The sequence below is a fragment of the Ranitomeya imitator genome, chromosome 4 (genome assembly GCF_032444005.1).
Source record: "Ranitomeya imitator isolate aRanImi1 chromosome 4, aRanImi1.pri, whole genome shotgun sequence".
Taxonomy (NCBI): domain Eukaryota; kingdom Metazoa; phylum Chordata; class Amphibia; order Anura; family Dendrobatidae; genus Ranitomeya; species Ranitomeya imitator.
In genome coordinates, this window is record NC_091285.1 from 689,141,226 (window position 1) to 689,207,227 (window position 66,002).

Consider the following 66,002-nt stretch of genomic DNA (forward strand, 5'->3'; position numbering starts at 1 on the left):
TATTGGGACCTGTTCTCTTCAACATATTCATTAATGATCTGGTAGAAGGTTTACACAGTAAAATATCGATATTTGCAGATGATACAAAACTATGTAAAGCAGTTAATACAAGAGAAGATAGTATTCTGCTACAGATGGATCTGGATAAGTTGGAAACTTGGGCTGAAAGGTGGCAGATGAGGTTTAACAATGATAAATGTAAGGTTATACACATGGGAAGAAGGAATCAATATCACCATTACACACTGAATGGGAAACCACTGGGTAAATCTGACAGGGAGAAGGACTTGGGGATCCTAGTTAATGATAAACTTACCTGGAGCAGCCAGTGCCAGGCAGCAGCTGTCAAGGCAAACAGGATCATGGGGTGCATTAAAAGAGGTCTGGATACACATGATGAGAGCATTATACTGCCTCTGTACAAATCCCTAGTTAGACCGCACATGGAGTACTGTGTCCAGTTTTGGGCACCGGTGCTCAGGAAGGATATAATGGAACTAGAGAGAGTACAAAGAAGGGCAACAAAATTAATAAAGGGGATGGGAGAACTACAATACCCAGATAGATTAGCGAAATTAGGATTATTTAGTCTAGAAAAAAGACGACTGAGGGGCGATCTAATAACCATGTATAAGTATATAAGGGGACAATACAAATATCTCGCTGAGGATCTGTTTATACCAAGGAAGGTGACGGGCACAAGGGGGCATTCTTTGCGTCTGGAGGAGAGAAGGTTTTTCCACCAACATAGAAGAGGATTCTTTACTGTTAGGGCAGTGAGAATCTGGAATTGCTTGCCTGAGGAGGTGGTGATGGCGAACTCAGTCGAGGGGTTCAAGAGAGGCCTGGATGTCTTCCTGGAGCAGAACAATATTGTATCATACAATTAGGTTCTGTAGAAGGACGTAGATCTGGGGATTTATTATGATGGAATATAGGCTGAACTGGATGGACAAATGTCTTTTTTTGGCCTTTATTCTGTCACGCGTCCCTCACGTATGGACTGTCCTATGCTCAGCCTCATGAGAACGTTGCCATGTGTGGGAAACTGCATGCAGATATTACTCGAGTCGTACCTGAATTCTTCTAGTACATCCGTATCCACAAGACAAAGAGTCAGAGAGTAGATTACTTGGCAGTTTATTTTGCCTTGAAGCAAATCACGGTCCACTAGGTAAAAAGACAATTCCTTTGCCAGGTCAAAAAGTATGTCTTCCCACGATGTTCCAATAACAGAAAAAACACAGACAGGAAGAGGCACTGGAACTAACCGGAAAGGCAAAGTCTCCACCCAGGTAATTAACATATACACATATACATGCTGAACACCAAGATGACCACTGGGTGGCAACAAATCATAGCAAATAAGAATACAATACAAACCGAATGCATTTACAGAACAACTAGGAAAAACCAGACAAAATAATAATGTAAATACATTCGAATCTGCCACTGCGTGGCAGCACACTCCTCGCCTAAAATCCAAGGGATTTTACTCCTTTATTAACTGCATTGGAAAATGCCCAAAGTCCATGGAATAGCTGCAAAGGAAAAGCATGAATAGATGCACTTTTAATAGACACAATATGCAAAAAGAACAGTTGTAGTCTTTGTTCATAAAAAGGGCAAAAAGGCAAAACAGGAACAAGTTGTAATGAAGGTGTGAGGCTGCCTCCTGGCGAAAGCCTCATGGAAAAAGAACAACAAACTGTAATCCAAAGTGTAACTGTAATCCACAGGGTTGCAAATCCAAGAATTCACAGCGACACAGGATAACTCCCGCCGTGAACTGATGAAGTTAACAAAGAACTATTCCTCAGTAGGCAAAAGCAAAATCACTTGGTGGATGGGCCTCAAAAATGATTTTGGTTCACCATCTTTAATGAGTATAACCTTTACTTTTCTAACACTGCCGTCATCACTGGGAATGAGCTTATCAATCCGTCCCATAGGCCAGTAAGGACGAGTAAGGTCCTGGTCTTTTACTAAGACAATGTCCCCTTCCTGCAAATTTGGACTTTTATTTTGCCACTTTCTTCGTTCCTGTAGCAGAACAAGATACTCCCTTTTCCATCTGTTCCAGAAATAGTTAGCTAAATGTTGCACACGCTTCCATTGGCTCTTATATATATTGTCAGATGGGCCAACAGGAGGGCTGGGTATGCCTCCTAACTTTTGTGTTAACAGGATGGCTGGGGTTAATATAGTTGGAGATTCTGGGTCTGTAGAAAGTGGTACAAGAGGTCTGGAATTAATGATGGCAGCTACTTCTGTTAAGAGGGTGGTCAGCACCTCGTGAGTCAGCCTCACAGCATTTGAATCCATAAGCATAGAGTCCAAGATCCTGCGGGTTATGCCAATCATCCTTTCCCAAGACCCACCCATATGTGAGGAATGAGGAGGGTTGAAGACCCAGCTGCAGTTGTTTTCCGTCAACCAGTTTCGCACTAATGCAGGATCTAATTGTAACTCCCTGCATGCCCCAACAAAGTTTGTACCACGGTCAGACCTCAATTGTTTCACTGGTCCTCTTATTGCTAGAAACCGTCTTAACGCATTAATGAAGCTGGAAGCGTCCATTGATTCAATTACCTCTATATGTACAGCACGCACACTCATGCAGATAAACATCACTGCCCATCGCTTGCTGTTTGCTAGGCCTCCTCTAGTTTTACGCGCTGTGACTGACCATGGCCCGAAAACATCCAGACCTACGTAGGTAAATGGCGGCTCTGTACTGCACCTTTCTGCTGGCAGGTCTGCCATTTGTTGTTGCTCCAACTTCCCTCTCGTCTTAAGACACTGAACACACTTGCGAAGTAGGGAAGAAATGAGTCTCTTAGCTCCCACTATCCAGTAACCCGCGGATCTTATTGCTCCTTCAGTGAAATGTCTGCCTTGATGCATAATCATTTTATGGTGGTGCCGGATTAACAGGGTAGTAACATGGTGATTTTTAGGAATAATGAGAGGGTTTCTCTCCGACTCTGTAAGGGTGGACTTGTTCAAGCGCCCGCCGACTCTTAACGTACCCAGACTGTCAATAACAGGGTTTAGCTTGGCAATAGGGCTGGTCTGGGGCACACTCTGACCTTTTAGCAAACATTCCAGTTCTACTTTAAAAGCGTCCCCTTGCACGATGCGTATAACTATTTGTTCACTTCTGGCAATGTCCTGCGCATCTAGTGACTCCTGACACACATGCCACCCCTGACAGACAGTATCAGCATTTTTCTCACAAAAACATTTTGCAATATGGACTAACCTTGCAATAGCTCGTACAAGCCTCGTCCAGCTCGAGAAATATTCAAAGTGCTGGCGGTCCTGTCCCGCTCTGGTTTTATAAGTCTTGACTTCCTGATGGATCTCAGGATCGCTGTTGGGATTCTGGAGACTGAAGAAGTTGTCCTGAGTTGACTCCTCCTCCTTGTCCAGCAAGAATGATGGGCCTGTCAACCAGGCAGATTTCACTAGGGCACTGGCAGATATTGCCCTGGTAGCGAGATCAGCAGGATTTAATTCAGACGAAACATAGTTCCACTGTTCAGGCTTAGAAGATTTCCTGATTCTTGTCACACGGTTATGTACATACACATAGAAACGCTTGGTTTGATTGTGAATGTAACCAAGGACGACCTTGCTGTCTGTATAAAACTTAACATTGTTCACATTGACATCTAGCTCCTGCTGCACAAAGTCTGCCATCTCCACGGCCAGCACTGCCCCACAAAGTTCAAGTCTAGGAATTGTATGATCAGGTTTGGGGACTAGCTTAGCCTTGCCGAACAGGAACCCAACATGGTTTCTGTCTGAAGAATCTGTGATCCTTAGATAAGCAACAGCTGCTATGGCCTCAGTGGATGCGTCAGAAAACACATGTATCTCAGATCTTTTACTTGAGGCAAGAGGTATTGGTACATAGCGTCTTAACACATTAACCCCTTCTAAGGCTTGAAGGGATTGCTTCCAGGTTTCCCATTTTTTAAGCTTATTGTCAGGCAGCGGTTCATCCCAATCTTTCACAGTCTCTGAAAGCTGCCTTAATAGGAATTTACCCCGAATGGTGATGGGGGCAACAAATCCCATAGGATCATAGAGACTATTGACTACTGAAAGGACACCTCTTTTTGTAAACGACTTGTTGGCACAGCTGACCTGAAACCCAAAGGAGTCGGTTGACAAGTCCCATTTCAGGCCTAGGCTCATCTGCACAGGTGGCAAGTCTGACCCTAGGTTTAAGTCTTTAAAACCTGGAGCATGGTCATTAGGTTGAAAAGCCTTCATGACCTCTGCGCTATTGGAGGCAATTTTGTGCAGTCTTAAACAAGCTTTGGACAGCATACTCTGGGTTCTTTTTAACAGATCAATGGCTTCCCCTTCAGTGGGCAGGGACTTCAGTGCATCATCAACATAAAAGTCTCTCTCCACAAAGCGCTGAGCATCTGCCCCGTATTCTGCCCCTCCTTCAGATGCAGTCCTGCGCAACCCATAGGTAGCTACGGCAGGTGAAGGGCTGTTACCAAACACATGTACTCTCATACGGTACTCGATTACCTCCTTACTGGTGTCATTGTCACGATGCCACAGAAACCTGAGGAAGTTTCTATGGTCCTCTTGCACAATAAAACAATGAAACATTTGTTCAATATCAGCAGTGATGGCTACACGCTCTTTTCTGAACCTCAATAGCACCCCCACTAGGTTATTGGTGAGGTTGGGACCTGTAAGGAGCACGTCATTAAGGGATGTACCGAGGTGCTTTGCGCTGGAGTCAAACACTACTCTTATTTGGTTTGGCTTACGTGGGTGGTATACCCCAAAGAAAGGCAAGTACCAGCACTCCTCGTAGGCTTGTAGTGGAGGGGCTGATTCGGCATGGTTGTTGCCGAATATCCTACCCATAAAGGTGACAAAGTGTTCCTTCATCTGAGGTTTGTTGCTTAAAGTGCGCTGTAAGGAGTTGAGCCTAGATAAGGCTTGTTCCCGGTTGCTTGGGAGTTTGGCCCTGGTGAGTTTAAAGGGTAAGGGTGCGACCCAATGACTGGTCTTGTCCTTGACAAACCCACTGTCCATAATATTGACAAACTCCTCGTCTTCTACTGATGGGGCTATCTTGTTGTCATCGTGAGTTGTGCGGAAGACCTGTCCCCCCAAACTGTCATCATAAGGGGTGGGAATGACATCGGGTATCCGCACTATGTCAGAAAGCCCCTCTTTCACTTGGTAATGACAGGGACAGGGTCTGAAGCAGGTAGGACGGCCATTACTCAGAACATAAGTCTTAAAGGAACTCACACAGTCCGCGTGATGCATCCTATCCAGGCACACGTCTCCTACGATTACCCAGCCTAATTCAAGTCTTTGCGCATATGGGGCATTATCGGGACCATTGCACTGCTGGCGCACCTTGTGCATCCTAAGGACGTCTCTCCCAAGAAGGATTAGTATTTCTGCATTCATGTCCATGGGAGGAATCTCACTGGCCAGGTGCCTTAAGTGGGGATGATGACAAGCGGCCTCAGGCGTGGGTATTTCGTCTCTTTCATCTGGCATATCATTGCACTCAATCAATGCGGGTAAGGGAAAGCTCTTTGTGCCCTTAATTGGAGAGATCATGTACCCGCTGGCCCTTCTGCCCGTGGTGTCTACCAGCCCGGAACAGGTCCTGAGAGAGTAGGGAGTGGCCGGTGTCTTTATACCAAAGATGTCAAAGAACTTGGGTTTTGCTAGAGACCTGTTGCTCTGCTCATCTAACATAACGTACATGCGGACAGCTCCCTCTGGCATCCCCTCTGGGTAAACACTGGCTAAGCATATTTTGGCACAGCATTTGGGACCGGATCCCTCCCCACAGACTTCAGTGCAAGAAGATGAGACTGTTGCTTTAGCAGCTACTGGCCCCTCACCCTCCCCGCCTTGGACTGGTACAGGACTGGGGGCAGGGGTATGCTGGGCAATTCCAGGAGCTAGGGCAAGGTGCATGGCTGTTACATGTCTATTGCTACTGCACTCAGCACATTTGACTTCTCCCGTACAGTCTTTGGCAATATGGTTGGTAGATGCACAGCACCTGTAACATATTCTATGTTTCTTTAACAACTCTCTGCGCTCCCTTAGAGCCATTGCCTTAAACCCCCTACAGTGATGAAGAGAGTGAGACTTGCCATGCAGTGGGCACTCTCTATTGGGATCCTTTTCCCTCGGGGCAGGGAGAACTGATGTAGCAGGAGGGGGCGTAGCAGAAGGGATGTCAGTTTTCTTGACAGATACAGTCCTTCTAATTTCTCTGTGTTTTGGTGTGGTGTTGTCATACCTCTTAGCGGCAGATGGTGGCATTGACACGTCAGGATCGGTGTAGACGAAACTGGGGTCATTTCTCACCCGCGCTTGGTTCTGGACAAACCTACAAAGGTAAGAGAAGGGGGGAAAGGACACACCATAATCTTCCTTGTACTTGGAGCCTTGTATTGTCCATCTCTCCTGTATGCCATGTGGTAGTTTCGCTACTATGGGGTTCACACCAAGAGCACTGTCGAGATATCTCAGTCCAGTTAGGCGTGGGTCCGCCTTAGCAAACTCGAGTTCTGTCAGTAAATCGCTGAGATCCTGAAGCTTGCGAGTTTCCCTCATCTGGATCCTAGGAAAGTTTTTAAGTCTGTCGAGCAAGGCACGCTCAATGACCTCCGAGCTGCCATACGACTCCTCGAGCCTTTTCCAGGCGGCAGCGAGACCCGGAGCTGGGTTTTCCATGTGCACTGACCTTAGCGGTTTGATGCGATTGGTAGACTCTGGACCGAGCCAGCTGATAAGTAGATCAAGTTCTTCCTTAGCGTTGAGGCTTAGATCTGCGATTGCAGCCTTGAAGGTTGATTTCCAGGCCCTGAAGTTCTCTGGACAGTCATCAAACTTGGAGAGGCTAACTTTGATCAGTTCCCTGCGTATCATGTACCTGGCAAAGTCAGACAGATCTGACCTCTCGTTCCTTGTTGCCGCTGAAACTTGTAGTCCCTCTCGGACGGGTAAGTCGTTTGGCGTGTAAGGCTGAGCTGTACCAGGGTGGAACGACGTAGCATAAGGGTTGAGCTGCGGTTTAACCTCTGTGGTAACTGGTGGCTGTAGCTTGAACTGTGGCGGTGCGCTGGTGTTTACCTTGTGGTCTGCTGCAGGTGAGATCTGCTGATGTGTAGGCACATTTAAGGATTGGATTTGAGGTGGAGCCAGTGTCTGTGGTACTGTGACATCTGGTTTAGGCGGTTGCATGAGATCGCTGTTAGGAGGCATGAAGGCTGATTGGTTCAGCACGTACTCAGCAGTGCGATCAGTCGGGCTAACCTCCTCTGTGGGGAGAAAACAGTCTGTATTAGTGCACTGGCCCAACGCTTGTTCCAGGACCTTCACTTTAGCGAAGGCAGCGGCCCTCTCCTTTTCTGTATGGAGGATTTTCAATAGGGCATCTGCTTTTGCCTGTTTGGCTTGGGCCTCTGCTTGTGCTTGTTTGGCTTCAGCTTCTGCTTCGGCTTCTTTCTTTGAGAAGGCACTCCTCACCTCTAAGTCTGCAGCGGCTATTTGCGCTTGGATGAGTTGGTCACTTAAGACTGACCTCCTGGAACTAGTAGTTCTGCATGACCGTAATGATCTGGCTGACCTGGTGGTATGCCTGGATGCAGCAGATCGGTGTGATCTGGTCTCCTGTAAATGGACGATGCGGAGGTCTGCTTTAACCTTGGTGTTTTCAACTGACCCCTGCCTCTGCTGGCTCAGTTCTTCTATTTGGGCAAGGGTTAGTGAGGCATCTGGAACATTACTACTTTTCAGAAAGGTGATATACTTGGTAAGAAGCCTCTCATAGGATTCCTGCTTGGCAGATAAACGGTTAATGAACGCTGTTAATTCTGCTGTATCATCACCGTGAGGGAAAGCTGAGATGCATTGGGAGACTCTTTCCCATAGTTCACATAAGTTGCTTTCATATTCACCTTTTGTGTATATGTAACTTTCCACTGCCTTTGTGGATGGGTGGAGTGCCCTTTTTGGTTTTGTGGCTGCATCTGCACTCTCTGTGACTTCTGTGCACACAGGAATGTCCATCACTGTCACTGCATCAGCAGGCGAGCTTATATCAGACATTTTACTTCACTTTGCAATAAAGATGTCCTGTCACTTTAAATCTTTTTTGAGGCAGAAAGCAGGCTTTAGATGATGCAAGAAAGGAATACAGTCTATGATTAATCAAGATCTCTTTGAGCGCGTGGCGGATGGCGCGGACTGTAAATGGCAGCAAGCTGGGATTTCAACACGTGCTCTCACAAATGGAGGATGATGAGTCACAGTCACTCATAGATAAGCAGATTGTATGACATATCGGATAGGATTATCACTTAATAGAGGGCAGATGGGTTCGGATTGTATCTTGAACAGTTGTGAGCACCATGCGGCTGCTAGGTGAGGCACACACACAGGCAGGTGTCACATTACACATTACAGTCTCTGATTTGCGCTGGGCTGCTGAGGCTTCAGGCAGCTTATGGGACACACACTATGCAGTGCTGAGAAATCTTCACACAAAGCTTTCTTCCTGAATATACTGTATTGTCTTTTTACTATTCTGTCACGCGTCCCTCACGTATGGACTGTCCTATGCTCAGCCTCATGAGAACGTTGCCATGTGTGGGAAACTGCATGCAGATATTACTCGAGTCGTACCTGAATTCTTCTAGTACATCCGTATCCACAAGACAAAGAGTCAGAGAGTAGATTACTTGGCAGTTTATTTTGCCTTGAAGCAAATCACGGTCCACTAGGTAAAAAGACAATTCCTTTGCCAGGTCAGAAAGTATGTCTTCCCACGATGTTCCAATAACAGAAAAAACACAGACAGGAAGAGGCACTGGAACTAACCGGAAAGGCAAAGTCTCCACCCAGGTAATTAACATATACACATATACATGCTGAACACCAAGATGACCACTGGGTGGCAACAAATCATAACAAATAAGAATACAATACAAACCGAATGCATTTACAGAACAACTAGGAAAAACCAGACAAAATAATAATGTAAATACATTCGAATCTGCCACTGCGTGGCAGCACAGCCTTACTAACTATGTTACTATGTTTCTATGTTACTTTGTGATTTCGTACCTTCCGGGCTCTAAAAATGTGAAGGCGGATGCTCTGTCTAGGAGTTTTGTGCCCGACTCTCCGGGTTTATCTGAGCCGGCGGGTATCCTCAAGGAAGGAGTAAATGTGTCTGCCATCTCCCCTGATTTGCGGCGGGTGCTGCAAAAATTTCAGGCTAATAAACCTGATCGTTGTCCAGCGGAGAAACTGTTTGTCCCGGATAGGTGGACAAATAAAGTGATCTCTGAGGTTCATTGTTCGGTGTTGGCTGGTCATCCTGGAATCTTTGGTACCAGAGAGTTGGTGGCTAGATCCTTTTGGTGGCCGTCTCTGTCGCGGGATGTGCGTTCTTTTGTGCAGTCCTGTGGGATTTGTGCTCGGGCTAAGCCCTACTGTTCTCGTGCCAGTGGGTTGCTTTTGCCCTTGCCGGTCCCGAAGAGACCTTGGACACATATCTCTATGGATTTTATTTCAGATCTTCCCGTCTCTCAAAAGATGTCAGTCATTTGGGTGGTCTGTGATCGCTTTTCTAAGATGGTCCATCTGGTACCCTTGTCCAAGTTGCCTTCCTCCTCTGATTTGGTGCCATTGTTCTTCCAGCATGTGGTTCGTTTGCATGGCATTCCAGAGAATATCGTTTCTGACAGAGGTTCCCAGTTTGTTTCGAGGTTTTGGCGAGCCTTTTGTGGTAGGATGGGCATTGACTTGTCTTTTTCCTCGGCTTTTCATCCTCAGACTAATGGCCAGACCGAACGAACCAATCAGACCTTGGAAACCTATCTGAGATGCTTTGTTTCTGCCGATCAGGATGACTGGGTGTCCTTTTTGCCTTTGGCTGAGTTCGCCCTTAATAATCGGGCCAGCTCGGCTACCTTGGTTTCGCCATTTTTCTGCAATTCTGGGTTCCATCCTCGTTTCTCTTCAGGACAGGTTGAGTCTTCGGACTGTCCTGGTGTGGATACTGTGGTGGACAGGTTGCAGCAGATTTGGACTCATGTAGTGGACAATTTGACCTTGTCCCAGGAGAAGGCTCAACGTTTCGCTAATCGCAGACGCCGTGTGGGTCCCCGACTTCGTGTTGGGGATCTGGTTTGGTTATCTTCTCGTCATATTCCTATGAAGGTTTCCTCTCCGAAGTTTAAACCTCGTTTCATTGGTCCTTATAGGATTTCTGAGGTTATTAATCCTGTGTCTTTTCGTCTGACCCTCCCAGATTCTTTTTTCATACATAACGTCTTCCATAGGTCATTGTTGCGGAGATACGTGGCACCTATGGTTCCATCTGTTGACCCTCCTGCCCCGGTTTTGGTGGAGGGGGAATTGGAGTATATTGTGGAGAAGATTTTGGATTCTCGTGTTTCAAGACGGAAACTCCAGTATCTGGTTAAATGGAAGGGTTATGCTCAGGAGGATAATTCCTGGGTTTTTGCCTCTGATGTCCATGCTCCCAATCTTGTTCGTGCCTTTCATGTGGCTCATCCTGGTCGGCCTGGGGGCTCTGGTGAGGGTTCGGTGACCCCTCCTCAAGGGGGGGGTACTGTTGTGAATTCTGTGGCAGAGCTCCCTCCTGTGGTCACAAGTGGTACTTCGGCTGATTCTCTCTGGGAGCTTCCGTTTGTGGAGGAAACTGGTACTGCTGCTTCTGAGTTTCCTCCCTCAGGTGATCTGGTGAGGTCGTTAGGTGCTTCTCTACTTAACCCCACCTAATGCTTTGATTCATGCTTCCTGTCAATGTTCCAGTGTTGGACTTGTGTTTCTCTGGATCATTCCTGTGGCCTGCTGCTCTGCATAGCTAAGTGCTTCTTTGCTATTTGTTGCTATTTTTTCTGTCCAGCATGTCTATTTGTTTTGCTGGAAGCTCTGGGACGCAAAGGGTGTACCTCCGTGCCGTTAGTTCGGTACAGAGGGTCTTTTTGCCCCTTTGTGTGGTTTTCTTTAGGGTTTTGTGTAGACCGCAAAGTTATCTTTCCTATCCTCGTTCTGTCTACAATATCAGGCCTCACTTTGCTGAATCTATTTCATCCCTACGTTTGTCTTTTCATCTTACTCACAGTCATTATATGTGGGGGGCTGCCTTTTCCTTTGGGGTATTTCTCTGAGGCAAGGTAGGCTTATTTTTTCTGTCTTCAGGCTAGTTAGTTTCTCAGGCTGTGCCGAGTTGCATAGGTAGCGTTAGGCGCAATCCACGGCTGCCTCTAGTTGTGTTTGGAGAGGATCAGGGATTGCGGTCTGCAGAGTTCCCACGTCTCAGAGCTCGTTCTATTATTTTGGGTTATTGTCAGATCACTGTATGTGCTCTGACCTCCATGTCCATTGTGATACTGAATTGCCTTTCATAACACTCTACATTCTGAGTAAACTTTAAACTATTTTCTCTAATTTCTATAACTTCGCTACAAAACATGTCATAGTCATAACAAACCCAGCATTCATCTCGGATTAACGTGGGCATTCTAATGAGATCAAATATGTCCTATCTGGGATACATATTTACAGAAAAATCCCTACTTCTTTACCAGATGGAGTTAGAAGCCCGTGTTTCGCGGGATGGGTAGATACACCGAGTGAAAATACGAATATATATTTTCGTGTTCTTAACGTAAACATTGTGCATAATATCGTACAAAAACCAAACAAAGAATCTTTCATGGATCCTAGAAGTTTCTAGTTCACTTATAGCTGGACAAGAGCTTACACGGCAGGAAATGCCGGTCGTAAATACCTTTCGGCCATAAAACTCCCCCCAGTACATTGGCAAAGCAGCTCTTGGCTGAGTGAAAGGGAAGGGGGGCTTGTTAGCCCACAGCCTTGAGCAAGAGAGCTACTTATATGATATTTCATACCATATCGTGACAGTATATAATAAGTTTAGTTTCTCCTTTACTTCAGGGTTTAGCTTTTCTTTTCATTGGGTGTAGAAGAGCTTTTATTGCTTCTTGCTACATTCCTGACTTTCAGCTCCCAAACCCCTCATGCCCCTCCTAAAGGAATTTTTACGACCGCATAGCTACAGTGGACAGTTGTACCAGATGAAATTGGTCGGATCTCCCTTTTGAAACATGAGGCTCTTTGTCTGAATCTTGTAAGATTCTGGGCCAACGATTTGGGCTAGGAAAATAATGAGTACATATTGCTAAAGTCCATCGGCGCATCTATCCATCACTGCAAGCGCTAGCCTCTAATTCCACCAGGTAAATAAGTACAGATTTCTCTGGAACGGAGTGTCCATACTAGCCCGAATTTAGTATCTATAGAGAGCAAATCTTAATACAAGATGAATGCTGGGTGTGTTATGATTCTGACATGTTCTGTAGCGGAGATACAGGCATTAGACAAACTTGTGTGAAATTTACTAAGACTGAAGAGGTAGGAGGGTCTGAGGAAGCCAGCCCTGTTAGTGAGGTCACAAAGCTGTGGTTATTTAAGTGACTCCACGTTACCCAGCCTTCAGAGTTGGAGAGAGTCAGCAGAGTCTGTCTGAGTCTGACTTGAGGAGCTCGTACTGCCATTCCTGATGCATTGGGACATTTGGGAGCTCCGCCCACTAGCCTGGTTCTGCCTGCCATGATCTGAACACATGTAAGTGTTGATTTCTTATTTAATTCCTGTTATTTTTATAATTACCTTGTACATATTTCAATTGTCTCTTTTGTAGCATCTTTATATGCCTTTTTATAAACACTGCCTTAAAATCTTTTCTGGAGTATAATATTTAATATACTAGATTCGTTCTTCTGCTCTAAAATGTACCCTAAGTCTTCTGAAGGGAATTGTGCTACTGTTTTGGGTTAGCTTCGGACCAGTTTAAACGAAGCTGATGGCAGCATACCTTGTATGGTGCCTTTGGGAGTCGTTGTAGCGACTGCTGCGTTGATAATTATTGTTCCTGCCTGAGTGGGAGTAGCTAAATCACCTCGCTGCAGCGTGCCCAATAGCCAGTACATAGCAGGCAGCCTTTCTGGCGACTAATTACCCTAGGTGCAGTACCTAATCTGACCCGAGGGTAAGGGGGCGCTAGAGAGCTGCAAGTTCAAGCAGAACTGTAAAGCGGGATATACATAAATCCCTGCAGTTCGTGGTATATTGACGAGCAGTGGGATACCTAAAATAAGCCCCTGCTGTAAACAAAGAGGTTAATAGCCTTGTGTGTGCTTTTCCATCACATTGTAGCAGTGGAGGGATAACTAAGATAAGCCCCCCTGCACATGTGATAGCTGTCTGTTGGCCTAAAGTCACCCCGATCCATGACGTGGGGGTGACGGTCACGGTGTGAATCGTGACATATTGGTGGCAGCGGTGTGGATTCGTGACACAAATGATAATAAGAAATATCACATAAAATCACATTAAGAGAAGGCCCTGCAGAGAACACTACTGGGTAAATATGGCAGAAGTCTTTTGTATGTCCTAAATGGTGTAAGCCTAAAAAATCATCATACCCAAAAAATCCCTCCATTCCATATGAGGATTATTTTCCTTTTCACAAATATTAGAGAAACTGACCCATATGGAGAAGAGCACATGTATTATAAAACGTATCTTATTATTACTCATAGCATAATAACCCCACCTGGGGGTCTGTATGGTATATAGACCCAAAATCGATATTCAGTTGCTAAAACATACTACTCAGTTCATGCAATGAGTCAAATACAGCTGTAAAATGTGCAAGTAATAGAATCCTCCAATACAGTTTGACCCGAGCACTGGTCAACCAAATGGTTGACCTCAGCACTGGTCAACCAAATGGTTGATCTCAGCACTGGTCAATCATTGCTTAACAGCAGGTAAGTAAGAACTAGTAGTCCTCAAATCAAGAAAGCTATAACTTTGTATGACATTGGGCGTGAGTCACTGTCCCTGCTCCGCAATCATAATACAATATAAAGTGCAAGTGCTCAGATATCCAGAAGCAGGAAAACAATCCTCATACGGCATTGAGGGATTTTTTTTTTTTTAGTCCAAGGAAGCCCAAGGAAGACCTGGAGGGGTGTGACTAGGAACCTCACCTATTCTGACCACGGATATGCTGCAGCATACGATACTGAGATCCAAAGAGAGACAAGGGAGGTGGTCCTGGTGCTACTCCAGGACTGACCTCGGGTAGGTGACAGCTGACCCACTAGGAGCGGGTAACTAGGGCTGCCAAAGGGAATGTCCAACAGATGTAGGCAGGCGGAGTAAGAAGACAAGTACCACGGATGCAGACGGAACCGGCAGGCAGAAAGATGAGTATTAGCAAGTGCAAGTGGACCAAGTGATGTAGAGGGCATTATATAGGGTGGGGTGCTACCGGGGGTATCACACAGTGTGCTGGGCACTGTGGTGGAATTATAAGTGGTGGGAGCTGTGGGGGCATCACACAGTGCCAACAATATTGGCATTATTTTTTCCTTTGAGATTTTGCCATTCTTTAGAGTGCAAACATGGTATGTCTGAGATACTGTGGGGGCATCACATAGTGTGCTGGGCACTGTGGTGGCATTATAAGTGGTGGGGGCTGAGGGGACATCACACATTATGCTGTGCAGTGTGGTGGCATTACAATGGGTGAGGGGCATCATACAATGTGCTGGTCACTGTGGGGGAGATTATTACTGCTCCATTCACTGCTGGACATAGGATCAATGAGTCTAAGCATTGCTGACAACTTCTTTTGGATGAAAACTGCCACAAAAGGACAAAAATTATAATTGGTGGATGAACAAACATTGTAATCTGTGCAAATAAATAACCCGTTTGTCATCACAGAGAAAAGGAAGTGATTATGTTTTTTGGAGGTTTATATGTTGTGACCTAATAAATCAGGACCCAAAAGGCAGATACTAGATAGATAATAGATAGATAGATAGATAGATAGATAGATAATAGATAGATAGATAGATAGATAGACAGATAGATAATAGACAGATAGATAATAGACAGATAATAGATAGATAAAATATAGATAGATAGATAATAGACAGATAATAGATAGATAGATAATAGACAGATAGATAATACATAGATAAAAGATAGATAGATAATAGATAGATAATAGATAGATAGATAATAGACAGATAGATAATAGATAGATAATAGATAGATAATAGATAATAGACAGATTGATAACAGATAGATAATAGATAGATAGATAATAGATAGATAATAGACAGATAGATAATAGACAGATAGATAATAGATAGATAAAAGATAGATAATAGATACTGTAGATAATAGACAGATAACAGATAGATAGATAATAGATAGATAGATTACACTGGTCAATGCAATTTTTCTGGCAAAAGGTTTTAAAACACATTTTAAGTCAATTTTGGCTGCTGATTATGAATATGATCTCTGTTTTTGGCTATCACATCAGGATTTTGAGATATTTTCAATTTTTGATGAAAATTACTCCTAATGTTTTATGATAAAAACACATGATTTTCGGTACTACATTTTGTATATTTTTAACCAAGGAATAACAAAGATTACAAAGTCTATGTACAGCAAATCAAATATACTTACAGAATTAAACTACAAAATATAAAAACACATATATATGGCGCACAGATGAATGACAAATGGCCGTTATTATGTGAACTTTCTTTTCTTGGCTGATCTGTGATGTGCGGCTTCTGGGTTGTGTCTCATCAAGCTCCAGCAATAGTCACCCATCATATGTGAGTCCCACCGGCCTCGATATCGTTCTTCCATTGTTTTAATGTGCTGATGAAAACGCTCCCCTTGTTCCTCGCTCACATCCCCAAGGTTCTCTGTAAATAGTGACTCTTGATACTCATTCTACACCCAAGATTTCGCAGACTCCTTAGTAGATCTTCTCTTCCACAATCTCTTCATAGTTGTCGGCTTTCTTATTCCCTAGAAATTCTGCACCACATTACACAATGCCTCCAAGCTCTTTCTTCTGTCTCATTCATTGATGTGATAACATTTGGGTCTCTCATAAGTGTTCTTATTTGAGGTCCATCAAATATTCCAGCCTTTTTCTTCTCTTCACTAAGACCAGGAAAAGTTGAACATATATAGTTAAAGCATTCTCCACCGTGATTGAGAGCTCTGATGAACTGCTTCATCAATCCAAGTTTTATGTGTAAGGGAGGAAAGACAGTGTCCTTCCTATCCACTAGAGGATCATGGATGACATTCTTATCGCCAGATGTCAAAATCTGTCGCTGAGGCCGTTCAGTCTTAACCCAAATGCTCTGCTGTAGCTCTACTGCCCCAGTAGCACAGAAAACAAGGGTGTTATCATAACAAATGGGAATTATGCATGTTCAAAGAAAACAAAGATATTCTCACATTTATTGGGAGACTAAATGAAAACTAAATTTACCTTAGTGAACCGTATAAACCGACACGTTTCATACACTACTTATATTTATCATGGAATTCATGAAAATGGGCTATATACATATAGTGCAAAAACGTGATGTGATAGAGAAATTATAAGATCAGATTTGAATTCAGCACCCTCAAATTAGTCTAAAACTGTTCTTAAAGTCCATGCCAGAATTTTTTTTTGTAGACCAGTGTAATAGATAATAGATAGATAATAGATAGATAGATAATAGATAGATAGATAGATAGATAGATAGATAGATAGATAGATGAAAGATAGATAATAGATAGATAGATAGATAGATAGATAGATAGATAGATAGATAGATAGATAGATAGATAGATAATAGATAGATAGATAATAGATAGATAGATAGATAATAGATTGATAGATGAAAGATAGATAATAGATAGATAGATAGATAGATAGATAGATAGATAGATAGATAGATGAAAGATAGATAATAGATAGATAGATAGATAAATAGATAGATAGATAGATAATAGATAGATAGATAATAGATAGATAGATAATAGATTGATAGATGAAAGATAGATAATAGATAGATAATAGATAGATAGATAGAAGGTAGATAATAGATAGACAAATAGATAGATAGATAGATAATAGGTAGATAATAGATAGATAGATAACAGATAGATAGATAGATAATAGGTAGATAATAGGTAGATAATAGATAGATAACAGATAGATAGATAGATAGATAATAGATAGATAACAGATAGATAGATAGATAATAGGTAGATAATAGATAGATAGATAGATAACAGATAGATAATAGGTAGATGATAGATAATAAATAGAAAATAGATAGATAATAGATAGATAGATAATAGATAGATAATAAATAGAAAATAGATAGATAGATAATAGATAGATAATAGGTAGATAATAGATAGATAATAAATAGAAAATAGATAGATAATAGATAGATAATAGATAATATGTAGATAATATGTAGATAATAGATAGATAATAGATAGATAGATAATAGATAGATAATAGGTTGATAAATAGATAGATAATAGATAGATAATAGGTAGATAGATAATAGATAGATGATAGATAATAGATAGATAATAGGTAGATAATAGATAGATGATAGATAATAGATAGATAATAGGTAGATAATAGATAGATAATAGATAGATAATGGATAGATAGATAAATAGATAATAGGTAGATAATAGGTAGATAATAGGTAGATAAGTAGATAATAGATTATATGGTAACAGATAAAATATATAAAGTGAAGAAACATTCCACAGTAGACTGGATATAACCGGTCTTGTGTCTTTATTACATCCGCAGGCCGTGCCGGATTACGGGTACACGAGTTGTGTGGGGTCTGCGGTGGCAGTGACATATCTTCTGGATCAGATCAGGTTCTTGAGCAGGTTCTGTTCCTTCAGGTCCTGCAGGGTGAGAGCGTGGAGACGGGTCAGCTCTGCCAGCTCCTCCCAGACTAGAGAAAGGGAAACAAGACTTGTCTCACAATAGTCTTTCACAGCTGTAATATGGCTGCAGTCTGGGTCCTGATGGACCTCATGGTCAATGGGGTGGATCATTGACTACATGGATCCGTCATGGCTACAAAATATTATGTCGGTAAGAACTTACCATAAGAAAACATTGAGCTTCTCCGGGGTTCTCGCAGCAATAAGCTGTGAAAATAACTGACCAAAGCCCCTGATGAGAGCGACCTCTCCGGAAGAGGAAGGGATTTCAGGTATGTGAAGTCCACAGCCAGGGGGTTCCTCGGGGGCGGAGAAACACAGGTGCTGACCACATCCCACACAATGTGCCACACTCCCACATCTAGAGGACGGAGACATGAGGGGTTACTGATACCAGTGATCATACATAGATCCGTCTGTACTTGGCTGCGATGGTCAGGTGCCTGGAGCTGGACATCACCAAAGCCTCATCCAATGGCCAGCCGTTCCAGGCCCCCAAAGAGCTTTATAGAAGATGGACCACCTCTTTAATTACAAGGAGACGTGTTGCGCTCACCCTTCGTGTCCCAGTCAGAGTAAGATGGCAGCATGAGGGGCGAGTCTTTATCGCAGAGTTCTGTGCCCAAGAACCGTTGGTGATTGGACCTCACCCACACGTACGGGCGGCCATACTTGGCGTACGCAGCCAGCAAGAAAAGAGTGCAATGCGTTTCCTGAAAATGAATGTAACAGAGAATTTCCATAATTAGGGAGGGTAGTTAATAGCTTTACAGTAACCCCCGAGGGCTTTGTGCAGTAAAGAGGGTAAAGGAGCTACCCATGACTAGACGGCCCCTCATTCATCACATCAGGGCCCCACTTGCTGCGTCGTTCCAGCGATGTCTGAGCTGCTGTCCCCACAGGTGACATTGTTGTGTCACGTCAATCAGTGGTCGCTCATTGGCTGCAGTTCATCCATGTAATGTCTGCTTTGACTAAATAGTTAACGCTGCCACTGGTTAGCGGCTGCTGATTGGCTGCAGTGGTATCGTGACACAACAATATCACATTATCCCCTGGCTATAGCAGTGCTATTATTGCTAACATGTAAGCACCGCAAGGCTTACTGTCAGTATCCCTGGTGATCTAGAGCACTGAAAGGATTATCGTCAGTATCCCTGGTGGTCTAGAGAACTGCAAGGCTTACTGTCAGTATCCCTGGTGGTCTAGAGCAACAAAAGGCATACTGCCAGTATCCCTCTTGGTCTGGAGCACCAAAAGGCTTACTGTCAGTATCCCTGGTTGTCTAGAGCACTGAAAAGCTTACTGTCAGTATCCCTGGTGCCCTACACCTGATCTGTACTACTAGTATCCCAGGTGGTCTAGGGCAGTGAATTTTATTACCAGCATCCCAAGTGGTCTAGGGCAGTGAATTTGTCAGGTTTCAAACTCAGCAGGTCTTGTGCACCAGGCGGCAGCTCTTCCCTCTGAGTTATTCAGCTTGCTGGACAGTTCCTTGCTAAATCAGATACTAGTACCGGTGTTGTTCCAGATTGTCTCCACCCCGAGTTCCTTATTGGCTCCGCCCTGTAATCTCCTAATTGAGCATCCTATTTAAACCTGGCAGTGCACTTCCTTCATTGCGAAATTATTGAACTCCCAGCCTTTAGTCTAGCTTCTTTCCACCTGTTGCTTATTCTCAAGATCCTACGGCTGCTTAGTGTACCGACCTCTGGTTATATCCTGACTATGATTCCTGCTTATCCACCTAGCTATACTGTTCCTCCATGTATCAACCTCTGGCTATATCCCGACTGTAATTCCTGATTATCCTCCCCTCTACACTGCTGCTCCGTGTACCAACCTCTGACTATATGCTGACTACAATACCTGCTTATCTTCCCAACTATACTGCTGCTCCGTGTACCAACCTCTGACAATATGCTGACTACGATTCCTGATTATCCTCTCAACTATACTGCTGCTCCGTGTACTGACGTCTGGCTATATCCTGACTACGATTCCTGCTTATCTTCCCAACTATACTGCTGCTCCGTGTACCAACCTCTGACAATATGCTGACTACGATTCCTGATTATCCTCTCAACTATACAGCTGCTCCGTGTACCGACGTCTGGCTATATCCTGACTACGATTCCTGCTTATCCTCCCAACTATACTGCAGCTCTATGTACTGACCTCTGACCATATGCTGACTATGATACCTGCTTATCCTCTCACCTATACTGCTGCTCTGTGTACCGACCTCTGGCTACATCCTGACTACAATAACTGCTTATCCTCCCAACTACACTGCAGCTCCGTGTACCGACCTCTGGCTATATCCTGACTATGATTCCTGATTATCCTCCCAACTATACTGCAGCTCTATGTACTGACCTCTGGCTATATCCTGACTATGATTCCTGATTATCCTCCCAACTATACTGCTGCTCCGTGTACCGACCTCTGGCTATATCCTGACTACGTTACCTGCTTATCCTCCCAACTATACTGCTGCTCTGTGTACCGACCTCTGACTATATCCTGACTATGGTACCTGATAATTCCCCCAACTACACAGCTGCTCCGTGTACCGACCTCTGGCTATATCCTGACTACATTACCTGCTTATCCTCCCAACTATACTGCTGCTCCGTGTACTGACTTCTGGCTATATCCTGATTATGATTCTTGATTATCCTCCCAACTATACTGCTGCTCCGTGTACTGACTTCTGGCTATATCCTGATTACAATTCCTGATTATCCTCCCAACTATACTGCTGCTCCGTGTTCCGACCTCTGGCTATATCCTGACTACGATACCTGCTTATCCTCCCAACTACACTGCTGCTCTGTGTACTGACTTCTGACTATATCCTGACTACGATACCTGCTTACTCTCCCAACTATACAGCTGTTCTATGCACCGACGTGAGGCTATATCCTGACTACGTTACCTGCTTATCCTCCTAACTATACTGCTGCTCCGTGCACTGACCTCTGGCTATATCCTGACTATGATTCCTGCTTATCCTCCCAACTATACTGCTGCTCTATGTACCGACCTCTGGCTATATCCTGACTATGATTCCTGCTTATCCTCCCAACTATACTGCTGCTCCGTGTACCGACCTCTGACTATATCCTGACTACGATACCTGCTTATCCTCCCAACTATACTGCTGCTCCGTGTACTGACCTCTGGCTATATCCTGACTACGATACCTGCTAATCCTCCCAACTATACTGCTCCTCCGTGTACTGACCTGTGGCTATATCCTGACTACTATTCCTGCTTATCCTCCCAACTATCCCAACTATACTGCTGCTCCGTGTACCGACCTCTGGCTATATCCTGACTACGATACCTGCTTATCCTCCCAACTATACTGCTGCTCCGTGCACTGACCTCTGGCTATATCCTGACTACTATTCCTGCTTATCCTCCCAACTATCCCAACTATACTGCTGCTCCGTGTACTGACATCTGGCTATATCCTGACTACGATACCTGCTTATCCTCCCAACTATACTGCTGCTCCGTGTACTGACCTCTGGCTATATCCTGACTACGATACCTGCTAATCCTCCCAACTATACTGCTGCTCCGTGTACTGACCTCTGGCTATATCCTGACTACTATTCCTGCTTATCCTCCCAACTATCCCAACTATACTGCTGCTCCGTGTACCGACCTCTGGCTATATCCTGACTACGATACCTGCTTATCCTCCCAACTATACTGCTGCTCCGTGCACTGACCTCTGGCTATATCCTGACTACTATTCCTGCTTATCCTCCCAACTATCCCAACTATACTGCTGCTCCGTGTACTGACATCTGGCTATATCCTGACTACGATACCTGCTTATTCTCCCAACTACACTGCTGTTCCATGTCCCGACCTCTGGCTATATCCTGACTACTATTCCTGATTATCCTCCCAACTATACTGCTGCTCCGTGTACCGACCTCTGGCTATATCCTGACTACGATACCTGCTTTTCCTCCCAACTATACTGCTGCTCCGTGTACTGACCTCTGGCTGTATGCTGACTACAGTTCCTGCTGGTGCTGCACCTACTGGTTGCAATATCACTACTCAGGTCAGTCCATAGCAGAATGATATTCTGGGTGGTCTAGGGCAGTGAATGATATTCATGGTGGTTTAGGGCAGTGAATGACATCCCAGGTGGTCTAGGGCTATGAATACTATTACCAAACCCCAGTGCTTGGATCATGCATGAGGAATGCTGGCAGCGTCACGATTCCCAACATCAGAGGTCTCGGCTCTCTGACCCTACGGTAGGTGACAGGACAGTCCGGACTATCCGCACAGCTGCTCTTTCTTTCCCTCTCGCAGTTTATGTCCGTGTTCGCCCTGTAAAAGCCGCCATGGCCAAGAGCCTCTTACCGGAATAGCGATTTCTCTATCGCAGGGAGACGCGGGCGGCAACAGAGCAGAATCTCTGGTGGAGAAAAGCAAAAATGGATTTCAGGAAACTTGTCCGGTCCTGAAAGTTCTACAAGTTAGATCTCTGCTTCTTCTAAAGAAATAACACGAAAATTCTTCTGAGTCAAAATTCTGCTTAATAATTTCCTCAGAGAGCTGATGTGTTGTTACAATGTACAGTTATCAGCTGGAACGTGATACATTGTAGCATTCAGCCTTGTGAGCAGCAGCACCCATACAATGTTATGTGTCAGGGATACCATAGGATTAATAACTATGAAAGATTGGTAACACATGAGAAGTTTGTGGAAGCCCCTCTGTGTCCGGACGGTGGACGGAGCAGCTCTTCTTCCCCTCTCACAGCTGGAGATGTAACAGAAGCAGAGACCAAAACTAATCGGAAGGTCTGTACATACCGTGGTGTGGACTGGTCACTGCTGCACGTAGGAAGGTGGTAGATGGTCTCACCGCTGAGAGACCCCGGAGAGCGAGGAGGCAGCCAGCTCTAGAAGAGACAAGAAGGAGGAGTGATGGAGGAGACAGAGACACCGCACAATAACCAAAAAGTGTGACCTCACCAGATCGTCATTCACCACCGTAAGTAAAATCTCTTCTCTTCCTCTCAGCCATGGTTGAAAATATCGGAAACCCTAGAATGATAGCACAACGGCACAAAAATAAAAAACATAAAATATCATCTCCTGTGTACAAGAAAATGCAAATACTTCCCCTATATACACGAATATAAGTGCTATAATACTTTCCCCTACGTACAAGAATATAACTACTATAATACTGCTCCTATGTACAAGAATATAACTACTATAATACTGCCCCTATGTACAAGAATATAACTACTATAATACTGCCCCCTATGTACAGGAATATAACTACTATAATACTGCCCCTATGTACAAGAACATAACTACTATAATACTGCCCCTATGTACAAGAATATAACTACTATAATACTGCTCCTATGTACAAGAATATAACTACTATAATACTGCCCCTATGTACAAGAATATAACTACTATAATACTGCCCCTATGTACAGGAATATAACTACTATAATACTGCCCCTATGTACAAGAACATAACTACTATAATACTGCCCCTATGTACAAGAACATAACTACTATAATACTGTCCCCTATGTACAAGAATATAACTACTATAATACTGCTCCCTATGTACAAGAATATAACTACTATAATACTGCCCCTATGTACAAGAATATAACTACTATAATACTGCCCCTATGTACAAGAATATAACTACTATAATACTGTCCCCTATGTACAAGAATATAACTACTATAATACTGCCCCCTATGTACAAGAATATAACTACTATAATACTGCCCCTATGTACAAGAATATAACTACTATAATACTGCTCCTATGTACAAGAATATAACTACTATAATACTGCCCCTATGTACAAGAATATAACTACTATAATACTGCCCCTATGTACAAGAATATAACTACTATAATACTGCTCCTATGTACAAGAATATAACTACTATAATACTGCTCCTATGTACAAGAATATAACTACTATAATACTGCCCCCTATGTACAAGAATATGACTACTATAATACTGCTCTTATGTACAAGAATGTAACTACTATAATACTGCCCCTATGTACAAGAATATAACTACTATAATACTGCCCCCTATGTACAAGAATATAACTACTATAATACTGCTCCTATGTACAAGAATATAACTACTATAATACTGCCCCCTATGTACAAGAATATGACTACTATAATACTGCTCTTATGTACAAGAATGTAACTACTATAATACTGCCCCTATGTACAAGAATATAACTACTATAATACTGCCCCCTATGTACAAGAATATAACTACTATAATACTGCTCCTATGTACAAGAATATAACTACTATAATACTGCCCCCTATGTACAAGAATATGACTACTATAATACTGCTCCTATACACAAGAATGTAACTACTATAATACTGCTCCTATGTACAAGAACGTAACTACTATAATACTGCTCCTATGTACAAGAATATGACTACTATAATACTGCTCCTATGTACAAGAATATAACTACTATAATAATGCCCCTATGTACAAGAATATAACTACTATAATACTGCCCCTATGTACAAGAATATAACTACTATAATACTGTCCCCTATGTACAAGAATATAACTACTATAATACTGCTCCTATGTACAAGAATATAACTACTATAATACTGCTCCTATGTATAAGAATATAACTACTATAATACTGCCCCTATGTACAAGAATATAACTACTATAATACTGCTCCCTATGTACAAGAATATAACTACTATAATACTGCCCCTATGTACAAGAATATAACTACTATAATACTGCCCCCTATGTACAAGAATATGACTACTATAATACTGCTCCTATATACAAGAATATAACTACTATAATACTGCTCCTATGTACAAGAATGTAACTACTATAATACTGCTCCTATGTACAAGAATATAACTACTATAATAATGCCCCTATGTACAAGAATATAACTACTATAATACTGCCCCTATGTACAAGAATATAACTACTATAATACTGTCCCCTATGTACAAGAATATAACTACTATAATACTGCTCCTATGTATAAGAATATAACTACTATAATACTGCCCCTATGTACAAGAATATAACTACTATAATACTGCTCCTATGTGTAGGAATATAACTACTATAATACTGCCCCTATGTACAAGAATATAACTACTATAATACTGCCCCTATGTACAAGAATATAACTACTATAATACTGCCCCTATGTACAAGAATATAACTACTATAATACTGCTCCTATGTACAAGAATATAACTACTATAATACTGCTCCTATGTACAAGAATATAACTACTATAATACTGCCCCTATGTACAAGAATATAACTACTATAATACTGCTCCTATGTACAAGAATATAACTACTATAATACTGCCCCTATGTACAAGAATATATCTACTATAATACTGCCGCTATGTACAAGAATATAACTACTATAATACTGCCCCTATGTACAAGAATATAACTACTATAATACTGCTCCTATGTGTAGGAATATAACTACTATAATACTGCCCCTATGTACAAGAATATAACTACTATAATACTGCTCCTATATACAAGAATATAACTACTATAATACTGCTCCTATGTACAAGAATATAACTACTATAATACTGCCCCTATGTACAAGAATATAACTACTATAATACTGCTCCTATGTACAAGAATGTAACTACTATAATACTGCCCCTATGTACAAGAATATAACTACTATAATACTGCCCCTATGTACAAGAATATAACTACTATAATACTGCCCCTATGTACAAGAATATAACTACTATAATACTGCCCCTATGTACAAGAATATAACTACTATAATACTGCTCCTATGTACAAGAATATAACTACTATAATACTGCTCCTATGTACAAGAATATAACTACTATAATACTGCCCCTATGTACAAGAATATAACTACTATAATACTGCCCCTATGTACAAGAATATAACTATTATAATACTGCTCCTATGTACAAGAATGTAACTACTATAATACTGCCCCTATGTACAAGAATATAACTACTATAATACTGCCCCTATGTACAAGAATGTAACTACTATAATACTGCTCCTATGTACAAGAATGTAACTACTATAATACTGCTCCTATGTACAAGAATATAACTACTATAATACTGCCCCTATGTACAGTATATAGCCTTTGTGGGGTTTTTTTTTTTTACCTGTAAGGACCCCAGCAGAGACAGGTCAGAGAGGAACTGATCCAGTTTTTGCTTTTCTTCATCCTGAGGAATGAGCGTGACGTTATATGAGCAGATATCGGAGAACATTAGTGCACACAATCATTAATGACCGCGCTGTGTAATTGTGGACATGGAGATGCAGACTTGGTTGTTTGGTTTCCTCCCTGTTGGTCCCCAGTACAGGTGCTTCTTTGTATGATGTGTAGCCCACCCTCCTGGCACACACATTATATATATATATATATATATATACACACACATCTCTTACGTGTAGATTCATGGTGTCGTCCCTGGATGCTGCCGTGCGGAGTTAACCCCTTGTGGTCTGCGTCCAGTCTGCGGCTTCCATCCTCCGGCTGGCAGCCATTCTGCTTCTCCTCCTCCCCCTGTATCATAATCCCACCCAGCTCGGGAGGCCTATCCCAGCACACAATGATGGAGCAGCATTTATTGTCCTCTCCAGGATGAATCCCAGCCATATATATTCTATCAGGTTATTGTCTAAGGCTTCCAATACACTGATTAGCATGAATAAAAATATATATATATATATATATATATATATATATATATATATATATATATATGCCCCCTACAGGCTGCGTGACTTGCCTTTCACATCAGGGGTTAATAGATGGGAGTTCCTTTGGGGGTAGCACATACATGGTTTAGTTTTTTGCTTCATGAAATCAGATATTTTTAACAAACCGTTGGATTTTTTTTTTTTTTTCCACTTTTCCTGGGATCTTAGTGAATGAGTTGGTTGTGGATATCAGTGACAGGTAATATTTGGGGGGGGTTATTATAAAAAAAAATAAAGTAATTGACGGGGATTTATATGGAGTGCTGTGATTGCTCGGGGAGGACACATGCAGAAACTAAAGACGACTGAGTATGGATGGATCGCTCCAGGATCTGGCCCGTGGGGAGTCAGTGGGAGAACCTGACCTTTAAGGAAAATCCTTCCTGGTTGGAAATATGACCAGAAGTATATTTGAGTTTATTTTTTCGCTCCCCTCCTTCCCAGAGCTGTTACATTTTTCCGTTAATACGGCCATGTGAGGACTTAATTTTTTGCGGGACGAGTTGTACTTTTGAACACCACCATTGGTTTTACCATGTCATGTACTGGAAAATGAGGGGGGGGGGGGAAATTTTTTCAAGTGTGGTGAAATTGCAGAAAACAAGAAGAAAAAAAAGTGCAATCCCACACTTGTTTTTTGTTTGGCTTTTTTCTAGGTTCACTAAATAGTAAAACTAACCTGCCTATGATTCTCCAGGTCATTACGAGTTCATAGACACCTAACATCACTAGGTTATTTATTATCTAAAAATGCTGAAAAATTCCAAACTTTTTTTTTTTTTAAACAAAAAGATTGCGCCATTTTCCAACCTGTAGCGTCTCCATTTTTCGTGATTTGGGTCGGGTGAGGGCTTACTTTTTGCAGGACGAGCTGACGTTTTTAATACCACTTTGGTGCAGATACGTTCTTTTGATCGCCCATTATTGCAATCTTGCAGCAACCAAAATAACGCAGTTCTGGCTTTTTTTTTTTTTTTACCATGGCTTAACGATTCCATTAATTTTTTAGATTGATAGACCGGGTAATTCTGAATCCGGTGATACCAAATTTGTATGATTTTTTTAAATGCTTTATTTTGAGTGGGGCAAAAGGGGGGTGTGATATTTTTTTTCTCTTTTGGCATGCTTCTATAGCATCCATGGGAGATAGGTGATCAGTTCTACTGTATGTAGCTGAATTGCTAACTTTTTTTGAGTGCTGACCACCAGGTCGCGCTCATAGCAATCCAGCATAGACAACCATAGAGGCCCTCTGGAGCCCTCAGGTTTTCATCATGCCAACCCATGGTGATGTGACATGAGTGCCAAAGGGTGGGATTTCTGGGGTTCTTGCCAGAAGCACATGTTAAATGCTGCTGTTAGAGTTTGACAGCAGCATTTAACAGCCGCAGGAGGGTCGTTATTCCACCCACAGCTGTTAGCTGACATGTGCCAGGACAGATGTGGGCCCACATCAAAAGGGTGTCTGACAGTGGCGTATTACTACACCTGATGTCTGAGAGGGGTTATTGATTTGTTACTTTTATCATATGAGAGTGGCTGCGGATCTGAACAGTTTATTTTCACATTCTCTCCATTAGGCTAAGTTCACATTAGCATTGTGCGGGGTTGCGTCGGGCGCAGCAACGCATGCATCCCTATATTTAACATGGGGGGGGGGGGCACATGGACATGCGTTGTCTTGAGTTGTGACGCATGCGTCATTTTGGTGTGCAACAGAAAACGCTGCATTATGCAGTTTTCTGCGCCAAAAATCATGCAAGAATGGACGCATGCGTCACAAAAGCATTAAGCTACTTACTGGTAGCGGCATTTTTCGGAGGCCCATGACAGCACACGAGAGAGAGGGGATCCGCCCTTAAGGAACAGGAAACCTACAGATACAAAAGGGCGGCACCTCTCCCCATGCATCAGTTGTATTTCAGAGCCTGAGAGGACTGCCGCGGTTAGTGGTACACAAATATACAATATATACATTATATACATTTGAAACAAAATAACCCATTATTGTAATAAGACACCATACGTGAGATTTACATATTACGCTATATACATATCAGGAAGTGCTACCCCCACGTGAATAGGGAGGGAACTAAGGGTGCTGTCATGGGCCTCCGAAAAATGCCGCTACCAGTAAGTAGCTTAATGCTTTATTCGGACTCCCATGACAGCACACGAGAGATTTACAGAGATGTAAGCTACCTTAGGGAGGGACTATAGATTGTAGCACCCTTAACCCAAAGGAAAGATCAGAGGAGGACCCCAAATCCAACCGATAGTGTTTAAAGAAAGTGGAAGGGGATGACCATGTGGCCGCCTTACATATCTGCTCCACTGACACTCCAGATCTTTCTGCCCAGGATGACGCCATGGCCCGGGTGGAATGTGCCTTTAGGTTCTGCGGAGCTGGCCCCCCACCTGCTGTATAAGCTAGAGAGATAGTTTCCCTAATCCATTTAGCCAGTAAATATTTCGATACTCTAAATCCTTTCTTTGGACCTTGGAAGGAAAGAAGCAGTGCCCCATCCTTCTTCCAATTATCAGTAGCTGAAATATACTGAAGAAAAGATCTCCTGACGTCTAACGTATGAAGCTCCTGCTCTTTAGGATTAGAGGGATTAGGAATAAAGGACGGCAAAACTATCTCCTGTGATCTATGGAACCGTGTCGCCACCTTTGGCAGATATGCTGGGTCTGGTCTAAGGACTACTCTGTCTGACAAGATTTCAGTGTATGGAGGAGCTCTGGAAAGTGCCTGTATATCCTCTATCCTGCGAGCTGAGGTTATGGCAATCAGGAAGGCTGTCTTAAGTGTCAACATTTTGATCGAGGCCTCCTGCAGAGGTTCAAAGGGGGGTTTAGTTAGAGAGGACAGAACTAAATTTAAATCCCATGGAACTGTTCTGTCTTTATGCAGTGGTGTAGATCTACTAACTGCCTTCATAAACCTCGCTATCCAGTAGTTATTCGCTATATTACAGGAAAACAGGGCACCTAAAGCTGAGACCTGTACCCTAAGGGTACTAGGAGAGAGTTTCAACTCGAACCCCTTCTGTAGGAACTCTAAGATTTGTTGTACTGGCACCCCGTCTTGGATATTAAACTTTGAACAAGACAAGAACTTTCTCCAAGTCCTAGAGTAGATTTTCGTAGTTATTTGCTTTCTACTCTTTAGGAGCGTCTCCACCAAGTTTGGAGAGAAGCCTTTTCCCACTAATAGTGACCGTTCAAACACCATGCCGTCAAATGGAGCCCCGTCACTTGTGGATGGGAGATCGGTCCCTGCGAAAGCAAGTTCGGGATCTCTGGCAGTACCCAGGGGACCGCTACAGACATTGTCTTGAGCCAGGCAAACCAGGTTCTTCTGGGCCAAAAGGGGGCGATAAGGATGACTTTCGCTCGATCCTCCCTGATTTTCCTCACCACTAGAGGTATCAGGTTCAGTGGTGGGAAAGCATAGGCTAGTGGAAAATCCCATTTTATGAGAAACGCGTCTACCGCCAGGGGATTCTCCCTGGGATTTAGGGAGCAAAAAAGTTTTACTTTTCTGTTGTTTCTGGTGGCGAATAGATCCACCACTGGTTGACCCCATCTGCGGACGACAAGATTGAAAATGTCCTCGTTGAGAGACCACTCTCCCTGTTTTAACACATTTCGGCTGAGGAAATCTGCTGCCACATTTTCTTTTCCTTTGATGTGAAGAGCTGTCAAAGATAGAAAATTGAGCTCTGCCACCTGGAACAACCGATCCGTGATCTGCATTAAAGTTTCGGAACGAGTTCCCCCTTGCCGGTTTATGTAAGCGACCGCCACTCTGTTGTCCGACAGAATTCTGACGTGCTGGCCCTGCAGATATACGAGGAATTTTTTAACAGCCAGTTCAACTGCCAACAACTCTCTTTGATTTGATGAAAATGTTGTGAAGGGTTCCCACTGTCCCTGGACCACCATGTCTCCCATATAGGCTCCCCACCCTGAAGAGCTGGCATCCGTGGTTATCACGTGGGTGACATCTATCATCCAGGGAACCCCTGCTGATAAATTTTGTTTATCTAGCCACCATCTAAGGGAATTCAATGTTATCGGCCTCAATGTCAATTTTCCATTCAATGCGCCTCCTAAGGCTCTGTCATGGAACAGGACTTCATTTTGTAGGGACCTGGTGTGGAACTGAGCCCACTTAACTGCTGGGATGCAAGATGTGAGTGACCCAAGTAGAGACATTGCTTGCCTAAGTGTCATGGAAGGTGTATTGATTGCTCTTAATACAAAACTCTGAATTTGGTCCATTTTCTCTATAGGGAGGAGACACTGCTGTGTCACTGAATTCAACATTAACCCCAGGAATTTTTGAACATTTAGGGGCTGTAATTTAGATTTTTCAAAGTTTATGATCCAACCCAACCGTTCTAGTTTGGTTTTAGCAATCTCCCATTGTGACAGACAATGATCTACAGAGTTACCTACAATGAGGAAATCGTCTAAGTAGGGGACTATAAGGATATTTGACTCTCTTAAATGCGCCATAACTTCCGCAATTATTTTAGTAAACACCCTAGGTGCCGAGGTGATCCCAAAGGGGAGCGCTCTGAATTGAAAATGTCGAATCCTACCCCCCATTAGTATCGCTACCCTCAGGTATCGTTGGAAATCAGCATGAATGGGTACATGATAGTAGGCATCTTTCAAATCCACTACTACCATGAAACAGTTGTTGAAAAGCATTTTTATTGCCGAATTGATGGACTCCATTTTGAAAGTATGTTTCACCAAAAACTTATTGAGACCCTTAAGATTTATAATGGTCCTGTAAGATTTATCAGGCTTCTGGATTAGGAACAGGGGAGAGTAAAACCCTTCCCCTGCCTGAGAATACGGCACTTCTACCAAAACATTTTTGGAACAAAGAGTCCTCACTTCCTCTTCTAGGGCGAATTGTTCAGTGGGAGATGAGCGCCAGGGTGTTAACCTAAAATTGTCCTGTGGAATATGAACAAATTCCAGCTTGAGACCATGGGAAACAGTGTCTTTTATCCAAACGCTGTTTGTGATTTTCGACCACTCTGCCGAGAAATGCAATAGTCTCCCTCCCACTGGAATTGCCAGTCATTGGTCTTGTTTTTTATTTTCCGTCTGGTTACGGCGAAACATGAGACCTGTACCTCGCTTTCGCCTATCCTCCCATCTGGGACGATCTCTCCCTGGTGAAAAGGCTCGCTTTCCTCCCCGGTTGAACCTTCTTTTGTTGAAGGGACGACGGTATGGATTGAACAGGTTGGGAAACTTTTTCTTATCATCTCCTGCTTTCTCCAGGAGTTCATCCAGGGTAGGCCCAAATAAATATTCGCCTTTACAAGGGATAGCGCAGAGCTTCGCTTTTGCCTGCATATCCCCCGGCCAGCATTTCAGCCATAGGGCTCTCCTTGCAGCATTAGAAAGTCCTGCTGCTCTAGCTGCCAACTTTACGGAGTCAATTGAGGCGTCTGATAAAAAAGCCGCCCCCTCCTGGATTACAGGTAATGCTGAGAGAATGGACTCTCTAGAGGCCCCTTGTTTTAATTGGGTCTCCAACTGGTCCAGCCAGACCATCATTGACCTTGCCGTGCAGGTTGAAGCTACCGCAGGTCTTAAGGAGCCAGCTGCCATCTCCCAGGTTCCCTTCAGGAAGGTATCCACTTTCCTATCCAGGGGGTCTTTAAGTGTTCCCATATCTTCAAATGGGAGAGAAGATCGTTTAGCTACCTTGGCAATTGCTGCATCCAGCTTGGGTGCTTTCTCCCAGTTACTTACTGCTGGGTCATCAAAAGGGTATCGGCGTTTTTGCGCAGGTGGTAAGGAGCCTTTTCTCTCAGGTTTCCTCCATTCCCTATTAATAAGATCTTGTATTTTCTCATTTAAAGGAAACACTCTGCGCTTCTTTTGCTCCAATCCACTGAACATCATTTGTTCTTTGGATAGTTGAGGCTTGGGTTCCGATATACCCATTGTGCCTCTGACCGCCTTTACCAATTTGTCTATCCTTTCTAGGGGTAGGCAAAACCGAGCAGCGTCTTCTTCCGAAGAGGAGGATGATGCTGCTGAATTGTCTGATTCTTCGGACTTGTCCTTTTCCACAGACGAATCAGATGCCCACTCAGTTCTCTGCCTAGAACCTCCTGACTGTGAAAGGTTTTTAAAGGACTCTTTAACCTCCATTCTAATCATCTCCTTGAGACTGGCCGTAATAGAGGAGGATTCTTCGGCTACCTACGGGGATAAGTAAGGTAGACTAGAGTGTAAAATCTACATGCTATACCCCCTCCCCTCTTTCCAGAACCTCACCGTCTGCTGGATACAGGGGTCACATAGTTTTTTAGGGTGTGAGTCAGGCAAGGGAACCCCGCAGATGGCACATTCCCTATGCTTCGCCTTACTGACGTTTTTCCTTCCCTGCATAAAACACATGAGGGGAGACTAGTCACTAAGTGAACTTTCTTGAAGATCACTTACCAGTGGCTGCTCACACCCAGAAATACCGAAGCACGAGGGGGATCCTTTTTGACTGACCCTCCAGACCCCTGTCTGGAGGAGCTTCTGCGGCCCGAACCATCGCTCCTTTTTTCATGTTCCTTCTCCTTGGGTTTCTGGGATGCTTGTTCCAGCAGCACAACCTGCTGATCCTGATCTGAATCCATTTTCAGTAAATTGGAGCCAGAACCCGGGAACATGCTGCTGGAGCCGCCTTATAAGGCCCCTCCTTCGGTCAGCGCACCTTGCCCAGCTTGCTTGTTTAATTTTCCCGCCCCCCCGCAGCTGTGGGGAATCAATCGTCGCTCCGGAGGGATTGCGGCATGATCTCCGGTGGGCGCCGCCATCTTGGAGCCCCCGCGCATGCGCAGGAGCTCACCGATCCGGAAGACGTCGCCGGCTCCGCCCCCCGACGTCACCACAGCTTACAGCGCTTCCTGTCAGCGCTGTAGCTCTCGTGGAACGCCGAGGTCGGCCAGCTACGATCCGATCGGCGCCCCCCAGATGCCGCCGCGCTCCCCCCTGCTCCAGAGAGACCCACAGCCCACGGGAAGGGCGACTTACCAGACGCTGGCCCCGGAGACCGGACACCCCCTGGCGACCGCTCCTCGCTGCCTAGTCACCGCCGTGCCGCCCTGCCAGGGCCACCGTGACTACTTCAGGTACCCGCACCGGCCGAAGTGGGAGACCCTCTCGCCACCAGAATCGGTCCGGCCGGCCTGGACTCCTGTAGTTTCTATAGGCATCCAGTCCCTTCAGGAACAGGAAACCAACTGATGCATGGGGAGAGGTGCCGCCCTTTTGTATCTGTAGGTTTCCTGTTCCTTAAGGGCGGATCCCCTCTCTCTCGTGTGCTGTCATGGGAGTCCGAATAAAAGTTGCGTTTTGCATGCGTTGTGTCGCCGATGCAGCACCGCACAACGCTAATGTGAATGTAGCCTTACAGAGATGTTTTATATGTTATTACAGCTGAGCTCAATTATAAACATAGCAGGCTTTCATATCACTGCAGTCAGTGAGGGAAGGTGGAGCAGAGTTGAGATTTAAATACCTCCAGCTGTATCAGGTCAGTGTAACCTCTGCTGTGCTTACTGTTAGAGGGGGTGTGTAACAACCCTCATGTCCGCTATACTCCTTCCCTCACACTGACTGCAGTGAATTCAAGATTGGTGTTTGAGAAGTGTGATTCCAATGCTGAACTCTTACCCACAAACACCTCCAGCTTTTATTTCACAGCAATGTGAGGGATTAGAGTACAGCAGAGTAAAGTGTCTGTACAAAACTCCACTACTAGCTTTCCTACAGCCGTCAGTGGTGGAAGGGGAGCACAGTTGATCTTACGGCTCTTAGTGGAGAGCTGCAATAGGTATATTTAGTCACACGTGACCTTACTGAATCCCTCTCTGCACACCAGCTGCTGCAAGATGAAATCTGGCGGTATTTGTGCTTACTCAGCTTTGTTGCACTCACCCTACCCTTATTTTGGCTGCCATGAGGTGACAGCTGCAGGTGTCTATTGATAGTCATGTCTGCTGTATTTCTCCCCCACACTGACTGCTGTGATGTGAAAGCTGGAAGTGTGTGTAATTAGACACCAGCCACTGCACACCAGCCCAGGGATGAGAGTCTTTGGCAATGCCACTTAAAATTATAACCTAGACTTTATAAGCCTCTTTCCACAGTGAGTGAGAAAAAAATAAAAAAAAATAAAATAGGACTGTCCATAGACCATACAAATCCAAGCATGACACTACTCTACACTTGTGTCAACTACATAATTAAGAAATTCTAGAGATTGTGCAGCTGGGGGCACTAGCTGACAGACACAGCCAGACTCCTCACACAAGATTTACATGGTTTAGGAAGCATCACTGATTGTGCTTCCTTCTCCAGACCCAGTGATAATTTGATTGCAGGTGAAGGAACTGCTCTGACCTAGGCACGTGGATATAATTCCTTTGCATAGGAACATACATAGTAACATAGTAAGGCCGAAAAAAGACATTTGTCCATCCAGTTCAGCCTATAAAATGTGGGACAATAATAGATGTTATATATGAAATGGGAACAAGGGTATACCCAATCTTCCATCATATATAAATTAAAAAAAAACAAAAACAAACAAACCACCCTCCTCACTCCCTCCATATGGAAATATGAAGCTGACAAAGTTAAGGCTCTTACAAGGGATAATGGAACAAGAGAATAAAAAGTTTCAGTAATCACCACTGGGGGGGCTGTATAGGCAATTGTGCAGTGAGCTCCCTCTAGAGGTGGTTGCAGGGTGACCATGCAGGAGATTTGGTTCTCTCTTTACTCCAAAAAGGACTCAAAGACATTTTAGAAAACAATTGCTTTATTTAATAAAGAGGCGAATTGTGAGGACGATTGCGCCAACAGTAAAAGCAGAGATGACAGCCAGGCCGAGCGACAGCGCCCAGGTCCATGTAGACCACGACGTCTCTCCGGCTGCAGAGGAATAAAGGATGTATTAACCCCATAAGAACACGTCTGCCTCTAGTGGTCAGGTGTGGTACTTACCAACGTGCCGATACATGACACCACTCTGACGTCCCACAATTTGCACAGGGCCAGCAGATACCAACTCTGTGGCCAGGGGGGCAGATCTTTTATCTGGAGAAGAAGAAATTTACTAAAGCAAGAATCCCAATTATGAGTGTCACAAGTCAAACTCCCAGGCTTACCCATGAGGTGCTCTGTCTGGTTGCAGATTTTGGTGCAGCTCTCGGGGTGTGCGAGGGCGTCACATATTATAACCTTGCAGTGGATGAAGAGCTGAGTGGAAAGTGGGAATTCATGAATGGGTTTAGTTTGGCGTTACCCCACCTAGGACCCTTCCCTTACCTGACTTATTGGGGCTTCATGAAGCTTCAACTTGAACCTGAGAGACCCTTCTGGAAAAGCCTCGACATCGGTGGAAACGTATTCTGCCTCTACACCACAACTGAGAAAGCAGATCAGAGTAGTAATGCAGCAGTGACCCGGTATAAGGGGTGGTCTACCCTACAGAAGGGGGTTCTGACAGATTAGAATGGTTACACTGCTGTAGACCAAGTAGTGGCACATGTGGGACCACTGATCTCAAGATCAGTGGTGTTCAGAAGGACCCTGGCCCATTTGCTTTTGTATCCACCCATCCTATGGTTTGATGACTTAGGTTTAACATCAAGGTGGCACCAAGGTCTAGCCAGGTGGAAGCCCACTCTGCAGTCACAGGGCATTAGCACCTGCAGCCATTAGGCCAAGAAGTCCTCATCCTGCCCATGGATGCCGCTTGTTCATGCAACTTGGGTATAACCCAGTCCCTTGCCTGAAGATAGTCATCTTTGGATCACAAACTTGCAGGACACATGCAATAAGGTCTACTCACCCATCCACAATCAGATCCCATTGTGTCATGCCATTTTTGCCAGGCAATGTAGTGGCCCAGCAGTCCTTCAGCTCAGCCATGGGTTCTGGACTCTGCACATCTGCCTGGAAGTGTAGGTCATCAACTGGCCGCACTGATACTGGGAAGTCTCCATCTTGGTAAAACTCCGCATAGCTCTCATCTGTGGGTACAGAGTTGGGATGGGCCAAGACAAGACCAAATGGTGGCACAATGCCAACACAAATCACCAGAAGGTCCACCACCCGACCCTTACCTTTAGCAAGTTTCAGTTCAGCCATGTGGGTCCTGGCTCTCCTCCGCAACACTGGAAGACAAACATCAAACGAACCTTTACCCCAAGACAACAACTGCTATTCTACCGATTAACTGAGCACTTAACATGGGCACCAGACGATTCCAAGTGGATGGACATACCAGAAGGCAACATGCATGGAGACCCATGGGCCAAGATCTGCACTAGTTATGGAGGTGGTGTATGCCAAGGGACTGTCAACGTAATCTATGGTTTAATTTTAAGTGCTTTTATCCCGATTTAGGGTTTATTCTTCATCTCTATTGAGAAAAATGTAGTAATTTTCACATTGGTCACTGGCTATCTGCCAAAAGCCCATTTCTCCATCTCAAATTGATATGTACATTAGCAGCAGTAGACTAATCAAGGTGTGTAAGGAGGAGGTGAGCTGTAACACCCCATAGTGAATGGTGGGTCCAGCTGTATACAGCATATTGTAATCTGGTCTGAAAAACCCACCCCCATCACCACAGATTAGCCAGCTCTGAAGCCTCCTGAAACAAGGTATACTCTCCTGCTGTCCTTGTCACAAAACTCTTCAGCCTCAACCCATATTAGTGCTGTTTGTCTCCTGCTCCCAGTGACTTCATGTGGGCCTATAGTCTGTAGTAAGGCCTGTGTAGAGGATGATAGCTCCTCTCCCTACTGTTGCTCATTTCTCTCCATAGCTATAATTTAGTACATTAGTCTGGTCTGCCCTCCCTGAAGACCTGAATGCTTTCCTCTTCCAGCACCCTGATTTGATTACATGTTTGCCCTGCTGCCATAGAATGGGAGTTCATAGATCAATACAGCCAGGAGCTATGTGCCATCTGATCAGCAGGACAGCCAGCTATGTGGAGGAGCTACAGGCTTTACAACAAGATTGTAGGATGGTAAAGAAGCTCAGTTTAGAGAAAGGAAGACCAAAACAAAAATATATTCTAGGTGGGAACAGTGTTCTGACTACCATAGAAATGAGTGAAGAGCCAAAACCTTAAGGAAAGAACCTTTAAACATCTAACTAAATATCTAGCACTATGGAGAAAGTGATCAGACACCTTTTGCCCTAGATGTGGCAATTCCAGAAATGCCGTTACGATGTTGTCCACTGATCCACAAGTTGTCTCTGATCGGGTACCTGCAGCGTAGAGTCATCCTAGAATGTAGAAGACATGAGGTTAGTGATGGCTGTATTAGAGCAAGAAGATCAGCTATGGTCATCACCTGTAGGAAGAGTCTCTGGAAATGATGGGTTGTTCTGGAAACAGCACCTGGCGATCAAACGTCACTTCGTTCTCGTACACCAGGTAGTCACCATCGAACTGGAAATAGGAAGGTTAGCCTTTAATAAGAAGCTTGATGTGTAGTTTTACCAAGCTAACCTGTAGAGGGCTGGTGGTTCTGAAGACTCAAGAGACCAGGGGATTCCGTTACCCTACATATGCGTTAAAAGGTTGTTTGACTGAGATCACCCCATAGGTTATAAGTGGCTTTTGGTCAAGGTTAGATTTAGGCTACAAGACCCCTGAAGATTTGGGGTTTTAGTGCTAAATACCCAAGGTGTCTTACCTGGCGTGTGGTCCCACACATGTAGGCTGCGAAAATGAACAGAGCCTTCTCGGATGTAGCCTCCTTAGGAGTACAGTTAGGATCCCTCAAATGGGCTTTGTTGGCATCAAATGCAGGTTTGGTGACCGTGCTGTCGACAACAGCAATCATGGTACCATTGGAGAGGCAGACTATGGTAGGAAAAGACTTGCGTTAGATAAAGGCTTTTGAAAGGCAATGATGGTTCTAAGAAGAGTACTCACTTAGACCCCGGGTAGTGAATGGGCAGCTGATGGCATGAGAGAACGTTATTTCCTGAGTTATATTGTGACGAAATGTGAAGTTTAGGCTGGCGACAGACCTGTCCAAACTGACTACCTGCAAGACATCACATCAGGAGCTACATGCATCTACTCAACCTCCTTAGGCTGCTTTCCATCACTGCTCTCCAGCAGTTACCACATCCATAGTTAACAACACTAGAATGGATTTACCTCGTAGGTCAAGCCAACAGCAGTATACGGCACCTCAATGTCCAGAGCGGTCACCGAATTTTGGACAATGATATTTTGAGATGTGATAAGGGCGTTGTTCAGCGGGAGCTCCCGGATGTATGGTAGCCAGTAGTAGTCCACATTTCCCCTTTCCACGTTGATAACCAGACGATCATTTTCACAGTGACTGGTGATGCTTGGTGGCACTGGAAGGTGAAGCATCACATGCATGTCAGATGCAAGTATGAAGAGTGTGGTGGTCCACAACAACCATCACTTACCAGCATCCTCAATTATACAATCCACCACACCCGAGTAGGTCAAGTTCTTGTTCTGGGGCAGGAGGACCAGGATATAGGTCACGTAGAGTCTATATCTCCTTTGAAAGCCACCAAGATACTAAAAAAAAAAAAAAAAAAAAAATAAAAATACATAAAAACAAAACAAAACTATGAGCCCAAAAACCATGAAAATAGTGATCACAACAGGTCTTAAACCCAAGTCAACAACTGAGCTCAAAAGGATGGGGTCTTCGTAGAAATGTTAGAGATAAATCCCCTTAACAGTATAGGGAGTGTCTTACTACTGCAAGTTAGCCAAATTTTAATGCCAAACCGACCCAAGAACAATCCCAGCACTCTTAGCAGCTCCTACCGTCTGTTCCACAACAGGATCGGAGAATGGCACTGTAAGGTAAAAAGCGCGAGTGTTGTTGGGATTAACAGCAGTCTCAATAGTCATCTGTCTCCGGGGCAATTCATCAAGGGCAAGAGGGACTCTGTAGATTATGAAGGACTTGATACTCATGTCAGAGTAGAAGTTTCCCAGGGACACGTTGAAGTAGCCGTCCTCTTTAATGGTGTCTAGAAGGATCGGAGACTCAGTCAATTTCATAGTTTAGACCAAAGATAAAGCCCTGGAGGCAAAAACTTTATATTTCAACAGATACAAGGCTTGTACTTACGGTTGAGAAACACAGGAACATGTACAACCCTTGGGGCAATGATTGGCTTGTAAGATGTATGTGTGGTAGAGTCATCTTCATTGACGCCCAACCACTGGCGCTGAAGGAGGAGGTGGATTCTGTACTGAGTCGTGTAAGTGTTATTTATGATATCACTCTGAAAAGGCAAGACGAGTCTCAGAATGTATAGTTAAGAAAGTCATGGTCAGCATGTATACAAGGAGCTGTTCAGAAGAATGAAGGCTTGAACTTTCAGAATTGAGAAAAAACCCACAACCTTTCATAGGGAGTCTGGAAGTCACTACTCCAGCTTGGCTTCCTCCACAATGAGAATGCAGGAATCCAGCCACACTTCCAAAAACTCGTGTTTTTAGTGCCACCTACTAGGAGGTGCATTCCCAAATCAATATTGACATCTTAAAGAAGGGTCTTACCAGATTTAGAACAGGGGTCCCCAACTCCAGTCCTCAAGGCCCACCAACATGTCATGTTTTCAGGATTTCCTTAGTCTTGCCCAGGTAATAATTGCATCACCTGTGCAATGCAAAGGAAATCATGAAAACATGACTTGTTGGTGGGCCTTGAGGACTGGAGTTGGGGACCTCCGATTTAGAAGCCAAACCAAAATCTTTCAGAAGTGCATGTCTGGATTTAGTACTAAAGCTACTGTCCCCCCCAACTGCATATGAAAAAGCTTCAGGATTGCAGTACTAGTTGGAGTTTAGCCAGTGCCAAGTTTGTAGATTGTGTAAGCATCATGACCAACCACCACATGGTAGGACATTTTGAATACTAAATTTTCAACCAACCTCTACGTAGCCCCCAGGAGCTCCATATGGAACAGTCACCTCCACCTCAGTAATGTCATAACGCAAAATGTACTTGTATGCAGTAATTTGGGTTGAGTTTATGAGCTTTCCATTGACCCCCATAGCAAGTTCATTCATAGTGAAGTCTCCACTGATTAGAGGGCTGAGGACCACCGGAGAGAACCAGGAGAGTGTGCTGTCCGTAAACACAGGAGGATCTGTACAGAATGGAGAATGTTAGCTTTAAGACCTGTTTATTAGCAAATCAAGCAGCTTTAGAGTCCATTCTGGGTTGGTTTGTTGCACAATATTACCATTAGGACAAGCAATTGTAGTGTCCACAATGATCCGGAGAAGTGTTTGAGAATACAACATATTGCTCGCGACGACATCAAGATGGAAGTTACCAAGCTGCAGAGAATTAGACCATAAGTGTCAGACTCATCATGACCATGTGGTGGACCCTTCAATATCCCTGGGTATATCCTACCTCAACAATTTGAGACTCCAGGGTGACATATGGGGACCTGAAGAGCACTCTAGTCACTGTTGCATTGACCCCATAGCCTTTGTTGATGGCATCTTGGGCTGGAATAGGTACATTTGAGTTGTTGAACCAAACCTGCCACCTCTGAGAGATGCTAACCTGCATTTGGGAGGAAAAGAAAATCGAGTTATTGGAAATGTCAGAACTAGGAAAAGCAATGAGGACATATGGCCAAGATGTTTTCCCCCATAGATTTTTAAGCCTACCAGATTGGTACTGTGGGAAAGTCTGAAATATGGATAAAGTTAGAAGCCACTGTGACCCATTGAACCAGCGACAGAATCACCAAGTTAGTGGATACAGATAAAGATGTGATATCCCAAGAGTACAGTAGTTCCAAGAAGGTTTACAAGCAGAGTGGCTAAGTAGATTAGTACCATTAGAGAACCCCACTCACCACAGGTCCAGATAGATTAATTATCTTTAAGATGGCAGCTGGTATAATCCTTGTAACAGACACCTGGAAACCAGAGAAAAATCATTACAAGCCCATAAGGAAACTAAGCAATCGTTTAAGACTCGCTATGATATCTGGTGGCCACAACTAGGGTCATAAAGTTAAGAGATTTGAGTTCTAGTCTCATTACCCATCATGATTTGTAGGCAATACCTCCATGTAGTTCTCCTCACAGACAATCTCCCTCACGTCCCAGGCATCAGGTATACACGACATGGACACGGGATAGAGAGCGAGACGGCCATTTTGGTTTACCCTGAATTGCACCTTGATATCAAACTGCTGGTCATTCTGAAGACAATTCAGAGGAAGATTAGGTGGTGAGAAGACCTCCCAGTCAGGATCATGTAGATACCATTATACTTTGGAGGCCTTATGAAGGATGGACACTTACTATATTTTTCACCCAGCAGCCAAGGAATGAAATCCTGACTTCCACATTGCCGTAGACATCTTTGGTGATTGTGTAACCGCACTGTGTCGCCCGGCTTGTCTGCATCACATCCGGGAAACCAGTATCATCTGCAACAAAGGAGATTGTGATAATGCAAGGTGGAGATGTCTGCCAAACTACAATGTTGATAGTCAACTTACTCAACGCCTCTAGCTGCCACTGCTTAGACGCAAAGAATGCTTGGTCCACCAAGATCCAGAACGAACGAGACCGACATTCTGTTTGGAGAACACCTACACAAGACATGGTCAGGGTGAGTACAGACAAGGCCTTGACAGCAATTTTAGATCTAGTTGTCCTAACGCAAAGGCACAGAAGCTAGTCATGTGAAGATCTTCCAAGATACCTCAATTTTTAATCAGTACCATTCCACACCAAAGTTACCCATTTCTTGAGTCTCTTGAGACAACTCCCCAAGTCAAAGGTTGCCATCTCTACACTAAGCAGTAGACAACCATGATGGCCACACCATTTCATGTTTTATGGGGGACCAGCAGCCCATTCAAGTCTACTCACAGTTTGGAGGTCACAGGCAGCTCCCCAGCAATTCCAAGGCAAGACTACTCCCACTCTCCATACAGGATGGTTTTAAACATAAAGGACCCCCCATAACAAGTATATTTAGCTTAAAATGTAGAATATATTAACTTACCGGAAGGGAAATTCAGGGTTTGTGCCAATGAAGGGGCGCTCAGAGAGAGCAAGGTCACACTAAAACCAAGAGGCAATAGTCAAAATCCCAAATATGGAGAAAAATTGAGAAGTTATATTGTGCACCTACTATAAACAAAGATGTAGAGAAAAGAGATAATGATCAGACTATAGGGTCAGATGAGCAGTAGTGCCAAGCATGGGATCAATGCAGAGTCTAGATCAACGCTGCAGACAGTCAGTATTGAGCAGAGCCTGCACCACCAGAACAAAGCTCAAGCATGCCCACCATAGAAGCTCAGGATACAGACATAGGACTGTGCACCACAAGCAGAGAAAGAGAAGCAATACTGCACACAAGACTGCTGACACTTGTAGTACCACAGCAATCCACACACTGCAGACCAATGCCACTTACCCAAGAAAGAGCATAAAGTACATGACTATGGCACCTGGTCAGACAACCAGGCCCAACACAATCCAGTATTAAAAAGCCAGTCAGCACAATGGGGAGGCGTCCATGGGGCCTCTTATAACGAGCGGCCAGGTGGCCACAATTACTGATCAGGGACTGACTGCTCCAATGGCAGCGAGGGCCCCTCACCTGCACATGATCTGAGGGCCAATTTATTACCTGCTCCCTGATAAAACCGTGTGGTGAGAAACCACGGGGGTCTACGGTGAAACATTGGGGTTTGGCCGACAGATGTGGTGCCCACCTGCACCGCAGTGTGTGAACGTGTCCTTAGGCCGGGGCGCCATTATACACGTTTCCAGGGAAACGCATGGTGACATGGCTGTGTATTCCCGTGGGGTCAGGTGTCCGCGACGTCACAGACACGACTTCCCATGTGGACCCCCGCATCACCATGGCGATTTGTCACAGATTATGCTTGATAACAGCGTCTGGGAGCCCCTCCTGATTCACGCGGGCCCTTGGGTGACAGAATCCCAGTGGACCCTTCATTGCTTTCGATATTTCCCGCCCCGCCATATGAGACCCATGACTTGTTCCCATTTTTTTGTCAATAGTGTTGCGTGATCTTGTTTCTTCTGTGGGACTTTCCTCTTTATCATTGGGGCACACACATACAGAGTTTTTTTTGGGGAAAAAAAAGCATGAAAAATCTCATAAAAACGCTTCTAAAGACTCTCCCTACCCTTTTCTAATGTAAAATCACTTCGCCATTCACATATTCGGTCTTAAGCGTCTTTTTTTTTTTTTTCTTCCCACCGGGTCCTTTTTTTTTTTTTTTTAAACCCTGAAGTGAGAACAAAAATTGCCAGCACCTAAACTAGTCAGGTCTAAAGACTTAGAGAAAAAAATCTTTAAAAAAAATCTTCAAGAAATTAAAAACTCCTCGAAAAACGGAGCGTTTCCCCCAGAAAAGTCCCTGCGTTTCACCACTTTACATAAAAAAAAACAACAAAAAAACACTGGACCCAATTCAGCATTTCATCACTTTTCTTTCTTTCTTCAGCTTTTTGTGGTTTTTTTGCGTCTTTTCCACACTTATAAGCGCCCCGTTCTTTGCGGGTTTTACGCTGACACGCCGCTCTACGTCTGCGATCCAAGTCACTGGGATCTATAAAAAAAATTAAGATCCCGGTTGTATTTTTGAGCATTTTGTCAACATTTAAACCAATGAATTTAAATATAAACTTCAGGAAAAACGCCCCCAAAAAAGAGACCAAAATAGAGAGAAAAAGACGCGAAGCAAACGCACTGGCAGACAAAAAAATAGCAAAGCGCTTAAGGAAAAGACCGCAAAAAACATGGAAAAAAAAACCCTGGAAAAACGCCAGAGAAAGGAGCCATTCCAAAAGCATTGAAAAATGCAGTGTGAACGCTCCCTTATGGTATATGGAAAAATGCAGTTTGAACGCTCCCTTATGGTATATGGGGGAGATGCAGTATGAACGCTCCCTTATGGTATATGGGGGGATGCAGTGTGAACGCTCCCTTATGGTATATGGGGGGGATGCAGTGAGAACGCTCTCTTATGGTATATGGGGGGATGCAGTGTGAACGCTCTCTTATGGTATATGGGGGAGATGCAGTATGAACGTTCCCTTATGGTATATGGGGGGATGCAGTGTGAACGCTCCATTATGGTATGGGGGGATGCAGTGTGAACGCTCCATTATGGTATATGGGGGGATGCAGTGTGAACGCTCCCTTATGGTATATGGGGGGGATGCAGTGTGAATGCTCCCTTATGGTATATGGGGGGATGCAGAGTGAACGCTCCATTATGGTATGGGGGGATGCAGTGTGAACGCTCCATTATGGTATATGGGGGGGATGCAGTGTGAACGCTCCATTATGGTATATGGGGGAGATGCAGTGTGAACGCTCTCTTATGGTATATGGGGGGATGCAGTGTGAACGCTCCATTATGGTATATGGGGGGGATGCAGTGTGAACGCTCCATTATGGTATATGGGGGGATGCAGTGTGAACGCTCCATTATGGTATGGGGGGGATGCAGTGTGAACGCTCCATTATGGTATATGGGGGGATGCAGTGTGAACGCTCCATTATGGTATGGGGGGATGCAGTGTGAACGCTCCATTATGGTATATGGGGGGGATGCAGTGTGAACGCTCCATTATGGTATATGGGGGGATGCAGTGTGAACGCTCTCTTATGGTATATGGGGGGATGCAGTGTGAACGCTCCATTATGGTATATGGGGGGATGCAGTGTGAACGCTCCATTATGGTATATGGGGGAGATGCAGTGTGAACGCTCCCTTATGGTATATGGGGGGATGCAGTGTGAACGCTCCCTAATGGTATATGGGGGAATGCAGTGTGAACGCTCCATTATGGTATATGGGGGAGATGCAGTGTGAACGCTCCCTTATGGTATATGGGGGGGATGCAGTATGAACGCTCCGTTATGGTATATGGGGGGGGGTGCAGTGTGAACGCTCCCTTATGGTATATGGGGGGGATGCAGTGTGAACGCTCCCTTATGGTATATGGGGGGGATGCAGTATGAACGCTCCGTTATGGTATATGGGGGGGGGTGCAGTGTGAACGCTCCCTTATGGTATATGGGGGGATGCAGTGTGAACGCTCCATTATGGTATATGGGGGGGATGCAGTGTGAACGCTCCCTTATGGTATATGGGGGGATGCAGTATGAACGTTCCCTTATGGTATATGGGGGGATGCAGTGTGAACGCTCCCTTATGGTATATGGGGAGATGCAGTGTGAATGCTCCATTATGGTATATGGGGAGGATGCAGTGTGAACGCTCCATTATGGTATATGGGGGAGATGCAGTGTGAACGCTCTCTTATGGTATATGGGGGGATGCAGTGTGAACGCTCCATTATGGTATATGGGGGGGATGCAGTGTGAACGCTCCATTATGGTATATGGGGGGATGCAGTGTGAACGCTCCATTATGGTATGGGGGGGATGCAGTGTGAACGCTCCATTATGGTATATGGGGGGATGCAGTGTGAACGCTCCATTATGGTATGGGGGGATGCAGTGTGAACGCTCCATTATGGTATATGGGGGGGATGCAGTGTGAACGCTCCATTATGGTATATGGGGGGATGCAGTGTGAACGCTCTCTTATGGTATATGGGGGGATGCAGTGTGAACGCTCCATTATGGTATATGGGGGGATGCAGTGTGAACGCTCCATTATGGTATATGGGGGAGATGCAGTGTGAACGCTCCCTTATGGTATATGGGGGGGATGCAGTGTGAACGATCCCTTATGGTATATGGGGGGGGATGCAGTGTGAACGTTCCCTTATGGTATATGGGGGGGATGCAGTGTGAACGCTCCATTATGGTATATGGGGGGATACAGTGTGAACGCTCCATTATGGTATATGGGGGAGATGCAGTGAGAACGCTCCATTGTGGTATATGGGGGGATGCAGTGTGAACGCTCCCTAATGGTATATGGGGGAATGCAGTGTGAACGCTCCATTATGGTATATGGGGGAGATGCAGTGTGAACGCTCCCTTATGGTATATGGGGGGGATGCAGTATGAACGCTCCGTTATGGTATATGGGGGGGGGTGCAGTGTGAACGCTCCCTTATGGTATATGGGGGGGATGCAGTGTGAACGCTCCCTTATGGTATATGGGGGGGATGCAGTATGAACGCTCCGTTATGGTATATGGGGGGGGGTGCAGTGTGAACGCTCCCTTATGGTATATGGGGGGATGCAGTGTGAACGCTCCATTATGGTATATGGGGGGGATGCAGTGTGAACGCTCCCTTATGGTATATGGGGGGATGCAGTATGAACGTTCCCTTATGGTATATGGGGGGATGCAGTGTGAACGCTCCCTTATGGTATATGGGGAGATGCAGTGTGAATGCTCCATTATGGTATATGGGGAGGATGCAGTGTGAACTCTCATTATGGTATATGGGGGGGATGCAGTGTGAACGCTCCCTTATGGTATATGGGGGGATGCAGTGTGAACGCTCCCTTATGGTATATGGGGGGATGCAGTGTGAACGCTCCATTATGGTATATGGGGGGGATGCAGTGTGAACGCTCCCTTATGGTATATGGGGGGATGCAGTATGAACGTTCCCTTATGGTATATGGGGGGATGCAGTGTGAACGCTCCCTTATGGTATATGGGGGGATGCAGTGTGAACGTTCCCTTATGGTATATGGGGGGGATGCAGTATGAACGCTCCATTATGGTATATGGGGAGATGCAGTGTGAACGCTCCATTATGGTATATGGGGGGATGCAGTGTGAACGCTCCCTAATGGTATATGGGGGGATGCAGTGTGAACGCTCCATTATGGTATATGGGGGAGATGCAGTATGAACGTTCCCTTATGGTATATGGGGGGATGCAGTGTGAACGCTCCATTATGGTATGGGGGGATGCAGTGTGAACGCTCCATTATGGTATATGGGGGGATGCAGTGTGAACGCTCCCTTATGGTATATGGGGGGGATGCAGTGTGAATGCTCCCTTATGGTATATGGGGGGATGCAGTGTGAACGCTCCATTATGGTATGGGGGGATGCAGTGTGAACGCTCCATTATGGTATATGGGGGGGATGCAGTGTGAACGCTCCATTATGGTATATGGGGGAGATGCAGTGTGAACGCTCTCTTATGGTATATGGGGGGATGCAGTGTGAACGCTCCATTATGGTATATGGGGGGGATGCAGTGTGAACGCTCCATTATGGTATATGGGGGGATGCAGTGTGAACGCTCCATTATGGTATGGGGGGGATGCAGTGTGAACGCTCCATTATGGTATATGGGGGGGATGCAGTGTGAACGCTCCATTATGGTATGGGGGGATGCAGTGTGAACGCTCCATTATGGTATATGGGGGGGATGCAGTGTGAACGCTCCATTATGGTATATGGGGGGATGCAGTGTGAACGCTCTCTTATGGTATATGGGGGGATGCAGTGTGAACGCTCCATTATGGTATATGGGGGGATGCAGTGTGAACGCTCCATTATGGTATATGGGGGAGATGCAGTGTGAACGCTCCCTTATGGTATATGGGGGGATGCAGTGTGAACGCTCCCTAATGGTATATGGGGGAATGCAGTGTGAACGCTCCATTATGGTATATGGGGGAGATGCAGTGTGAACGCTCCCTTATGGTATATGGGGGGGATGCAGTATGAACGCTCCGTTATGGTATATGGGGGGGGGTGCAGTGTGAACGCTCCCTTATGGTATATGGGGGGGATGCAGTGTGAACGCTCCCTTATGGTATATGGGGGGGATGCAGTATGAACGCTCCGTTATGGTATATGGGGGGGGGTGCAGTGTGAACGCTCCCTTATGGTATATGAGGGGATGCAGTGTGAACGCTCCATTATGGTATATGGGGGGGATGCAGTGTGAACGCTCCCTTATGGTATATGGGGGGATGCAGTATGAACGTTCCCTTATGGTATATGGGGGGATGCAGTGTGAACGCTCCCTTATGGTATATGGGGAGATGCAGTGTGAATGCTCCATTATGGTATATGGGGAGGATGCAGTGTGAACTCTCATTATGGTATATGGGGGGGATGCAGTGTGAACGCTCCCTTATGGTATATGGGGGGATGCAGTGTGAACGCTCCCTTATGGTATATGGGGGGATGCAGTGTGAACGCTCCATTATGGTATATGGGGGGGATGCAGTGTGAACGCTCCCTTATGGTATATGGGGGGATGCAGTATGAACGTTCCCTTATGGTATATGGGGGGATGCAGTGTGAACGCTCCCTTATGGTATATGGGGGGATGCAGTGTGAACGTTCCCTTATGGTATATGGGGGGGATGCAGTATGAACGCTCCATTATGGTATATGGGGAGATGCAGTGTGAACGCTCCATTATGGTATATGGGGGGATGCAGTGTGAACGCTCCCTAATGGTATATGGGGGGATGCAGTGTGAACGCTCCATTATGGTATATGGGGGAGATGCAGTGTGAATGATCCCTTATGGTATATGGGGGGATGCAGTATGAACGCTCCCTTATGGTATATGGGGGGGATGCAGTGAGAACGCTCTCTTATGGTATATGGGGGGATGCAGTGTGAACGCTCTCTTATGGTATATGGGGGAGATGCAGTATGAACGTTCCCTTATGGTATATGGGGGGATGCAGTGTGAACGCTCCATTATGGTATGGGGGGATGCAGTGTGAACGCTCCATTATGGTATATGGGGGGGATGCAGTGTGAACGCTCCATTATGGTATATGGGGGAGATGCAGTGTGAACGCTCTCTTATGGTATATGGGGGGATGCAGTGTGAACGCTCCATTATGGTATATGGGGGGGATGCAGTGTGAACGCTCCATTATGGTATATGGGGGGATGCAGTGTGAACGCTCCATTATGGTATGGGGGGGATGCAGTGTGAACGCTCCATTATGGTATATGGGGGGGATGCAGTGTGAACGCTCCATTATGGTATGGGGGGATGCAGTGTGAACGCTCCATTATGGTATATGGGGGGGATGCAGTGTGAACGCTCCATTATGGTATATGGGGGGATGCAGTGTGAACGCTCTCTTATGGTATATGGGGGGATGCAGTGTGAACGCTCCATTATGGTATATGGGGGGATGCAGTGTGAACGCTCCATTATGGTATATGGGGGAGATGCAGTGTGAACGCTCCCTTATGGTATATGGGGGGATGCAGTGTGAACGCTCCCTAATGGTATATGGGGGAATGCAGTGTGAACGCTCCATTATGGTATATGGGGGAGATGCAGTGTGAACGCTCCCTTATGGTATATGGGGGGGGGTGCAGTGTGAACGCTCCGTTATGGTATATGGGGGGGGGTGCAGTGTGAACGCTCCCTTATGGTATATGGGGGGGATGCAGTGTGAACGCTCCCTTATGGTATATGGGGGGGATGCAGTATGAACGCTCCGTTATGGTATATGGGGGGGGGTGCAGTGTGAACGCTCCCTTATGGTATATGGGGGGATGCAGTGTGAACGCTCCATTATGGTATATGGGGGGATGCAGTGTGAACGCTCTCTTATGGTATATGGGGGGATGCAGTGTGAACGCTCCATTATGGTATATGGGGGGGATGCAGTGTGAACGCTCCATTATGGTATATGGGGGGATGCAGTGTGAACGCTCCATTATGGTATGGGGGGGATGCAGTGTGAACGCTCCATTATGGTATATGGGGGGGATGCAGTGTGAACGCTCCATTATGGTATGGGGGGATGCAGTGTGAACGCTCCATTATGGTATATGGGGGGGATGCAGTGTGAACGCTCCATTATGGTATATGGGGGGATGCAGTGTGAACGCTCTCTTATGGTATATGGGGGGATGCAGTGTGAACGCTCCATTATGGTATATGGGGGGATGCAGTGTGAACGCTCCATTATGGTATATGGGGGAGATGCAGTGTGAACGCTCCCTTATGGTATATGGGGGGATGCAGTGTGAACGCTCCCTAATGGTATATGGGGGAATGCAGTGTGAACGCTCCATTATGGTATATGGGGGAGATGCAGTGTGAACGCTCCCTTATGGTATATGGGGGGGATGCAGTATGAACGCTCCGTTATGGTATATGGGGGGGGGTGCAGTGTGAACGCTCCCTTATGGTATATGGGGGGGATGCAGTGTGAACGCTCCCTTATGGTATATGGGGGGGATGCAGTATGAACGCTCCGTTATGGTATATGGGGGGGGGTGCAGTGTGAACGCTCCCTTATGGTATATGGGGGGATGCAGTGTGAACGCTCCATTATGGTATATGGGGGGGATGCAGTGTGAACGCTCCCTTATGGTATATGGGGGGATGCAGTATGAACGTTCCCTTATGGTATATGGGGAGATGCAGTGTGAATGCTCCATTATGGTATATGGGGAGGATGCAGTGTGAACTCTCATTATGGTATATGGGGGGGATGCAGTGTGAACGCTCCCTTATGGTATATGGGGGGATGCAGTGTGAACGCTCCCTTATGGTATATGGGGGGATGCAGTGTGAACGCTCCATTATGGTATATGGGGGGATGCAGTGTGAACGCTCCCTTATGGTATATGGGGGGATGCAGTATGAACGTTCCCTTATGGTATATGGGGGGATGCAGTGTGAACGCTCCCTTATGGTATATGGGGGGATGCAGTGTGAACGTTCCTTTATGGTATATGGGGGGGATGCAGTATGAACGCTCCATTATGGTATATGGGGAGATGCAGTGTGAACGCTCCATTATGGTATATGGGGGGATGCAGTGTGAACGCTCCCTAATGGTATATGGGGGGATGCAGTGTGAACGCTCCATTATGGTATATGGGGGGGATGCAGTGTGAACGCTCCATTATGGTATATGGGGGGGATGCAGTGTGAACGCTCCATTATGGTATATGGGGGGGATGCAGTGTGAACGCTCCCTTATGGTATATGGGGGGATGCAGTATGAACGTTCCCTTATGGTATATGGGGGGATGCAGTGTGAACGCTCCCTTATGGTATATGGGGGGATGCAGTATGAACGTTCCCTTATGGTATATGGGGGGATGCAGTGTGAACGCTCCATTATGGTATATGGGGGGGATGCAGTGTGAACGCTCTCTTATGGTATATGGGGGGATGCAGTATGAACGTTCCCTTATGGTATATGGGGGGATGCAGTGTGAACGCTCCATTATGGTATATGGGGGGGATGCAGTGTGAACGCTCCATTATGGTATGGGGGGATGCAGTGTGAACGCTCCATTATGGTATATGGGGGGATTCAGTGTGAACGCTCCCTTATGGTATATGGGGGGGATGCAGTGTGAACGCTCCCTTATGGTATATGGGGGGATGCAGTATGAACGTTCCCTTATGGTATATGGGGGGATGCAGTGTGAACGCTCCATTATGGTATATGGGGGGGATGCAGTGTGAACGCTCTCTTATGGTATATGGGGGGGATGCAGTGTGAACGCTCCATTATGGTATATGGGGGGGATGCAGTGTGAACGCTCTCTTATGGTATATGGGGGGATGCAGTATGAACGTTCCCTTATGGTATATGGGGGGATGCAGTGTGAACGCTCCATTATGGTATATGGGGGGGATGCAGTGTGAACGCTCCATTATGGTATGGGGGGATGCAGTGTGAACGCTCCATTATGGTATATGGGGGGATTCAGTGTGAACGCTCCCTTATGGTATATGGGGGGGATGCAGTGTGAACGCTCCCTTATGGTATATGGGGGGATGCAGTATGAACGTTCCCTTATGGTATATGGGGGGATGCAGTGTGAACGCTCCATTATGGTATATGGGGGGGATGCAGTGTGAACGCTCTCTTATGGTATATGGGGGGATGCAGTGTGAACGCTCCCTAATGGTATATGGGGGGATGCAGTATGAACGCTCCATTATGGTATATGGGGGGATGCAGTGTGAACGCTCCATTATGGTATATGGGGGGGATGCAGTGTGAACGCTCCCTTATGGTATATGGGGGGATGCAGTGTGAACGCTCCCTTATGGTATATGGGGGGATGCAGTATGAACGTAACCTTATGGTATATGGGGGGATGCAGTGTGAACGCTCCATTATGGTATATGGGGGGGATGCAGTGTGAACGCTCCCTTATGGTATATGGGGGGGATGCAGTGTGAACGCTCCATTATGGTATATGGGGGGATGCAGTGTGAACGCTCCATTATGGTATATGGGGGGGATGCAGTGTGAACGTTCCCTTATGGTATATAGGGGGGATGCAGTGTGAACGCTCCATTATGGTATATGGGGGGATGCAATGTGAACGCTCCATTATGGTATATGGGGGGGATGCAGTGTGAACGCTCCATTATGGTATATGGGGGATGCAGTGTGAACGATCCCTTATGGTATATGGGGGGGATGCAGTGTGAACGATCCCTTATGGTATATGGGGGGATGCAGTGTGAACGCTCCATTATGGTATGGGGGGATGTAGTGTGAACGCTCCCTTATGGTATATGGGGGGATGCAGTGTGAACGCTCCATTATGGTATATGGGGGGGATGCAGTGAGAACGCTCCATTATGGTATATGGGGGGATGCAGTATGAACGTTCCCTTATGGTATATGGGGGGATGCAGTGTGAACGCTCCATTATGGTATATGGGGGGGATGCAGTGTGAACGATCCCTTATGGTATATGGGGGGATGCAGTGTGAACGCTCCATTATGGTATATGGGGGAGATGCAGTGTGAACGCTCCCTTATGGTATATGGGGGGGATGCAGTATGAACGCTCCGTTATGGTATATGGGGGGGGGTGCAGTGTGAACGCTCCCTTATGGTATATGGGGGGGATGCAGTGTGAACGCTCCCTTATGGTATATGGGGGGGATGCAGTATGAACGCTCCGTTATGGTATATGGGGGGGGGTGCAGTGTGAACGCTCCCTTATGGTATATGGGGGGATGCAGTGTGAACGCTCCATTATGGTATATGGGGGGGATGCAGTGTGAACGCTCCCTTATGGTATATGGGGGGATGCAGTATGAACGTTCCCTTATGGTATATGGGGGGATGCAGTGTGAACGCTCCCTTATGGTATATGGGGGGATGCAGTATGAACGCTCCCTTATGGTATATGGGGGGGATGCAGTGAGAACGCTCCATTATGGTATATGGGGGGATGCAGTGTGAACGCTCCCTTATGGTATATGGGGAGATGCAGTGTGAATGCTCCATTATGGTATATGGGGAGGATGCAGTGTGAACTCTCATTATGGTATATGGGGGGGATGCAGTGTGAACGCTCCCTTATGGTATATGGGGGGATGCAGTGTGAACGCTCCCTTATGGTATATGGGGGGATGCAGTGTGAACGCTCCCTTATGGTATATGGGGAGATGCAGTGTGAATGCTCCATTATGGTATATGGGGGGATGCAGTGTGAACTCTCATTATGGTATATGGGGGGGATGCAGTGTGAACGCTCCCTTATGGTATATGGGGGGATGCAGTGTGAACGCTCCCTTATGGTATATGGGGGGATGCAGTGTGAACGCTCCATTATGGTATATGGGGGGGATGCAGTGTGAACGCTCCCTTATGGTATATGGGGGGATGCAGTATGAACGTTCCCTTATGGTATATGGGGGGATGCAGTGTGAACGCTCCCTTATGGTATATGGGGGGATGCAGTGTGAACGTTCCCTTATGGTATATGGGGGGATGCAGTGTGAACGTTCCCTTATGGTATATGGGGGGATGCAGTATGAACGCTCCATTATGGTATATGGGGAGATGCAGTGTGAACGCTCCATTATGGTATATGGGGGGATGCAGTGTGAACGCTCCCTAATGGTATATGGGGGGATGCAGTGTGAACGCTCCATTATGGTATATGGGGGGGATGCAGTGTGAACGCTCCATTATGGTATATGGGGGGGATGCAGTGTGAACGCTCCATTATGGTATATGGGGGGGATGCAGTGTGAACGCTCCCTTATGGTATATGGGGGGATGCAGTATGAACGTTCCCTTATGGTATATGGGGGGATGCAGTGTGAACGCTCCCTTATGGTATATGGGGGGATGCAGTATGAACGTTCCCTTATGGTATATGGGGGGATGCAGTGTGAACGCTCCATTATGGTATATGGGGGGGATGCAGTGTGAACGCTCTCTTATGGTATATGGGGGGATGCAGTATGAACGTTCCCTTATGGTATATGGGGGGATGCAGTGTGAACGCTCCATTATGGTATATGGGGGGGATGCAGTGTGAACGCTCCATTATGGTATGGGGGGATGCAGTGTGAACGCTCCATTATGGTATATGGGGGGATTCAGTGTGAACGCTCCCTTATGGTATATGGGGGGGATGCAGTGTGAACGCTCCCTTATGGTATATGGGGGGATGCAGTGTGAACGCTCCATTATGGTATATGGGGGGATGCAGTGAGAACGCTCTCTTATGGTATATGGGGGGGATGCAGTGTGAACGTTCCCTTATGGTATATGGGGGGATGCAGTGTGAACGCTCCATTATGGTATATGGGGGGGATGCAGTGTGAACGCTCTCTTATGGTATATGGGGGGGAAGCAGTGTGAACGCTCCCTTATGGTATATGGGGGGATGCAGTGTGAACGCTCCCTAATGGTATATGGGGGGATGCAGTATGAACGCTCCATTATGGTATATGGGGGGGATGCAGTGTGAACGCTCCATTATGGTATATGGGGGGGATGCAGTGTGAACGCTCCCTTATGGTATATGGGGGGATGCAGTGTGAACGCTCCCTTATGGTATATGGGGGGATGCAGTATGAACGTAACCTTATGGTATATGGGGGGATGCAGTGTGAACGCTCCATTATGGTATATGGGGGGGATGCAGTGTGAACGCTCCCTTATGGTATATGGGGGGGATGCAGTGTGAACGCTCCATTATGGTATATGGGGGGATGCAGTGTGAACGCTCCATTATGGTATATGGGGGGGATGCAGTGTGAACGCTCCATTATGGTATATGGGGGGATGCAGTGTGAACGCTCCATTATGGTATATGGGGGGATGCAATGTGAACGCTCCATTATGGTATATGGGGGGGATGCAGTGTGAACGCTCCATTATGGTATATGGGGGGATGCAGTGTGAACGATCCCTTATGGTATATGGGGGGGATGCAGTGTGAACGATCCCTTATGGTATATGGGGGAATGCAGTGTGAACGCTCCATTATGGTATGGGGGGATGTAGTGTGAACGCTCCCTTATGGTATATGGGGGGATGCAGTGTGAACGCTCCATTATGGTATATGGGGGGGATGCAGTGAGAACGCTCCATTATGGTATATGGGGGGATGCAGTATGAACGTTCCCTTATGGTATATGGGGGGATGCAGTGTGAACGCTCCATTATGGTATATGGGGGGGATGCAGTGTGAACGATCCCTTATGGTATATGGGGGGATGCAGTGTGAACGCTCCATTATGGTATATGGGGGGATGCAGTGTGAACGCTCCCTTATGGTATATGGGGGGGATGCAGTGTGAACGTTCCCTTATGGTATATAGGGGGGATGCAGTGTGAACGCTCCATTATGGTATATGGGGGGATGCAATGTGAACGCTCCATTATGGTATATGGGGGGGATGCAGTGTGAACGCTCCATTATGGTATATGGGGGGATGCAGTGTGAACGATCCCTTATGGTATATGGGGGGGATGCAGTGTGAACGATCCCTTATGGTATATGGGGGGATGCAGTGTGAACGCTCCATTATGGTATATGGGGGGATGCAGTGTGAACGCTCCATTATGGTATATGGGGGGATGCAGTGTGAACGCTCCATTATGGTATATCGGGGAGATGCAGTGAGAACGCTCCATTGTGGTATATGGGGGGGATGCAGTGTGAATGCTCCCTTATGGTATATGGGGGGGATGCAGTGTGAAGGATCCCTTATGGTTTATGGGGGGGATGCAGTGTGAACGCTCCATTATGGTATATGGGGGGATGCAGTATGAACGCTCCATTATGGTATATGGGGGGGATGCAGTGTGAACGCTCCATTGTGGTATATGGGGGGGATGCAGTGTGAACGCTCCCTTATGGTATATGGGGGGGATGCAGTATGAACGCTCCATTATGGTATATGGGGGGGATGCAGTGTGAACGCTCCATTGTGGTATATGGGGGGGATGCAGTGTGAATGCTCCCTTATGGTATATGGGGGGGATGCAGTATGAACGCTCCATTATGGTATATGGGGGGGATGCAGTGTGAACGCTCCATTATGGTATATGGGGGGATGCAGTGTGAACAATCCCTTATGGTATATGGGGGGGATGCAGTGTGAACGCTCCATTATGGTATATGGGGGGGATGCAGTGTGAACGCTCCATTATGGTATATGGGGGGGATGCAGTATGAACGCTCCATTATGGTATATGGGGGGGATGCAGTGTGAACGCTCCATTATGGTATATGGGGGGGATGCAGTGTGAACGATCCATTATGGTATATGGGGGGGATGCAGTGTGAACGATCCCTTATGGTATATGGGGGGGATGCAGTGTGAACGCTCCCTGATGGTATATGGGGGGATGCAGTGTGAACGATCCCTTATGGTATATGGGGGGATGCAGTGTGAACGCTCCATTATGGTATATGGGGGGGATGCAGTGTGAACGCTCCCTTATGGTATATGGGGGGGATGCAGTGTGAACGATCCCTTATGGTATATGGGGGGGATGCAGTGTGAGCGCTCCCTTATGGTATATGGGGGGATGCAGTGTGAACGATCCCTTATGGTATATGGGGGGGATGCAGTGTGAACGCTCCCTGATGGTATGGGGGGATGCAGTGTGAACGCTCCATTATGGTATGGGGGGATGCAGTGTGAACGCTCCATTATGGTATATGGGGGGATGCAGTGTGAACGATCCCTTATGGTATATGGGGGGGATGCAGTGTGAACGCTCCATTATGGTATGGGGGGATGCAGTGTGAACGCTCCATTATGGTATATGGGGGGATGCAGTGTGAACGATCCATTATGGTATATGGGGGAGATGCAGTGAGAACGCTCTCTTATGGTATATGGGGGGGATGCAGTGTGAACGCTCCATTGTGGTATATGGGGGGGATGCAGTGTGAATGTTCCCTTATGGTATATGGGGGGATGCAGTGTGAACGCTCCATTATGGTATATGGGGGAGATGCAGTGAGAACGCTCTCTTATGGTATATGGGGAGATGCAGTGTGAACGCTCCATTATGGTATATGGGGGGGATGCAGTGTGAACGCTCCATTATGGTATATGGGGGGGATGCAGTGTGAACGCTCCATTATGGTATATGGGGGGATGCAGTGTGAACGCTCCATTATGGTATATGGGGGGGATGCAGTGTGAACGCTCCATTATGGTATATGGGGGGATGCAGTGTGAATGATCCCTTATGGTATATGGGGGGGATGCAGTGTGAGCGCTCCATTATGGTATATGGGGGGATGCAGTGTGAACGTTCCCTTATGGTATATGGTGGGGATGCAGTGTGAACGCTCCCTTATGGTATATGGGGGGGATGCAGTGTGAACGCTCCATTATGGTATATGGGGGGGATGCAGTGTGAACGCTCCCTTATGGTATATGTGGGGGATGCAGTGTGAACGCTCCCTTATGGTATATGGGGGGGATGCAGTGTGAACGCTCCCTTAAGGTATATGGGGGGGATGCAGTGTGAACGCTCCATTATGGTATATGGGGGGGATGCAGTGTGAACGTTCCCTTATGGTATATGGGGGGGATGCAGTGTGAACGCTCCCTTAAGGTATATGGGGGGGATGCAGTGTGAACGCTCCATTATGGTATATGGGGGGGGATGCAGTGTGAACGCTCCCTTATGGTATATGTGGGGGATGCAGTGTGAACGCTCCCTTATGGTATATGGGGGAGATGCAGTGTGAACGCTCCATTATGGTATATGGGGGGGATGCAGTGTGAATGCTCCCTTATGGTATATGGGGGGGATGCAGTGTGAACGCTCCATTATGGTATATGGGGGGATGCAGTGTGAACGATCCCTTATGGTATATGGGGGGGATGCAGTGTGAACGCTCCATTATGGTATATGGGGGGATGCAATGTGAACGCTCCCTTATGGTATATGGGGGGGATGCAGTGTGAACGATCCCTTATGGTATATGGGGGGGGATGCAGTGTGAACGTTCCCTTATGGTATATGGGGGGGATGCAGTGTGAACGCTCCATTATGGTATATGGGGGGATGCAGTATGAACGATCCCTTATGGTATATGGGGGGGATGCAGTGTGAACTCTCCATTATGGTATATGGGGGGGATGCAGTGTGAACGATCCCTTATGGTATATTGGGGGATGCAGTGTGAACGCTCCATTATGGTATATGGGGGGATGCAGTGTGAACGCTCCATTATGGTATATGGGGGAGATGCAGTGAGAACGCTCCATTGTGGTATATGGGGGGGATGCAGTGTGAATGCTCCCTTATGGTATATGGGGGGGATGCAGTGTGAACGATCCCTTATGGTTTATGGGGGGGATGCAGTGTGAACGCTCCCTTATGGTATATGGGGGGGATGCAGTGTGAACGATCCCTTATGGTTTATGGGGGGGATGCAGTGTGAACGCTCCCTTATGGTATATGGGAAGATGCAGTGTGAATGCTCCATTATGGTATATGGGGGGGGATGCAGTGTGAACGCTCTCTTATGGTATATGGGGGGATGCAGTGTGAATGCTTCATTATGGTATATGGGGGGGATGCAGTGAGAACGCTCTCTTATGGTATATGGGGGGATGCAGTGTGAATGCTCCATTATGGTATATGGGGGAGATGCAGTGTGAACGCTCCATTATGGTATATGGGGGGGATGCAGTGTGAACGCTCCATTATGGTATATGGGGAGGATGCAGTGTGAACGCTCCATTATGGTATATGGGGGGGATGCAGTGTGAACGATCCCTTATGGTATATGGGGGGATGCAGTGTGAACGCTCCGTTATGGTATATGGGGGGATGCAGTATGAACGTTCCCTTATGGTATATGGGAAGATGCAGTGTGAATGCTCCATTATGGTATATGGGGGGGGATGCAGTGTGAACGCTCTCTTATGGTATATGGGGGGATGCAGTGTGAATGCTTCATTATGGTATATGGGGGGGATGCAGTGAGAACGCTCTCTTATGGTATATGGGGGGATGCAGTGTGAATGCTCCATTATGGTATATGGGGGAGATGCAGTGTGAACGCTCCATTATGGTATATGGGGGGGATGCAGTGTGAACGTTCCCTTATGGTATATGGGGGAGATGCAGTGTGAACGCTCCATTATGGTATATGGGGGGGATGCAGTGTGAACGATCCCTTATGGTATATGGGGGGATGCAGTGTGAACGCTCCGTTATGGTATATGGGGGGATGCAGTATGAACGTTCCCTTATGGTATATGGGGGGATGCAGTGTGAACGCTCCATTATGGTATATGGGGGGGATGCAGTGTGAACGATCCCTTATGGTATATGGGGGGATGCAGTGTGAACGCTCCATTATGGTATATGGGGGGATGCAGTGTGAACGCTCCCTTATGGTATATGGGGGGATGCAGTATGAACGTTCCCTTATGGTATATGGGGGGGATGCAGTGTGAACGCTCTCTTATGGTATATGGGGGGATGCAGTGTGAATGCTCCATTATGGTATATGGGGGAGATGCAGTGTGAACGCTCCATTATGGTATATGGGGGGATGCAGTGTGAACGCTCTCTTATGGTATATGGGGGGATGCAGTGTGAACGCTCCATTATGGTATATGGGGGGGATGCAGTGTGAACGCTCTCTTATGGTTTATGGGGGGATGCAGTGTGAACGCTCCCTTATGGTATATGGGGGGGATGCAGTGTGAACGCTCCATTATGGTATATGGGGGGATGCAGTGTGAACGCTCTCTTATGGTATATGGGGGGATGCAGTGTGAACGCTCCATTATGGTATATGGGGGAGATGCAGTGAGAACGCTCTCTTATGGTATGGGGGGATGCAGTGTGAACGCTCCATTATGGTATATGGGGGGATGCAGTGTGAACGCTCCATTATGGTATATGGGGGGATGCAGTGTGAACGCTCCATTATGGTATATGGGGGGGATGCAGTGTGAACGCTCCATTATGGTATATGGGGAGGATGCAGTGTGAACGCTCTCTTATGGTATATGGGGGGATGCAGTGTGAACGCTCCATTATGGTATATGGGGGGGATGCAGTGTGAACGCTCCATTATGGTATATGGGGGGATGCAGTGTGAACGCTCCATTATGGTATATGGGGGGATGCAGTGTGAACGCTCCATTATGGTATATGGGGGAGATGCAGTGAGAACGCTCTCTTATGGTATATGGGGGGATGCAGTGTGAACGCTCCATTATGGAATATGGGGGGGATGCAGTGTGAACGCTCCATTATGGTATATGGGGGAGATGCAGTGAGAACGCTCCATTATGGTATATGGGGGAGATGCAGTGTGAACGCTCCATTATGGTATATGGGGGGGATGCAGTGTGAACGCTCTCTTATGGTATATGGGGGGATGCAGTGTGAACGCTCTCTTATGGTATATGGGGGGATGCAGTGTGAATGCTCCATTATGGTATATGGGGGGGATGCAGTGTGAACGCTCCATTATGGTATATGGGAGGATGCAGTGTGAACGCTCCATTATGGTATATGGGGGAGATGCAGTGAGAACGCTCTCTTATGGTATGGGGGGATGCAGTGTGAACGCTCCATTATGGTATATGGGGGGGATGCAGTGTGAACGCTCCATTATGGTATATGGGGGAGATGCAGTGTGAACGCTCTCTTATGGTATATGGGGGGATGCAGTGTGAACGCTCCATTATGGTATATGGGGGAGATGCAGTGAGAACGCTCTCTTATGGTATATGGGGGGATGCAGTGTGAACGCTCCATTATGGTATATGGGGGGGATGCAGTGTGAACGCTCCATTATGGTATATGGGGGGATGCAGTGAGAACGCTCCATTATGGTATATGGGGGAGATGCAGTGTGAACGCTCCATTATGGTATATGGGGGGGATGCAGTGTGAACGCTCTCTTATGGTATATGGGGGGGATGCAGTGTGAACGCTCCATTATGGTATATGGGGGGATGCAGTGTGAACGCTCCATTATGGTATATGGGGGAGATGCAGTGAGAACGCTCTCTTATGGTATATGGGGGGATGCAGTGTGAACGCTCCATTATGGTATATGGGGGGGATGCAGTGTGAACGCTCCATTATGGTATATGGGGGGATGCAGTGTGAACGCTCCATTATGGTATATGGGGGAGATGCAGTGAGAACGCTCTCTTATGGTATATGGGGGGATGCAGTGTGAACGCTCCATTATGGTATATGGGGGGATGCAGTGTGAACGCTCTCTTATGGTATATGGGGGGATGCAGTGTGAACACTCCATTATGGTATATGGGGGGGATGCAGTGAGAACGCTCTCTTATGGTATATGGGGGGATGCAGTGTGAACGCTCCATTATGGTATATGGGGGGGATGCAGTGTGAACGCTCTCTTATGGTATATGGGGGGATGCAGTGTGAACGCTCCATTATGGTATATAGGGGGGATGCAGTGTGAACGCTCCATTATGGTATATGGGGGGGATGCAGTGTGAACGCTCCATTATGGTATATGGGGGGGATGCAGTGTGAACGCTCCCTGATGGTATATGGGGGGATGCAGTGTGAACGATCCCTTATGGTATATGGGGGGATGCAGTGTGAACGCTCCATTATGGTATATGGGGGGATGCAGTGTGAACGATCCCTTATGGTATATGGGGGGGATGCAGTGTGAACGCTCCCTTATGGTATATGGGGGGATGCAGTGTGAACGCTCCCTTATGGTATATGGGGGGGATGCAGTGTGAACGCTCTCTTATGGTATATGGGGGGATGCAGTGTGAATGCTCCATTATGGTATATGGGGGGATGCAGTATGAACGTTCCCTTATGGTATATGGGGGGGATGCAGTGTGAACGCTCCCTTATGGTATATGGGGGGGATGCAGTGTGAACGCTCTCTTATGGTATATGGGGGGATGCAGTGTGAATGCTCCATTATGGTATATGGGGGAGATGCAGTGTGAACGCTCCATTATGGTATATGGGGGGGATGCAGTGTGAACGCTCCATTATGGTATATGGGGAGGATGCAGTGTGAACGCTCTCTTATGGTATATGGGGGGATGCAGTGTGAACGCTCCATTATGGTATATGGGGGGGATGCAGTGTGAACGATCCCTTATGGTATATGGGGGGATGCAGTGTGAACGCTCCATTATGGTATATGGGGGGATGCAGTATGAACGTTCCCTTATGGTATATGGGGGGGATGCAGTGTGAACGCTCCCTTATGGTATATGGGGGGATGCAGTGTGAACGCTCTCTTATGGTATATGGGGGGATGCAGTGTGAATGCTCCATTATGGTATATGGGGGAGATGCAGTGTGAACGCTCCATTATGGTATATGGGGGGATGCAGTGTGAACGCTCTCTTATGGTATATGGGGGGGATGCAGTGTGAACGCTCCATTATGGTATATGGGGGGGATGCAGTGTGAACGCTCCATTATGGTATATGGGGAGGATGCAGTGTGAACGCTCTCTTTTGGTATATGGGGGGATGCAGTGTGAACGCTCCCTTATGGTATATGGGGGAGATGCAGTGTGAACGCTCCCTTATGGTATATGGGGGAGATGTAGTGTGAACGCTCCATTGTGGTATATGGGGGGATGCAATGTGAACGCTCCATTATGGTATATGGGGGGATGCAGTGTGAACTCTCCATTATGGTATATGGGGGGATGCAGTGTGAACGCTCCCTTATGGTATATGGGGGAGATGCAGTGTGAACGCTCCATTGTGGTATATGGGGGGATGCAATGTGAACGCTCCATTATGGTATATGGGGGGGATGCAGTGTGAACGCTCCATTATGGTATATGGGGGGATGCAGTGTGAACGCTCTCTTATGGTATATGGGGGGATGCAGTGTGAACGCTCCATTATGGTATATGGGGGGGATGTAGTGTGAACGCTCCATTATGGTATATGGGGGGATGCAGTGTGAACGCTCCATTATGGTATATGGGGGGGATGCAGTGTGAACGCTCCATTATGGTATATGGGGGGGATGCAGTGTGAACGCTCCATTATGGTATATGGGGGAGATGCAGTGAGAACGCTCTCTTATGGTATATGGGGGGGATGCAATGTGAACGCTCCATTATGGTATATGGGGGAGATGCAGTGAGAACGCTCTCTGATGGTATGGGGGGATGCAGTGTGAACGCTCCATTATGGTATATGGGGGGGATGCAGTGTGAACGCTCCATTATGGTATATGGGGGGATGCAGTGTGAACGCTCCATTATGGTATATGGGGGAGATGCAGTGTGAACGCTCCATTATGGTATATGGGGGGGATGCAGTGTGAACGCTCCATTATGGTATATGGGGGGATGCAGTGTGAACGCTCCATTATGGTATATGGGGGGATGCAGTGTGAACGCTCCATTATGATATATGGGGGAGATGCAGTGTGAACGCTCCATTATGGTATATGGGGGGATGCAGTGTGAACGCTCCATTATGGTATATGGGGAGATGCAGTGTGAACGCTCCATTATGGTATATGGGGGAGATGCAGTGTGAACGCTCCATTATGGTATATGGGGGGATGCAGTGTGAACGCTCCATTATGGTATATGGGGGGATGCAGTGTGAACGCTCCATTATGGTATATGGGGGAGATGCAGTGAGAACGCTCCATTATGGTATATGGGGGGATGCAGTGTGAACGCTCCATTATGGTAATGGGGGGATGCAATGTGAACGCTCCATTATGGTATATGGGGGGATGCAGTGTGAACGCTCTCTTATGGTATATGGGGGGGATGCAGTGTGAACGCTCCATTATGGTATATGGGGGGATGCAGTGTGAACGCTCCATTATGGTATATGGGGGAGATGCAGTGTGAACGCTCTCTTATGGTATATGGGGGGATGCAGTGTGAACGCTCCATTATGGTATATGGGGGAGATGCAGTGTGAACGCTCCATTATGGTATATGGGGGGATGCAGTGTGAACGCTCCCTTATGGTATATGGGGGGATGCAGTGTGAACGCTCCATTATGGTATATGGGGGAGATGCAGTGTGAACGCTCTCTTATGGTATGGGGGGATGCAGTGTGAACGATCCCTTATGGTATATGGGGGGATGCAGTGTGAACGCTCCATTATGGTATATGGGGGGATGCAGTGTGAACGCTCCATTATAGTATATGGGGGGGATGCAGTGTGAACGCTCCATTATGGTATGGGGGGGATGCAGTGTGAACGCTCCATTATGGTATATGGGGGGGATTCAGTGTGAACGCTCCATTATGGTATATGGGGGGATGCAGTGTGAACGCTCCATTATGGTATATGGGGGAGATGCAGTGTGAACGCTCTCTTATGGTATATGGGGGGGATTCAGTGTGAACGCTCCATTATGGTATATGGGGGGATGCAGTGTGAACGCTCCATTATGGTATATGGGGGGATGCAGTGTGAATGCTCCATTATGGTATATGGGGGAGATGCAGTGTGAACGCTCCATTATGGTATATGGGGGAGATGCAGTGAGAACGCTCTCTTATGGTATATGGGGGGATGCAGTGTGAACGCTCCCTTATGGTATATGGGGGGGATGCAGTGTGAACGCTCCATTATGGTATATGGGGGGGATGCAGTGTGAACGCTCTCTTATGGTATGGGGGGATGCAGTGTGAACGCTCCATTATGGTATATGGGGGGATGCAGTGTGAACGCTCCCTTATGGTATATGGGGGAGATGCAGTGTGAACGCTCCCTTATGGTATATGGGGGGATGCAGTGTGAACGCTCCATTATGGTATATGGGGGGATGCAGTGTGAACGCTCCATTATGGTATATGGGGGGATGCAGTGTGAACGCTCCATTATGGTATATGGGGGGGATGCAGTGTGAACGCTCCCTTATGGTATATGGGGAG

At 46.1% G+C, this 66,002-nt stretch overlaps 2 protein-coding genes across 3 annotated transcripts; both read right to left on the reverse strand.

Moving 5' to 3' along the window:
• Positions 1–17,753: 17,753 nt before the first annotated feature.
• LOC138677365 (uncharacterized) lies at positions 17,754–26,592 on the reverse strand. 2 transcript variants are annotated; one of them, XM_069767434.1, is made up of 8 exons: positions 26,470–26,592; positions 26,181–26,243; positions 22,962–23,033; positions 22,800–22,888; positions 22,345–22,399; positions 18,503–18,659; positions 18,110–18,307; positions 17,754–17,954 (listed from the first exon to the last, which is right to left on the reverse strand). In XM_069767434.1, exons 1-8 carry the CDS (start codon positions 26,479–26,481, stop codon positions 17,866–17,868), a joined length of 735 nt encoding a protein of 244 aa, XP_069623535.1. In that variant the 5' UTR covers positions 26,482–26,592; the 3' UTR covers positions 17,754–17,865. The 2 variants fall into 2 exon arrangements, with proteins under 2 accessions (XP_069623535.1, XP_069623534.1); XM_069767433.1 differs by having other exon boundaries at positions 26,461–26,563.
• Positions 26,593–35,647: 9,055 nt separating this feature from the next.
• LOC138674722 (uncharacterized) lies at positions 35,648–42,496 on the reverse strand. The gene is made up of 21 exons (XM_069762540.1): positions 42,391–42,496; positions 42,191–42,318; positions 41,950–42,087; positions 41,737–41,799; positions 41,283–41,438; positions 41,107–41,203; positions 40,793–41,010; positions 39,984–40,140; positions 39,674–39,882; positions 39,301–39,418; positions 39,020–39,225; positions 38,789–38,903; positions 38,547–38,716; positions 38,202–38,299; positions 38,036–38,133; positions 36,957–37,007; positions 36,683–36,863; positions 36,157–36,256; positions 35,997–36,087; positions 35,833–35,925; positions 35,648–35,754 (listed from the first exon to the last, which is right to left on the reverse strand). Exons 1-21 carry the CDS (start codon positions 42,494–42,496, stop codon positions 35,648–35,650), a joined length of 2,700 nt encoding a protein of 899 aa, XP_069618641.1.
• Positions 42,497–66,002: the final 23,506 nt, after the last annotated feature.

Excerpts from the sequence above, each read along its gene's own strand:
- LOC138677365 (XM_069767433.1), bottom strand. The coding sequence starts at position 26,481 with ATGAATCTACACGTAAGAGAT. Across the intron at positions 26,244-26,460 it reads TGAATCTACACGTAAGAGAT|GATGAAGAAAAGCAAAAACT; the intron begins GTGTGTGTATAT and ends CTCATTCCTCAG. Across the intron at positions 22,889-22,961 it reads CGGTGGTGAATGACGATCTG|AGCTGGCTGCCTCCTCGCTC; the intron begins GTGAGGTCACAC and ends TGTCTCTTCTAG.
- LOC138674722 (XM_069762540.1), bottom strand. The coding sequence starts at position 42,496 with ATGTCTTGTGTAGGTGTTCTCCAAACAGAATGTCGGTCTCGTTCGTTC. Across the intron at positions 38,134-38,201 it reads TCCAGAGACTCTTCCTACAG|GATGACTCTACGCTGCAGGT; the intron begins GTGATGACCATA and ends TCTACATTCTAG. Across the intron at positions 36,088-36,156 it reads ATGAAGCCCCAATAAGTCAG|CTCTTCATCCACTGCAAGGT; the intron begins GTAAGGGAAGGG and ends CTTTCCACTCAG.